The sequence below is a fragment of the Miscanthus floridulus genome, chromosome 3 (genome assembly GCF_019320115.1).
Source record: "Miscanthus floridulus cultivar M001 chromosome 3, ASM1932011v1, whole genome shotgun sequence".
In the NCBI taxonomy this organism is placed as follows: Eukaryota; Viridiplantae; Streptophyta; class Magnoliopsida; order Poales; family Poaceae; genus Miscanthus; species Miscanthus floridulus.
Genome location: NC_089582.1, coordinates 130862767 through 130926341, shown reverse-complemented (window position 1 = coordinate 130926341; position 63575 = coordinate 130862767). Strand labels below are relative to the sequence as shown.

Here is a 63575-nt window from a genome sequence, read left to right as displayed (position 1 = left end):
CTGAGCGGCCCTGAGTGGACAGTGAAGTTCAATTCATTTTGGGTCCTTTGGGTGTCAAGCCGAAAATGTGAAAGCTCCGGTCTTAATTAAGAACTCTATAAATGTCGATGAAATGTTTCATGCTTAATTGGAAGCGCCTCAACCTCACTTGAGATTCGAGAACTCTTTGGGTCTAACCTGAGTTCTCTAGAGCTCATTTGAGAACCTTTTAACTCATTTGAAAGTCCAACGTTTAATTTGAATATAATGTCAATTAGATTCGCAAATTTCTGAATTAGGAAAAAATTAAAATTTGGTGGTTATCCAGAGATGGTAGCCCCTTGTTGTTTAGGCACTTTAGAACAATGTCCACGCCATAAGGTTTTTCAGGCCACACAGAATGGTGCACTGAAATAATTTTTATCAGAATTTTCTAGCATAAGTCTATTAAGCATATAAAATAGTGTTAAAAGAAGTCCCACGTTCGCCAAAAGAGTTTCAAAATTATGAGATTAATAAAAATATATACAATGTTAGATTTTATGATGATTTAACAGTCTAGAATTTAAAAGTAAATTTATGCCACATACAATTTAATTTGAAATATTTTTCTTCTTATATGTAGTGTTTCTAAATTAAACAATGTTATTTCCATACATAATAAATGTCAATACATGTGTTCGAATCGTAATCAAGTAATATTGCCATATACAATATATTGAATTATTGAAATGCTTTCAACAAGCCCATCTTCAAGAAAGATACAAAACATCGCAACCAATAAAGTTCACGGGAAAATCACAATCAAAACTCATCAAGCCACGATTGGAACCATATTTTTACGATGATAATATCAGTTCTTGTAATCTTTATTCTTAAAATTAATATATTAAAATTAATGTTGAATTTAAAATTAAAGTTAAAAAATATTAGTCTGATTTCCCATATATGTTACTATAAATGAAGCTACAAAATCATCTCTTTCTCTCTTAAGGGCTGAAAACTGTCACATTGATCCTAGAAATCAAGATGTAATGGTCTCTATGAAAACATATAATACAAATAAATAAAAAAATAAATGACAGGTAGAACAAGTATAGAAAAGGCATAACATAGAATTCCACGGTAGCAGATATAGTAGACACTTAGTTTTGATAGTGAAAGTTTAAAATTTGTCAAAATTTCGGAGCATACATCAACACCAAGGTCAAGTTTACTTAAAAAGTTCAACGTCTTTAGTTAAGCATTACATTTCAGTGTACAAAACACACACAAAAAACATAAATGAATTAAATATAAAAAATACATATCAATATAGATTGGCATTAGTCCTCATATATCAGTGACGAGGACAATATTAATGATTCTATCATTCTTCATCACCATCCAAATTGGTATCCTCAACGTCTTTATTGTCATTTCACGCATCCACAATGTCACATGAACAATTCCTATAGTGAATTGTGGCATAACTTAAACATAACAGTGGATTCTAAGTTTCAATATAATATCTTTGGTCCAGCTTGTCGGGTACCATAAAAAGGGGTCTCCTAAGCAAGAGTCGAAAATATCGCTTAGACCTTGTAAAAATCGAAACTAAGAAACAACCACCGGCAAACCCCCACCTTATCCGAGGCTCGGCTGGACCGCCCGGCCCACCTCGAACAATATCCGGGCTCACCCGAGGCGGGCTCGGCCCAGAGCGAAACCACGAGGCCTCGGACGAGGAACCGACTCTCCGCCTCGCTCGAGGCCCCGCCCGCAAGGCCTCGGACGAGGTACCTATTCTCCGCCTCGCCCGAGGCCCCGCCAGCAAGGCCTCGGATGAGGTACCGATTCTCCGACTCGCCCGAGGCCCCGCCCGTAAGGCCTCGGACGAGGTACCGATTCTCCGCCTCGCCCGAGGCCGGCTCGGCAGCAACCCCGTCGCCTCCGTCTTGACCGACTTCTCTGACAGGACGTCACGTCTAACTAGCGCGTTCAACCACTCCCGCGACATCAGCCGAGCGACGGCTCGATACAACGGAGTGGCCGACGAGATGGGAGTCACATCGATGCCACGCCGTCCGGGACAAGACGGGGCGGGGGTTACCAGTCGCTGTGCTCGGCGCTGTGCCCACGACCGACACCCGTGCTGCACTGTGCTGCCTAACCCCACCCGCTCCAAGGACAACGCGGCGTGGAGAGTCATGTCCGGGTCCCTGTAGCCTCGGAATCGACGTACAAAGACCAACTGCTCCCTCCGAGCCTCGGCTATCCGCTTCGGGGTCTCAGTAGCCTCGAGACTCGTGCCCGCCGAGCCCCCCACAATGGTTCAGCCTCTGCACCAACTGGGCCTCGGCTCTCTACGTTGTCAACATACAGCGACCGAAACGTCGTCCACAGTATGCGCCATGCCCTGCGTCAAGCCATCACAGGAGCTCCCACGTTGCACAGGATCGGACGTGACTGGCGCGTCGCTCCAGTGCATTGAGGACAAAGCCGCTCCACCGACCATGCCGCCACAGTGACAAGCTGCAGGGCTCAGACATGTCGCCTCCGCTCATAAAACGCCACGTAGCAAATCCATGTACCGCCCCCGTGCCTCCCTTCGACTATAAAAGGGAGTGATCGGGGTCGCTTCTAGGGTGAACACAGACAGACAGACGAACACACACGTGCAAGCAACGCACAACGCTCTGTAACACACACGCTTCCTCACTGCGATAGATCAACATCTCAAGCAACCCACGCCACTCTACGCAGAGACCTGGGACAAGCTCCCTCTCTCGCCCAGCTTGTAAACCCCTACTACAAGCACCTCAGTGCAAGGAATATAAGATCGCTCTCTCAAACTGGACGTAGGGCAACTATTGCCTGAACCAGTATAAACCTTGTGTCTCTTTGCATCATCATCCAGGATTAGGGGCACGCAATACACTTTCACTAGTCGGTTGAGGGCCTGCCGGTCCAAAACACCGACACAGCTATACTGTAGTAGTAATAGCTTTATTAATTAATTTATTTATTAGAATTGTGTGGTAGCATTGTAATCAATGGCGTGACACAGCTATGCATGTGTAGGCCATGGTGGATCATGGCCCTTTGGCAATTGAATTTTTATTAATAATAATATTAGAGGCGAATGCTTAGTACTAAGTACTCCCTCCATCCCAAATTGTAAGTCATTCCAAGAATCTTGGAGTCAAACTTTTTCAAGTTTGACTAAAATTATAGAGAGAAACACAAAGATTGATGACATCAAATAGGTATAATATGAAAATATAACTAATGAAGAATCTAATGATACTTACTTGGTATGATAAATATTATTATTTTGTTATATAAATTTGGTCAAACTTAAAAAACTTTGACTCTCCAAGATTCTTGGAATGACTTACAATTTGGAATGGAGGGAGTACTACTAGTAGAATTTTATATATAAACAAAAAATTATCCTAGAGCTTTAAGCCGTAGCCGCTGCAACTTTTCAAGTTATAGCTACAGTACTAATAAACGCTATAAATAGCTGCAGCCAACTCCTGTTGTGTCATCTGCTTCGATACGCCGGATTGATGCTGCCAGCTGGACTTCCGGCCCCCATTCTCCTCTGCTGGGCTGCGAGAGTAGATTCGATTCGGCGTGCGCCCTCGGCGACTTGGTTGATCTACACTGATGCAGTGATGCTACCGTCTCCCGTCTCCGGCACGACGCGTGTACGCGGTACGGCGGCATCAGGCGCCGCTCATCGGCAGTGCAGCCCGGACCCCATTTGTCAGCGCGGAGGGCGACAAAACAGTGGGCAACAGCCGTCAGCCAGCGTCCGCTGCCTGCCTGCGGCCGCCGGCCTCGAGGAACCCTGGGCCCGGACGGTGCCGCCGCCGGCTTCTGCTCCTTGCGCGGATCAATTCAGGTTTGTCGCCTCTCTCTCACACACAGCCGACGTTTCGTTTCCTTTTAATTCGAGCGCGACTACGACTTCGCAGTCTCTACCTGAGGAAGAATCCGACGGGGGGCGGAAGAAGCTGGCAGTGCATAACCATCAGCACAGGATAAGCCAGCGGCCTGATCAACGCCGATCTGAGCCCTCGCTGCCGGAGTGCTGGTGACGTCTTCAACTCTGGTGTTTTTGCGTCAGTGCGGTTACCTTTTTGTGTTTGGCTTCGTGATCTCCTTGCACAATTTTTGGTTACCGGGCTCTTGTTCGATCTAGCTAACTATTAGCTGTATTAGAGGGGCTAATAGCTAATTGTTAGCTGGGTGGTAGATAAGACATTAGTTGGTTTATTAGGTGAGGATTTTTAGCTAACTTTTAGCAGCTAACTATCAACTATATGGATCAAACAGGCCCTAAGGTGGTCAGGATGGGGGCACGATTGTTAGGTTTGGGTTTCAGTCAGCAAATTAACCAGCCATGCTCTATAAACGAAGTCTTAAACTACACCTGGAAATGACATACAGATTCCAAGTCCAACCCTCCTATTTTTTAGGACCCGTCCAGCAGTCCTTTTATTTAAACCTGATATGATGTCGTTTTGCTTGTTCTTTACTTTCCTCAAGCAAAAGGTCATGTAGTTCTTTATAAGTAGTCCAGATTCTAAAAGGTTAATATATATCATTATGTGAAAAAGGTTTCATATATATGAGTAGTGATACCACCAAAGATCAAAGTTGTGTGCGTATCAAGCTTTTTGTTTCAGTTCTATCTCATCATCGTTCTCATATTAGTTGGGGTTATCATTTATCACAACCTCTCTTCTTACTAATTTTCAGGTTAACAAAGTATGAGCGATTCAGAGTGTGCAGGAGCACCTCAACTTAAGGTCCCTCCAAAGTCCAATCGTTGTATTGATCTTGTTTTGCGATGCAATGAATTGCTGTGTCCTCTGACTGTGTTGGTTTTGGACTTGACAGGGGAAGTACTTTGGTTTGCTGGTCTGCTTTCTATTGGGGAATGGATGCCTCTTCGCATGGAACAGTATGCTTACAATTGAAGATTACTATGCCTACCTCTTCCCTGTATGTTCATCCTTTACAATTACAGTATATATGATTTTTATTATTTATGCTCAGTTTCAAGTGCGCACCGGGTAACTATATATGTTCTATACCTTATCACCGTCGTTTCCGGTTAACAGCTTTTATATTGCTTTATTTATGTATTTTGAACCAATGGCACACGAAGCTAGAGAAATCCAATGGTAATGTCCTGTTATTACAAATCTGTGATGACTGATACTATATTTCCAAATAACTATTGCAGAAGAACCACCCAACCAGAGTCCTCACACTGGTATATCAGCCTTTTGCCCTGGGAGTTTCAGCTCTCCTAGCATACCATGAAGCAAAAATCAACACCAGGCTTCGGAATCTGACAGGATACACAATTTACTTCTTAAGTTCTTTTGGAATAATATTTGTAAGTGAATACCTATCTCTGAGGCAAATAGAGACGGTTCATAAATTATATTCCTTTAGCATGACTATGGCACCAGTACTAGTATATATTTTTTTCTTTTTTTTCTGAAAGATAGTATTAGCTAGTATGTTTCCCATTTGATATAGAGTTTTGCTCGAGTGGTCCTCTCCAAAAATTCTGCACGAATCTTAGAGCAGCCTGGTAATATAAAGCATAGTTATTCTATATACCACTTTATGCAATATAAATTATAAAGCATGGTTATTATATACAGTGCTATATAAAGTGTGGTTATTGATATCAACCTCATACCATCATGTTTTTAGCTGGATGTGGCCACTAAAGGGAAGGGTGGGTTTGGAGCCTTCGTTGGCATATGTGTAACAAGTGCAGCATTCGGGATAGCAGATGCTCATGCTCAAGGTGGCATGATTGGTGACCTATCCTTGATGTGCCCAGAGTTCATTCAGGTGACTATTTCCAATAGTTTTTGGTGTATTGTGGACTGATAGAAATATCTCAGTGCCTATAGTTGGCTGCTCTTATGTGCCCATCTACGTTTTGGTTTGCAGTCCTACTTGGCAGGTTTGGCTGCATCAGGAGCAATTACATCAGCTTTGCGTCTGATTACAAAAGCGGCTTTTGAGAACTCACGAGATGGTTTGCGCAAAGGAGCTAGTATGTCCCGTTCTTTCGACACATGTGAATCAATAAGTTTGTCTTAAATTTTATCTTATGTGTTTACAAAAACTAACATAGTAGATAGCCATATTATCAATGTTCTGCGTAATTTATCTTGTTAATTAGTACAGTAACAGGAATGCTACACGTCCTCTCATCTAAAAGAAACACAACCAGAAAAATAAACATCAAATAAATTAACATTCTTTTTTTCCCACCTCTGCTAGCGCAGTTCGTTATTTTGACATTCTATTTTTTTTTCACCTCTGCTAGCGCAGTTCTTTATTTTGTCTTACCAAATACTTTGAACTACTTCATTCGCATGCAGTGCTATTCTTTTCGATATCATGCTTCAATGAGCTATTATGTGTTCTTCTGTACACATTTGTCTTCCCCACATTGCCTATCGTCAAATTTTATCGCTCGAAGGCAGCTTCTGAAGGTAGCAAAACTGTTGCCGGTGACCTAGCTGCTGCAGGAGTCGCAACTCAAGATGATGAGCAAGTTTGTCTCATACTGATCGTTGCATATTCTTAACTTTACCGATAATCCATGGAAATATAGCATATGCTACTTTATGCAGGCTATGGAGGATCCGAAACAATATGTGCGACTAAGCACCAAACAACTGTTTCTGCAAAATATGGATTATGCGCTTGATATCTTTCTGATTTATGTCTTGACTCTATCTATTTTCCCTGGATTCCTATCTGAAGACACTGGATCACACGGCCTGGGTACTTGGTAAGATTTCTTTCATGTTTTTTTTCCTTTTTACTGACACCATGTGACTAGCTCCTACAATTTGTCATAATCTAGCGTTCCACATGAAAAAATTTCCCTCTGCTGTGTATTTTTCAGGTATGCACTTGTTTTGATTACAATGTTTAATACGTGGGATCTCATAGGCAGATATGTACCCATTATTGTCAAGCTGAAATCTCGGAAATGTATCATGGCAGCAACCCTCGCACGCTTTCTACTCATTCCTGCATTCTATTTTACTGCAAAGTACGGCGCACAAGGGTACATGATGTTTTTGACATCCTTCTTGGGGTTGAGCAACGGGTATCTAACGGTGTGTGTCCTTACAGAGGCACCCAAAGGATACAATGTAAGTTTTCCTCTGTTATATATATTTCATGCTATCAGTTGCTCAGGTTTTACAAAACGATTAACTATTTTACATAGACAAATTGATTTTTCATTGCAAACTTTTGTGCAGGGGCCAGAGCAAAACGCACTGGGGAATGTTCTTGTTGTTTTCCTCATGATTGGACTGTTTTCTGGTGTTGTGCTCGATTGGTTATGGTTGATAGGGAAAGGTTGGTGATAACTAAAGTCACCTCATAAAGGGTGTTACTCTTTTGCTAAGTGTATCCTGTTGATACATCGATGGAAAAATAATAAATCCGATTTGCTGATTTTCTTGCTATCTGTTAGCCTGGAAATGCTTTATCTTTTCGGAGTTGTTATTAAGTGCTAGTCCAAAGGATGAAGTGTTAGGACTGGTAGGATACTGAAACTAGCTTCAAGCGTCGTCACGTCTTCAACAAAGTTTTGCATGGTCTAATTTTTTAGGGGACAATAGCAGGTGCTCTGCCTTTTCATTATAGGAGGAAACATCAAATGATCACAATGTTGAGGCTTCCATAAGTTCCATGTCGAATAGGTGATGGTTTCAGTTCCGTAGTCTGAACCGTCTGACGAAGGTGTTCCCAGTGGTTAAGACCACCATGTTTGCAAGTTATTGACTCAGTTAGAGGTCTTGGTAGCCTATTGCTTCTGTAACGAGTACGTGCACACTTCCTTTTTTGTTATGCATCTTTCTCTAATCAAGAATTTGACAAAAACTCACTGCTACAAAACGACCCACTGATGGAATATCTAATGCTCCGGATGAAATACCAAATTACTCTGGTGCGTGCAGCCGGGGCGGGCGCGGCTAAGCGTTCCATCCGTCCTAGTATCTCTAAATTTATAACAAAAATTCAGTATGGCAAAGGCCACTCTACAATTCATTATGCAGCAGCTTTCATCAATTAGTTAGCAGCTCCCGCGCGTTATCCCACACCGCATCCCACGATCCGAGTCTGCATCCCATTCCGCGTTTGCATGCCGCACCCATGCCCATCCCGCACTCCCGCACCCATCCCTAGGCCCCACGTGGGTCCCTGTCACCTGCCCTACCTGCGGATGCGTGTCGTGGAGGCGTCTGCCGGCCTCAAACGTCCGCAGGGTGACCCACGGTGACGCCCCCAGCAGCAGCACGACGGTTGCGGCAGATGAAACATGTGCTCTTCCAGATTTACTTTTGAAACATCTAGATGAAACATTTACAACATACGTCTGAAAGAGATGAAACACTTGAAACATACGCTTGAAACATGTGTGTATAGTCATAGCAACATATGCAACATTGAGATTTACTTTTGTAACATCTAGATAAAATATTTGCAACATGAGTCTGAAACATTTAAAACACTTGAAACATATACTTAAAACATGCGTATAGAGCTATAGTAACATATGCAACATCTAGTGAAACACTTAAAACATATATCAGAAGCACCTGAAACACTTAAAACACAGGCTTGCAACGACACGCGAAGATCTATTTGCAACATTCAAATGAAACACTTGAAACATAAGTCTGAAACGCCTAAAACACTTAAAACACAGTGTTGCTGGTAGCCACAACCTACCTGGTGGGGAACTTCAGTAGCCAGCAAGTTCGGGTCCAGGGAAAGTTGAGAGCAACGGTCTAGCGTACACCTCAGGCGCAACGCGAAGGCCTCCCCTTCCTGTCGATGGGCACGCTGGATGGGGTCGCAGGCACATGCCTCCCCTGTCTCTCCTTTTGCGATGGGTGAAGTGGATGGGGGCATGGCGTGGGCAATGGAGCAGCGCGGGATGTGGCTAGGAGCGGCGATGGAGAGGAAGGCGAGCGGGAGGCATAGTGGAGCGCGGTTGCGGAGCAGTAGCGGCACTGCAGCGATTTTTTTTAAAGTGTGGTGCCTGAAGGAAAGCAGATATGAGAGCCTCGTGGACATCGTGGCCCATCAACAGGGCTGTCCGGATGGACGGATGTCCTGGACAAAGCATAGATTGACGGCAGAAATTGTTTTGGCAAAATTTACTACAAGACAATGAAAGTGACCTCTCTTTGTTAGCGGACATGCAAAATGGAGCAGTTTGCTATGGACACTCTGCTTCTTGTAAAATTTGCTGGTGGACATCGGACTTAATAAAATATTCATTTCCAGCTTTCGAGGAGAGGAGCGGTGAAATGTTCTTTATGCCCCTGCCTCTTTCTTCTCCCTCACTCCCTTTCTTTTCTTCTCGGGCACGGGTGGTTGGCGAGCAGCTCGACGCTAGAAGGGGAAGTGCCGCCACGTGGGTCTGCTGCTGCCAGGGTGGGGCGGCCGGCCTCTCCGGCTCGCGGACGAGGTGGACCGGCGGTGGGCGGGTGCGGGTGCGGGTCCTGGGCCTCGGCGACGGCGGGCTGCCGGCTGACCTGGACGCCGGTGAGGAGGAAGCTGAGCTTGCCGGTGAGGTGGTTGGCGGCGTGCATGTTGCGTTCGCAGCGGGCGCAGAGGGTGGCCTCGTCGGTGCAGCGAAGTAGGTGCGCCTCAGCCGCGCCGCACGCGGAGCCTGGCCCACGGTGGCGTCAGGCTGCAGGCAGACCTGCGAGCTCCCGCCGTGCGACATCAAAGGCCGGTGTTGTGCACCCCGCACGCGTCGTCGCCGTGGCGGAGCGCGTGCACCCCACTCCGCCTCGCCACTGGGGACCGCCACGGCTGCATCACCGTCTAGGACACCCGCGCCTCCATCCACGACTGCATCTGAGAGAGCCGGGCGTTGTCGGGCGAAGGAGCGATGGCCGAGGCAGTGGTCGTTGAGCCGGACGAGCATAGCACGTGGGTGGCCCACAGCCTCCGCAGTTCCATGCCTTGCGGACGCGCGACCAGGATGGGCTGGTTGCGCACCAGGCATCGGGAGAGAAGAACAGGGAGAGAGAGGAAGGGCCTGTTCGCTTGAAGTAACGTTTTAGCGAAATAATAATATTTTTCTTTAGCAATAAATCAGCATCAGCATCAACTGTTTTTTCAGTCATCCCCCGAAGAAGAAAGAGGCAGGGGCATAAAGGACATTTCATCACTCTTCTCTTTCCTCGAAAGCTAAAAATAAATATTTTATTAGGTTCGATGTCCACCAGCAAATTTGATAAAAAACAGAGTATCCACCAGCAAATTGTTCTATTTTACATGTCCGCTAATAAAAAAAGGTCACTTTCAGTATCCTGTAGCAAATTTTACCAATTGTTTTCAGCTATGCTTCGCCCATCAGGTATTCAGGTCATCTGGTGTGTTGCCTTGGTTGAAGACGGAGTGTTCGGCTGGTCCACGGCTGGTTTGTTTCAGCTTGTTTTAGTTTATTCTCTCTCACAGAATATTATTGAATCATCTAAAACCATTCAAATTTACTGTGCAGTGCATCAGCTTGTTTCAGCAGCTACGGATTGTGTCAGTGCTAGCTTTAGAGTCACAGGCATTACAGCACATTCTGCACATTCTCCTTCTGGCCTTGTTTAGATGAGCCCCAAATTCCAAGTTTTTTCACTCTCTCTCCATTACATCAATTTTTAGCCGCTTGCATGGAGCATTAAATGTAGGTAAAAAAAATAACTAATTGCACAGTTTAGTTGGAAATCACGAGATGAATCTTTTGAGCTTAGTTGGTCCACGATTGGACAATATTTACCAAATAAGACGAAAGTGCTACTATTCATCGGGTTGAAAAAATCTTCAATCTAAACAAGGCCTCTGTCAAGAAAACATGTAGCTACAGATTGTGTGTAGATAAAAGTAGTATATGGCTGACTAAATTTTTAGTAAATATTATTCACATTTATGACTCCAAATTAATTTATTAAAAAATATATTTTGTAATTAATCTAATAGTATTTATTTGATATTATAAATATTAATATTTTTTTATCTATCTCGCATTGCACTTGTCACCGACACCTTTCTCTAGATCCTACACAGAGCGGGAGCTCTCTGCACTGAATACTCTTTTAATTAATCAAACTTGAGATATTAAACATGATATTCAACATGTTCGCTCGTTGGTTTCAGCCAGTCCAAATCAGTCAGTCAACAGTATTTTTCTCTCACAACAAACCAGCATCGGTCAGTCCAAATCAGCCTAGAAATCAACCAACGAACATGTCGATTACGTTAGAATTGCATGTTTTTTCGGATGGAGGGCGTACGAGTTGATCTCAGAATACTAGGCATAATAATACGAGATTTCGAGATCGCGTTTTGGGACGAATTCAGCGAACCTATCGCACTTGAGCTTGGCAGATTTTTGTTGTGTCCTCGAACCAAGGAACAGACACTCGAGGTTGCTGATTGGAGCCGGATCTAATTGGGTGGCGCAGGATGTACCTGTACCTGTACCTGTACGTGTCGTTCATCCGCGTCTTCCACGTCTGCACACCTGCGTCTTCTTCATCTGTAGCAGCATGTTCGGTTGGCTGGTTCGTATCGTGACTGGTTCGTTTATGTGAGAGAGAAGTACTGCTGACTGGTTCGTTGGAACAGTGTCCATGTGAGGGGGTTGGCCAGCCCAGCCAGCCAGCCAGTCCCAGCCGAACACGGCGTAGGCTGTCGCCAGTTTCATCCGCTTCTTCGTGTAATCATCGTCGTCATTATCACATTATAAAAGAGCAAGTTTTTTTAAAAGGTTCTCCCTCTATAATAATCTTCGATCTAGACGCCGTGCTTTACGAGCCCTCCGTCATTCGTGATCTTACATGTAAGATGTAAGACTCCTCGACAAAGATTCATCCTAGACCTGGAAAAAGGAAAATAATAAAAAACTGAACACACGTGAGATGTAAGACTCCAACGCCCATACGAGCCAAATTATCATGTTCGAGGACTCCGACGCCCAATGCCCATACGAGCCAAAAAGGACTCTGACGCCCGTGCGAGCCAAAATATTAATATTAATGCAAAACTTATTTATATGAGCCAAAAATATTATTGTGAAACATGTTTGAACTCGATGTAAAAAATACTAATGTGTAACATGTTTGGACTCACAGTTGCTCAGTAGGAGTATATGCATGGCCCTATCATTGAGTTTGAACCCATCTATAAAGATATTGTATTTCTATATTTAAAGAAATGTCTATGATATATATGAACTAATATATCGAGAACTCAATTAATATTCCCATTGCATTTGAAATATTTTTCGTAAACACGTGCTTGTCGCATGGGCATATTTGCTAGTGATATAAAAATAAGGATAGAACTAGAGTTGCATTCTAAAAAATACAGAGAATGAATAATGAAAAATAGTGTCCTTCACCGATAAGAGAAACCGCGCTCCTAGCGTCCGGATGTACGCCCGTGGTTGCAATCCGTTTTCGCACGTCCACGCATGGGTCCGCGCTGTTCGGATATCGCTCACCCGTGCCTACATCCCGTGCACCCACGGGGAGCCCGCATCGCCGGAATATCACCCGCGCCGCGCGTCCGCAGGGATCGATTGCACCCCCTCCAGCTTCATCACATATGAAACACTCGATTTATTTTTAAAACATCAAGATGCAACATTTGCAACATACAAAAAGAAAGATAAAACACTTGAAATATGCGTCCGAAACTCTAGCAAAAACACTTACGCAATATCCAGAGAAAACACTTACAACACATGTGTGAAACACACTTGCAACATACTTCTAAAAAACAGATGAAATATTGGGGACAAACGCTTGTAACATATGCAACATTCCGATCTAGTTTTGCAACATCCGTATAAAACAATTGCAACATACCTCTAAAACATTTGAAATGTGCACTTGCAACATGCATCGTATCCTGGTGTGGCATCCTCCGCCGTCTGCATCGGGGCGCCACAGTCGTAGCAGGAAGTGAGGTCGGAGGGCTTCCTCGCCAGGGTCGGGTGCTTCTCCTTGTGCTGGCAGTGGTTGTCAGCGTCGTCGAGCGGGGCGGGGCGGGCAGAGTAGGAGCAGCGGGACGGGCGGCGGAGCAGCGGCAGGTGCAGCGAGGCGGGCGCGCGGAGCAGCGACAAGGGCAGCGCGGAGCATGTGCAGGAGCAGGGCGAGCGGACGGCAGGAGCAACGGAAGGGACGCGGGGGCACGGAGCAGAAAGGGATGGAGCCGGGTACGGCGCCGCGATGCTGGAGAAGGCCGCGGCGAGCAAACCCCGCGATGGAGACTCCCGTGGCGGTCACATGCTTGCGGTGGTGGGGAAAGGAAATGTCTGGCCTTTTTTCTTTCGGAGAAACCGCGGAGCAGGCCTATTAAACCCAATCGCTGCACATGACCAGGAACAGGGTGTCCGGACGGATGACGCTTGGACAGATGTCCTCACCAAAGCATTATCGTAAGAGAAAGGGGTTAGCATGAGCCTTGAAGAGACCTGGTTAGCAAATGGCGCATCAAGCGAAAGCAGGTAACAACAGGATGGGACTGGGCTGCGCCTGGGCTGCATTGCATGCACCGATCTGCCGAGCCCTGTAGGCTGCAGCCTGCAGGCCTGCAGCCACAGAACTTGCAGCGGAGTGCCGGAGTCCCATCCCTGGCCGACCGGCGGCCGCCCCCATGCTCGCACTCCAGGCGATGCTTTTGGGCAACGTCAAAATACCTTTGCTTGCTGCTGATGCTGAATAGGCGCACTCGTACGTTGCTTAAAATGGTCACAGAGAAGCAACTGGTCCCGCCCTTCCTTCCAGACATTACGGGAGGAGGACCAGTCCGTTTGGCGTCCAAATATATGGCAGTAGTACTGCTCAAGGGTCCTCCAATCATCACGAAGGCCTTGCATTGCATAGATGATGTTCAATGATTCGGCTCACCTGAGCCCTGGCTTGCCCGGTCAGTGTTGCCTCCTCCTACCTGGCGAACAGAGAGCTCGGCGAAGTCATCTCACACACCAACCTGCTCGTCAGTCAGTGAGGTCATTCCCAACAAGATACTAGTATCATCCACGTTAGCAGGGGCAGAGCCAGAAATTAGATATAGAGGGGGCCGGACATACAGTATAGTAGAAACTTCTAATAAAATGCGTAGTAATCACGATTAAGACCCTATTTGGAACACATGACTATTCTATTTCTATGTTTTTTTTCATGTGAAATTCCTATATTGTTTCTATAAAATTATATGTTGTTCCAATTATACCCTAAGAATTGATTCTATAGTTTGATTCTCCAACTCTTCAGGCCATCATACCTGATTGTTCTGTTCTACTTTGTGCATAAAAAGCAGCCGTAGCCAAATATTTATAGAGAATGATAGCTTAAGACATATTAGAACTAATTAATGAAACGAATTATTGCAGCTGAAGTTGGGAGGGGCCAGGCTCCGCCACTGCACGTTAGAGAATTCGTTACGTACTCCATCTGTCTATAAATAAATTGAAACTATCATAAGTTAAATTTAGCCGGATCTATAGAAACTATAGAAAATAAAGGACACCAATATTTATGACACAAAATTCATATTATTAGATCATACACCATAAAATATATTTTCAGTGTACTTTACACTTTTTTCTATCAAGTTGAAAACTTAAAATAGTTTGATTTAAGAAAATTTATTTTGGAACAGGGAGAGAGTATGCTTTTGGCATGGCAGTATATTAAACAAGAAGAGATAGGGAAAGTCAGTGTTCTCATGGAACCTAGATACAGAACCCAACCTTGGAAGCCGCACAATAGTGTTGATGGAGTTGTTTTATGCTCTATTATCAAAGGAAACATCAAATAACAACTAATTGCTTATAGGCTATAAAGACCATAAGAATTTTAGCAAAATTATGGCACATTTTAATCTACAAAAATAGTATGATAGATGTGTCGAATATGTGCAGTGGTGATCTTGTCAAATTACATATTAGCAACGTGCTAGTAACATATAACCTACAGATCATGTAATAAATAAATAAATAAATAAATAAGGCAACAAAAGTTGAAATGGTATATCCAATGCCTAAGAAACCAGCAACGCTGCTTTGCTCAGTCGAGCAACTACTCGATGTCATCAATCAAGAGTCGATGCAGGCAAATGTTTGCAACCATATCCTGTGAACATCCGGCAGTGGTTGAGCTTGCCTCTAGGAATTAGTCGATCACCGTCGTGTACAGGAGCGTGTTAGGATGTAGGCAGACACGATTGAGCAGTTACGCGAAGAAGTGCTCTCCAAAAATTTGATCGCACGCTAACGTTCATGTGCCACTGCAGATGGTGTTTTGGAGGCATAGACAACTAAAAGTCCGTGCGCACAAGTGTTCTCGACCGAGGAAGATAGAGCGCAGGCATGTCAGTTTCAATCGACAAAATATAGGCATCAAGTATTCAAGTTACATGCGGTCTGGTCCAAGCACACACATACATACCATGTCTCGTCATGGCTCGGTGGTGGTGCATATGTCTTCCTCCTCTCTCACAATAGATAAGTTTCAAAAAAAAAAAAACTTCACAATAGATACATAAAAACACCAGTATAAGGTGGTGTGTCAATTTCTCACTCATTCTTAGAATTTATTAGATTTAATTGAAAATATGAGGCAAGTCCAATTAAAATCAAACAAACATAAAGACACGAAGCATTTTCTGATGGCACGGTGAATTGAGCGGAGCTCGGCCGGTTGGGTTCTTTTGTGGTGGAATCTGTCTATCCGAATTTAAATCCACGGGTGCTTGTATTTTTCTGAATTTATTTTAGGATTTAACGTAGCTATTCTTTCAGTGGTAGGCGCCGTGTCCATCGACAGCAAGGTGCCTGTGAGGCGAGTAGGGTGAGTGCGCTCGTAACTGGGTCTCCTAAAAAAAGTTTTCTGATGGCATGGTAATTTTGGAGAAATGACCAGAAACAATAATTAGCCTTGTAGTATTTTTTTTCTTTTTTTTTGTGCACTACATCTTTTCACTCTTTATTAATTTTCTTGTCCAAACATAAAATGCCAAATATTTTAGGACTGAGGGAGTACACTAGGTTGACACTTCGAATTAATTTTCCTCAGTCCACCATCTAAGATGTTACTAGGTAGCGTGCTCGTGCGTTGCTACGGAATAACTAAATCTTTTGTACTAAAAATATACGGATCGCACAATAAGATAACAATACTGTTAAATTAAATACCGACGTCAAAGTGACATTTAATTCAAAAGGCAAAGTTCGTGAAATTAACACAGCCACGGAGAGCGCGACGTCGTAGGCTCACAAACTCTACTATATAGATTTTTTCGTGATACGACTAAGATAATATTTTATATCGGTAAAAAGAATTCTATGATATCCATTTCTTTCACGCGCTAATAAATCCATGAATAAGTTCCGCTGCATCTCCATATAATCATGTACAAACAGGTTTGAGTATATATGCAAATAGGTTCGTGCCCGTGCGTTGCTACGGGACAGCTAAACTTTTGTACTAAAAACACACGGATCGCACGATAAGATAACAATACTGTAAAAGTATACGACCGACGTTAAAGTGACATTTAATCCAAAAAGCTAAGTTCGTGAAATTTACACAGTCACAGAGCGCGTGGCGTAGCGGCTCACAAACTCTACTGTGTAGATCTTTTCGTGATGCGGCTAAGATCATTTTTATACCGACAGGAAGAGATTTCCGATATCCATTTTTTTCGTGCGCCAACAAATCCACGAATAAGTTCCACCACATCTCCATACCATCCTATACATGACGCTGGCAAGCGAATTAGCCACAACTTATGTAATTAGTTTTATAATTAGCTAATGTTTAGTCCTCCTAATTGATATCTAAAAATTCAATGTGACAGGGACTAAAGTTTAGTCCTAGGATCAAACACCCCTGACTCTCGACACCTGCTGGCTGCTCACTTGCACCACCATGCCTATGTGTCTGCACGTATATACTCTAATGCCAGAACATCTAATATGATCTTTATTGTCCACCCTTTGAAAATATCATAACTTTAAGGTTGCCATTTATGTATGCTGTAGGATTGTGATACTTTGCACTGATCCATGAGGGTGTCTATGAGAATTGAAATTTTTTATGCCATTATGATGTCTAAGCTTACCAATCAGACAGAGAGGAACTTGATTGTTAAAATATTTTCAACACTGCTTTCATATACTCCCCCTGTCCCAAAATAGAATTCATTCTCGCTTTCCGAGAAGTTAACTTTTTTTAACTTCGACCAATTATATATAAAAGAATATTAATATTTATAATACATAATTAGTATCATTACATAGAACATTGAATATATTTTTATAATAAACTTATTTGGAGATATAAATGTTGTACATATTTTTTACAAACCTAGTCAAAGTTGAGAAAGTTTAACCTACACGCATCCCATAACGACTTATATTTTGGGTAGAGGAAGTATATGCTAATGGGAGTAGTCAACTGAAAATGGTGATGAACACAACAATATTTTCATATTATATGCTAATGGGAGCACGAAGAAACGCAAGGGAATGGACATATATACTAATGGTGGGAATATTCGTTTAGGAAATTGCAGAAGGTTCACCAGTCTCATCATGTATAACCTACACATCTTTTATTTTGCACCACTGATGTTTCCTTCCATGCATGATTATTGTTTTCTTCCATGCATGATTATTGTTCCATGCATGATTATTGTTTCTTTTCATGCATGGTTATTATTTTCTTTCATGCATGATTATTGTTTCCTTTCATGCATGTGGCCTCAGGTGATCGATTTGTTTTCTTCAAAGTAGGTGAGGATCGCAGGGATGACAGTTTCTTTTTCTATCGTGCCTTTCCTTTTCTCGCTCGCCCGTTGGACAGCGTGGGAGGTGGGATCGATCGTATGGGAGTGGCAGACGAACGAACCAAGGCAATTGTCGTACCAAAACGGTGTCTACACTTGTTCTTTTTAATTGTAGGAGAAGGAGATTGAGTCGAGGATAGGGAAGAAATGGTCTGCGGTGGCGTTTGCAGGTGGGGAAATTCTCGCCCCTCATGAACGAAGGCGGGGACCTGATTCCCAATGTTTTTTTTTGTTGACGTCTCTACTCATTGTGTTCATCGGAGTGTTGCTGCTGGAGAAAATATAAGCATAAGAACAATAAATTTTAAAATACAACAAGTCTTAAACTATTTGTGAATATCTTATGAATATGTCTGGGTTAACTACACGGTGGTTTGGGTCTTGTTTGACTGGACTTTAGCTCCATAGAAATGGATCTGGCTTCATTTTTTTTTTCTTCAAATCAGGCTTCAGTCAAATTGACCTAGAACACAAGAAGAGCACCCCAAAACTGCACTCCTGACTCCTGAGGCTCCCCAGTTTCGCTACAGTGCTCCGGTAGCCGAATAGAAGCCTCACCGAACAAGACCTAAAAAGGAACATTTTTTTGGCAGCCACCACTTACACCCCCATGGCCCCGTCGCCCGGCCGTGAGACCCAACGCCGTTTGGACGGCTGCAACAGCCGCAGTGCCGCACGCCGCGAGCGTCCCGGACCCGGGCGCGGGCGGAGACACATCGCATCGCCATCGGCATCGCCGCCCAACCGTGGTTGACGAGCAGCTGCAGATCACCCAAGCCAGAGCCAAAGCGAGCGCAGCGGCGCACGCGCACTATTTATCGTGCGCAGCAGCGGCGCAGCCCCTTTCTCCGCCCGCCCCCACCACGCACCGCCCGACCAGCCACGGGAACCATGCCGCCGCTCCTATCCGCCCCGTGCCGTCGCTCCCCAGCCCCGCGCCGCCGTCCCTGCTAACCCCGTCCCCTCCGCCTCGCCTCGTGCTAAGGAGGGCGGCGGTGCCTCCTCAAATCCCCGCCGACACCTTCTGCCGCCCCCAGGTGGATCCCGCCCGCGGACTCCAGGAGGGGCTAGCTAGCTCCCTGATCTGAGTTGAAATTAGGTATGCTCATCATGCCGTCTCCATGATCCAGGAGCTCTTCCGTTGCACGAATTTTGGTTCAATCTCTAGATGAGGAAGACGGAGTGCTGTTTGCTTAAGTCTTCAGGTTGTTCGATGCTATGCTTATGTGAACAGATGATCAAAATTGCTTTTTTTTCCTTCTCTTTTTGTTCTTGTGCAGGATCTGAACCTGCCGGGCGAGCTGATGTACGGCTCGCCGGTGTCCAAGGACCTCAACCTCCCGGTGCAGCCGCCGCCCATGGCCTCGTCCGGGCTGCTGAGGTACAGATCGGCGCCCAGCACGGTGCTCGGCGACCTCTGCGAGGACTTCCTCCCTTCCGCGCCCCGCGCCGCCAGCCCCGACGCCGCCGCCGCCGCCGACAACGTCTTCTCAAGGTTCCTTGCCGACCACCACATCCGGGACGACAAGCCGTCGCCGCCGCCGCCGCCGCCGGCTGCCCCCGCCGCGGTCCACTTCCCGAGTGAAGCCGACATGGCCTCCCAGCAGCAGCAGCAGGAGATGGTGGGCGCCAAGTCCGTCCTCTACCGCACCGTGAGCTCAGGCATAGAAACCGCGGCCGCTGTCGGCGCCAGCGCCAACGCTAGCAACCTGATTCGGCAGAGCAGCTCCCCCGCCGGATTCCTCGATCATTGGAACATTGACAACGGTTGGTCTCTCCTTAATTCAGCCTTCATTTGGTACGACCGTAGTTACCATTCCCTGTTTGCTTCCTTGGCAGCAATTATTGCGGTTCTTGGAGCGTTTTTCTTCTTGGAAACATTTCTATTTCTGGAACTGACACTGAGCGTGTCCCACCTACGCTACTTTGCTCAATTCAGGATACGGGGCCATGCTGAGGGCGGGCATGGCCACCGCGGACTCCCTCGCTGGTAGCGGTAGCAGGCTAAAGGGGCAACTGAGCTTCTCGTCACGGCAGGGGTCATTGATGTCCCAGATCTCAGAGATGGACAGCGAGGAGGTTGGAGGGAGCAGCCCAGAGGCTGCCGGTGGCGGCAGGGGGTACATCCCTGGGTACCCAATGGGTTCTGGGTGGGAGGACTCATCGGCGCTCATATCAGACAATTTGTCTAGCATGAAACGCCCCCGGGACTCTTCGGAGCCTGGCCAGGTACGGGGGTTACTCTATCAGCATTTTCCGTTTCTTGTAGTACATCTATGTGGCGAACTGACGATGCCATCAGTGCAGAGCGGCCTCACGCACCAGTTCAGCCTGCCCAAGACGGCATCGGAGATGGCAACTATTGAGAAACTCCTCCAGTTCCAGGACGCTGTGCCTTGTAAGATCCGTGCCAAGCGGGGATGCGCCACTCATCCACGCAGCATCGCCGAGAGGGTCAGTGAATCCGTTTTCTTGCATAGAATTCCTTAGGTTTGGAGTCTGCAGCTGAGCAAATGGCTGATGTGCTGATCTGTGGTGCCCAGGTGAGGAGAACAAAGATCAGTGAGCGAATCCGAAAGCTGCAAGAACTAGTTCCAAACATGGACAAGGTACTCCACATTCTGTAGCCATGGCAACCCAATAGGCAATAGGACATGGACATTGTGTGTGTGGTTAGCAAAGTTTCTATGTGAGGACCACTCCATAATTGACTTGTCTATAACCTACACTTCCATTTCCTGCAGCAAACCAACACATCTGACATGCTGGATTTGGCTGTCGACTACATCAAGGATCTCCAGAAGCAGGTTAAGGTAAGCAATCCAGCAAATGAGCACTTGTCGGTATCTTAATAAGAAAGACCTGGGCAGTAAGGTCTAAACCAAGCTATATTGATTTGTTGCCCTTTAACTGAAAGGAGAAAGTTACCTATAGTGTTCTGTTAGACTTATCTGAAATACACACTCTGAAACAGAGCTTGAGAGTTCCTTCCTGCTATCTGTTCATTGAAGGTGCTAAAGGAGAGCCAAGCTAATTGCACCTGCTCAGGAAGCAAGAATCAGCAGCACTCTTGCTGAAGCCCTGATGCACACTGTACATGACCTGCAGACCTCGAAAGCATGTTCACTCTGGATAGAAAAGATGTAAGACAGCTCTCATTTTCTTTGTGGGGTTTGAACTGCAGCAGTTGAGAGACTTATCTACCAGGCAGTGTAGCTTTATACTCCCTCCGTTTCAAATTATAAGTCTCTTTGACTTTTTTGATACATCTACTTTGCTATGCATTTAGATCTAACATATGTCTAAATACATAACAAAATGGATGTACCAAAAAATTCAAAGTGACTTGTAAGTTGGAACGGAGGGAGTATGAGCGAAGGGGAATGAAGCAATGGCATCATCATCAAGCATTCAAGATTTCAAGTGATAGGGAGAAGGGTCAAAGTGGGAAGATATATAGGAGAAACAACTGTATAGTTTGGCTGTTGCTTTGCTATATATATTACTACTACCCTTTCGGTAGAAAGTGGTTAATTTACCTCTATTACTACTAGCAGCAGCTGTAAATGTGCCGCATATAAATAATAGAAAAACTTGGAGGAGTTCAATGCAAGCAATAGTGTTTCAACTCAATGAACATATGGTTGAATTAATGGGCATCCTCTACTGGGGTCTGGGGGTAGTCCTGCTTCCTCTCGGACCTCAGGCTGGTCCTGAAGCTGTTTGCTGCTCATCTATCTGACATTCTTATATCGATGCTAATATAGCTCTATTGCGACACCAACAGAAAAGATTCAGGCTCTGGACATGGATTCCGTAGCCTTGGTCTTCTCAGCTGCAGTCTCGGAAGGGCCTGGTAAGGTCATATTTTTGTTTCAGCCCAGGAAGATAATTGAAATGCTGTTCAAATACTGCAACTTCTACCTTAGACACTGCTAGACGTGACAGACCCTCACATAGTTCCTTCCCTGACCCTCTCACATGCCAAGTATGTTTTGCCACTGAAGCACACAAACAGCACACATCACTGAAGATTTCTACTTGAACACATTGACATGATTATCTCATTATCTGTATATTTTTGTGTGAGCGCATAACAACTTTGTAAAATGAGGAGGCCGGATTCTTGGATAGGGGATGCAAAAGTTACCACTGGATACCCAAGCCTTCTCGTCAGACACAACTGAAACTGCCTGGCAGCTGACTAGTAGTAGTATTCATACAGAGACGAGGCGTATTCAAATTCTCGGGAGCTACATCAATGCTAGGATGAGTTTTGACTTTGAAGAGTTGGGGTGTGTATGTTGAAGGGTTCTCTAATGCAGTTGGTTTCTTTTAGCTAAATGTGCATCGAGTGGTTCTACAAAATTTACAGTACACATAGTATGCCACAACTATTTAAAGATTGTGTTTGGTTTAGCTTCTTGAAAGTGATTCTGCCGAAAAAAACGTAGAACACCAACTAAATGGGTAAATGGGTGGAACCTAAAGCTGCTTTTTTTTTTGAATGTGTGTTCGGCTGGCCTTAGAAGCAGCAAACTTTTGCGTAATATAATTCTCGCAAGACCTTAAACCTTGGTTTTGGCTTTTAGCTTTTCACAACACATAATTTGTAGCGGCAGCTTATAGCTCACACCAGTTTTTTCGCACCTTATAAAATTTGGCTTATGCTGATGCTTATGCTGAAATGTTGTGAGAGAAAAACACTGTTCCATGGCTGAAAAGTGGTGCTGAATAAGCTCAAGCGAACAGACTAAATTAGAGAGTGTAATGTAGGGATGAAGTAGACATTTGGTAGGCAGTAATAGAAAGAACAAAAGAGATGGAGAAAATAATCGAAAGTCTAATTCTTAATTGTATAAGATGATGTTAAATATTGATATGAGAAGAGGGGAAAACACAAAAAAAAACATCATTAATAACTAATTAATTAGAGTACTATGTTGCTAACTGAAGAGGCATATTGTAGGGGGCATAGAAATGTTGGTTGCCCAGTTCGTGTTGGTTTCAAGTAGACTGCCTCTCTAGCGATGTGGTTTTTGTTAACCTACTGCAAGCAGTGGAGTATTTGTTTCCAGTCTTTATGCTTTACTCTTGGCTTAAGGCAGCTGAGCAAATTTCTCCGGAGTTTTGAGACAGACTGCACGATGCACCAAGCACATGGATCAAGATCCTCCACCTCCTTGGGTAATCGCAAGCGCAAATGCCAACCCTCCACCTCCTTGGGTAATCGCGGGAACCTGTAGCTGAAAGCTCTCATATCAAGAGAAATATACTCCGCACACTATATAAAGAAGAAGGGAACCTGTGCATTGCTTGCTCAGTTCATACGCTTCTCGATCGGCTATGGCCTTTTGATCAATCCAGGTAGCGTACTTGGCTTGGTTCTTCCCTGAAGCTAGCTCTTGTTTTCGTTTACTACCTATCTGCATTGCACGAGTGTTGCACACTTGTTCTTTACTCATGACCTGCGCTCCCTGTTGCCTCAGGAAGATATATGTCCGTACTCTATGTCGTCTGAGCAGTTTATTGACCTGATGGACAATAATGCAGCAGCACAAAGTCTCGAGGTTACTCTTTTCATTGAACTCATCGTCGCAACAAAAAGTTAGGGAAAAAATTAGTTATTCGTGGGACGACATTCGCAAAGGTGGGGCTTTCCCAACCCTATCCTTGGAGCCTGCCCAGCAGCCACCGCTGCCGGCGCCGGCGGCCTCCCCCTCCCCGCCACCCTCCCCTATGCGCCTCCCCCTCCCTTCTTCCTCGCTCGCACGGGAGTCGCGTGCAGGGGAGCTGTAACACCCTTGGTGTTACACCCTAAACAAACCACTAAACCATGTCATGAGCATCATGTTTATGTGATAAAGCATGTGATAAAGTGTGTAGATCAATTTCTTGTAATCTAAAATGACTAATAAAAATGTTAAATGAAAGTTGATTCAATAGCTCATGTATATCAAGTAGGGTTGGAAACCAAATTTTATTCAGCAAAAATATTATATAACATGTATGTGACCCTAAATAAAGTTTGAAGTATAAACTTTGTAGAGGACAATGCAACTCTTGTCTTAGAAAAATAATATTGCTAGCTAGTATTTCTAATTGCTTAGAAATGGAACTTGAAATCAAATTCAGCCCAAGACTTAGCAAATTCGTCTGAAAACAGTGTGACAATGCAATGTTGGTGAATTAATTATGAAAAATCTAGCTAAAGGTCAATGATGTGTTTTTGCTCCTTATGGTAGACTGATTTATCCCCTTTAGCATGGTCGAGGTAGTTTAGCTTCAACTGTGTTAGGTTAGTTTTTAGACGCGCTTTAAAATTCGTGAACGTCATGTGGCTGGCCTCTGCGCACGGTCACCTCGCGCAGCCGCTCGGAGTCGTGCGGCTGGACGCGTCCCGTGCGCTGTGGTGCCGAGCCCGGTCGGCCTGTCTAGCCGTGGCCGGCCCCAGCGGGCCGCTGTCATCGCCTTGCAGCTGCTGGCCGTCGCGCTGCTGCCCCACCTCGCTGCCGCCCCTCTCGCCTGCACGCGCGTAGGCTTGTCCCGGCTGCCACCGCCGTCGCGTCGCCATCATGTTCGCGCCCCTGTAGCTCTGCGCCGCTGCCTGTCCCTATCCGTTGGCGTTGCCATGGTCGCGCGCGCGCACATGGAACACTCGCTGCCCGGCTCGTGGCCGTGCTCACAGCCGCGGTGTTCCCACATGCGCCCAAGCTACCGTGACAGCCGTACCCCTAGCAGCCATCGTCTTTAACTACGTCGTGTCGAGCGTAGGATGACCTCCCTCCCCTCCTTGTCGGTTTTACCCGACGCGACGCCGTTCATTAAACCCATCAGGGAAAAGGTCACCATCGCCCGATTTGTCGCGCCCTAGCTCCGCCATTAACCCCCTTAGCCATCCGACCCCATTCCGTCTTGAATCGAGCCCGGCCAAGCTCCAATTTGGTGCTTTTCCCGCCGCTGTGCCGATAAGGCCACGTCCGGTCGCGGACGAGGGTAGTCCCCTACTGTTCGCCCCGATCCAATTCACCTGCACCACTAGCTTCGTCTCGCCTCCCTCTCCACCTTGCGCGCGTCAGCGGAACCGCTACCGCCTCCCTGCCGCCGCTGACGCGACCACGCCACTGCGTTGCGCCGTCTCATGGCTCGACCGCATGTGGCCACCCCTCCTCCGCCATTCTCCACTCCAACCGTCACCTCGTCCTGGCCCATGGTAGCCTCCAGATGCTCACGCGCTAGCCAGTTAGGTCCGTAGCTGTAACACCCTCGGTGTTACGCCTTAAACCAACTACTAAAACATGCCATGAGCATCATGTTTATGTGATAATGCATGTGATAGACTGTGTAGATAAATTTCTTGTAACTTAAAATGATCAATAAAAATGTTAAATGAAAGTTCATTTAATAGCTCATGTATATCAAGTAGGGTTGAAAATCAATTTTTATTAAGTAAAAATACTATAGAACATGTGTGTGATACTTAAATAAAGTTTGAAGTATAAACTTTGTAGATGACAATGCAACTTTTGCTGTAGAGAAATAACATTGCTAGCTAGTAATTCTAGTAGCTTAGAAATGGAACTTGAAATTGAATTCAACCAAGACTTAGAAGATTCTTTAAGTTTATTGATAGCTAGACAATACTAGGTTTGGAGATTTATTTTGTGAAATTGAGTTAAGAGGTGGTGTCGTGTTTTAGCTCGGATTGGTAGCCTAATAGACCCTCTTTAGCATAGTGAAGGCGGTTTAGTGTCCACATCAACCGTTTAGTTGCTATCGATGCTTAAAAATTCGTGCATGGCACGTTCTTGGGCTGGCTCGTCGGGTGGACGCGGTCACCAAGCTCGGGCGCTCGGCGTCACCACGCTGGTCGTGTGTGCGCGCGCTGCCGAGCGTGGCTGGCCATGGCTGCTTGTGGCCTAGCTGCGGCCCGGCGGCTGCTGGCCCCGTCGTGCGGAGTCACCGCTACTGTCGCCTGCCCCGCGCCGTGCTGCGATGGAGCCACTGTCGGTGCCATCACCTCGTCGTCACGTTCGCACTGCTGCCTAACCTAGCGTTGCCGCTACCGACACCACTGCGACGCTGTGTTGCGCTGCCGCTCGCCTTGTCCCCGCACGCACGTGGGTTGTCCCGGCTGCCTCGCGTCGTCGCCTCGCCTTAATGGCGCTGCGGTCGCGCATGCCGCTCCCCCACCTGCCTCCACACGTGCGCACATGGTCTGGCCGCGTTGTCGCGTAGTGGGTGCTCGGAAGCTGTCTTAGGTCCGACCGACCGCTTACCGCTAAGGCAAGGACGAGCCGAGCCAGACCTACTCCTCTCTCTCTCTACCACCACGACTAGCCGACCCCGCTCGCTTAATTCAGCATGGTCGAGTCACCATCACCCGATTGATCACGTCCCTGACTTCTCCATTAAGCTACCCGACCCCACCCAGGCTTGAAGCGAGCATGGCCAAGCTCCAATTTGGAGTTTTTCCTTGCCTCCATGCCATTAAGGCCGCGCTCAGCTATGGTCGAGGGCAGCCCTCCTACCGTCCCTCCCGAGCCAAATCTCCTGCACCACTAGCTTCGTCTTGCCTCCTTCTCCACCTTGCGCACGCCAGTGGAACCGCTACCGCCTCCCCGTCATCACTGACACGACCTTGCCACCGTGATACACCGCCGCATGGCTCAGCCGCACGTGGCCAACCCTCCTTCGTCATCCTCTGCCCCAACCGTCACCTCAGCTTGATCCATGGTAGCCGCCTGATGCTCAGGCGCGAACCAATTAGGTCTGTATCTACCCTAGCTCACTGGAACAGTGGCACTGCCATCGCGGATGGCCACGTGCCGCTACAGCCTTCCCCAGCAAGTTGTGTCAACCCTGCACCGCCGCTTAGTGTAGCCGCTCGGGTTGGAGAGGGTGACCAACCTGTTAGGTTGTCTACCGTAGGTCCTAGGTGGCCAGCGTAGCCGCGCTGTGTCACCGGCCGCCGTGCTGCCATGCGCTGAGTCATCGGGTTGTGTGCGGGGGAATTCTAGGAAAGCCAGGGGGTTATGTGAAAATGTTTGAGAGAGGGGAAAATAGTGTTAGTACTTAGTTATAATTCAGGAGAAGTTTGAGGTATCTTTTGCAAAATCACCAGCGCGCGCTGTGGCAGAACCGCCTAATCTAATGCCTCTCAGGAGTGCTCGTCTTCCATTAGACACTAAGCACTTAAGGGAGAACACTAAATTACACAGTTCCATCGGGCACACCCTAGGGGAAAACCCGAAAATCCATATTTTTTCATTAGGATCACAATGAGAGAATAAAGCTTACATCATTCTTAACCATTTCTTATATCACTTTCAATATAGTATCAGAGTATAATATTTATTATTATAACAACGAAATGTAATCATATTATCAGAGTTATGAATAATTTAATTGAACAGCGGAATATAAATATGTTATCAGAATTACAGCAGAAATAAATATCTATTCATGATATGATGAAATATCGATATATATAAACTATGTCAATAGATTATAAAACTTTTATTTATAAAAATATTTAGTCAGAGTTATAAATAAAAACTACGATCGCAGCGTAAAGAAAATCCTCTCTGAGCCCACCAGGAGGAATCCCCACACAAGAGTCAACTCTAGCATCCACCTGTCACCTGCAATAGGGGAAAATAAAACCTTGAGTACTCAATTGTACTCAGTAAGACTTACTCGATAGGAGAAAAGAAAAGACTCTAAAGATATGCAAGGCTATCTGACTTGTGGGTTTATTGCATCTGCAAGAAGCATTACTAAATGTGCGTCCTTACATTCGATTTTTATTAGCAGTGCATTAGTTATTAACTAACCATTTTATGTAAGCACCTGTACTACTTTCAAGCAGGTGGTAAGCAATTAGATTTTCTTTTCTTTCCATCTTTCATCTTCTCGTTCTTACTACGGTGCTAGAGTTAAGACAAGTCATACCGGAACGTCGGCGATTCGTGAATCAATGCCCCCAGCTAGGTACCCCAAAAACACACGCCCCGCTTGTACCCAAGGCACAAGCAGGACCAACCCATCACCCTCCTATCCTGGGTGTCCAGGTTCCCGTCCAAACTGGGACTCTAAGCCCCCGCCCCTGAGTCCAGGACTCAGTGCGGTGCAAGGACCTTCTAACCCAAAAACCACCAAGACAGTCGGTCTAGAAAGAGCCGGATCCACGACAAGAGAGCAACAAGTCTTCTAAGCACCCATACCGAAGTATGTGCTTGGGATAATAAGTCTGTAACTTGCCTCGAGTCTTATGTAATGGCCGGTCCTTAACCGACATAGACAGGGAAAGCAGTGTAACCAAGCTATGCCCTACGTCCACGGTGACACAACCTCTTACACCCACCAATACTCAAACCATATCCCTGCCCGGTCACCATTTTTCCTTTCCACCATTTATATTTTCCAAGTGATAATAATACAGTAATATATTTCCTTTCTCTCGCGAGTGATAGGCAATCACTCGACTTCTACCGGAGTCCTGTAGCATAGCATTCTACACGATCCTGTCATACTAGTAAGACTCATAGGATATATATATATATATATATATATATATATATATATATATATATATATATATATATATATATATATATATATGCAAGTGGGTTTCATTCAATATATATATATATATATATATATGCAAGTGGGTTTCATTCAACTCCTTAAAACTTAATGCACAAATATAATTTAAACTACAGAAAGGTATGGGTTATGCATCGGGGCTTGCCTGGATAAAGTATAACCAAAAGTTAGTATTTGCATCTTCAGATCATCCACATCATCTGAATAGAAAGCCTATCACATCATCTCTTGGAGAGAATACCATCACGCCATCTGTAGATTCCTACTCATCCTTCACTTGATCCGTTGATCCATTATCGTACATATATGATATGCAATGCGATACAATGCAAAGACGTAATTAATCGACTGCAATCGTAACTCGTAAAATACAATTTACGTCTCTCATGTTAACGGGCTAGTTCTAACGAGGACCGTACTTAGGCTACATATACACATTGTCAGATAAAGCGTTATTTCCCAACAACCATTTTAGTTATATAAACCAATGTTGTTTCTTTATTTTATTATATCGATTTAATCTTTATTCGAAATAGGGCATCATTATCTATCTAGCCACTAATTATTCTAGAGCTACAACAATTACAATGAGCAGCTAATAATATTAGTAATTTACTATAAAATTTTCAGAGTCAACACTATCACCGATTTATCCCTGAAATTCCGACAAATTCTCATTTTAACAACATTAAGCATATTAAAATAATTAAAGAAATTCTAAAAACATACCGAACCTATGCGAACAAAATACCCTATCAGGTAGGTCATGATTTTAGAAACTCAACAAAACTGGTTTTACAATTTTTGGATTGCTATACCATTTTATATTGATTTTATAATTTAAACTAGAAACCTGTTTTAGAAAAGCATTTCAGAAATGGAAAGGGCCGGTGGCCACTAACTGGCCTAGCAGAAAACTATGCACACGTGGTCTAGGCGCGGCGGCACAGGCTGGCCCAAGCGTGCAGGAGCATGCCGGCCCAGGCACGACGACCAAAGGCCAGCCCAGCACGGGCGAGCCCCAGGCGCGCTTGACCGACGACCCAGGCGGCAAGGTAGCCCAGCGGAGGCCGACGGCCCACTAGGCCCACGCCAGCAGTGCTAGTGGCCCAGGCAGCAACGTAGGCCGGCCCAAGCGGTAGGTAGCACGACATATTTGCAGAATGACCCCTGTACTTTCTCAAAACTAACACGTAGTTCAGCAGATACTATTCGCATGAGTCACGTATTTCATAGTAAGGACCCTGTACAAAATTTTTGCTTGGATTCATACCCTTCACTTCATCTTCCATGAACCGAACACAGGGCAGAGGAGCTGAGGCGGACTGCCTTCGGCCGATTTCCACCGGAGGAACGGTGGCCAGATGGCACAGGAGGCGCAATGGACCCGACCGTACCCGCGGGCACCGGTGGCACGACCAAGGTGGCCCAAGGCACGCTGGCCACGCACGCACGTGGCCAATCGCAGTGACGACGAGGCTGCGACCACGGTGGGCTGCTGCGGGGTTTGATGCGGAGGTGGAATGGCGCGGGGAGGGCGCGGCGACGGCGGCGTAGAGGAGGCTCTAGACGAGCGGCCGCGGAAGGGAGGAGCGGCGCTACGGCATGGGCGCATGAAAGGGCGGCGGTCCAGCATGGGAATGGAGGGGCAGCGCTCGTGCACGGTGGCGAGGAGGAAGGCGCAGGCCAGGGCACAACACGGCGGCCATGCACGATCATGGCAGGTAAGCCAGCAACGGTGGTTGGGCCATGGAGCAGCGGGCCTAGCATGGGTTGAGAAGCTCGCACGCGCAGCGGCACTGGAGCAGACGTGACTGCGGCAGGGTAGGCGGTGCGCCAGCGGCGGAGATGGGAGCGGGGAAGGGGCGGCGCTGCGGGCACGGAAGAGGTCGTGGTAATGCGGTCTAGAACAAGGAGGTGGGAGGCGGGGCTGAAGGACCAGCGCGACCAAGGAGCACGAGTAGGGCGGGCCGTCTCCCATCGGCAGTAAAAAAAGAGAGGGAAGGGAAGCAGAGCAAGGCTCGGCCGGCTTGGAGCGCCGCGGCGGCAACGGGCCACGACGTACGCGACAAGGTGCTTGCATGCGTGCTTTGCTCAGGCGGTAATGGCCCTGACCTGCTTGTCTAGTAGAGTGAAAAAGAGGAGCAGCGACAAGCAGAGGCAAGCAGAGGAAAAGGGAGGGAGAGACAGGTCTGGCACGGATGGAACTACGACGTGATGGAGCGATAGTGGCACACATGCAGGCGCAAGCATGTCGGCTACTCAGCTCAGCACAGAGGCAGACAGCAGAGCGACGGGACGATGCGAGCAATAGGTAGACAAGCAAGGCAGAGGGCAGAGAGCACGACAAGAGACACAGGGTGAAGCGACGGAACTGGCAGTGAGGGAGGGAAAACAAGCATAACAGTAGATGGCAGCAGCAGCCTGGCCAACTCACCCATCAACGCACGTGTCACACCGATGAGGTAGGTGGGACGAGTGGTCAGCGACACTCTCGTTAAAATTTCAGCTCTCAAATATTCATTTACCAAGCCGACTATTTATATTTTCAAATACGGCTAAAGCACTAAAATTTGTTACTTGATATTTTAACTGCCACCAAAATCATGCTCTGAATTTTACTTAAGCACTATATACTAGTCATATCGTATTTTTGTTTATAAAATTATTTTCATGTTCAATCCAACAGAACAAGCTATTCGCCATTTACTTGCTAGAATCGTTATCGGACATTCCTAAATATTTCTACGCACTGCGTAATTAAATTTGAGCGTTAATTTGAGTCCACGAAACTAAGTCACACATGATTCGCTTATTGCCTCAAGTATGTTTTAAATTAAAAATCTGAGAAACTCGTTTCAGACATTTTTCTAAGGCCTAAGTCATGGTGCTAAACAAGCTCATAACACCGGGGGTGTTACATGCACGCAGATTTCCACCGCCGCGGGTTGTCTCGTGCTGCAGGCTGGCCTCGCGTGGGCTGCACGGGAGAACTTGTTTTTCTTTTTCATAAGAAATTAGAAATAGTTTTCTAATTTAATTTCTGAGCTGATCTTTGACAATTAATATAAAATCATGTAGGTGTCTAAAAATTGTGAAACAAATTTTATTAGGTTCATAAAATTATGCTCTATCTGTTGGTGTATTTAGTTCATATATATACATGTTGATACCAGGAGCTATTAAATTATTTGAGAATGCTTCATATTATTAAATTAATCATTATAGGAATTTTTATGGTAAATTGGTGCTAGCTTTGGTCCTGAAATTTTTATAGTAGCTTCATGGTATTATTACGTGCTCACTGTAATTTTTGTAGCCTTAGGGTAGACTAAACATTAGGGTCTTTAAATGCTCTTTATTTCAATATACATTAAATCACTAGAAGAAATAAAGATATATCCTTAATTTTCCAAGCTAAGGGTTTGTTTGTTGAATCCAACACACTACTTGATGAAGATGATAGTTAGCTTAGTATCTTAGTCATTAGAGCTAGCTTAGTATGCACATTCTTATTTTAAGAGTTGTTGTTGCCTAAATGCTAAGTGTTGCATCATCATCGCATGCCTGTAAAGAACAAGTTGGTGGAGATAGTGACCATTGACGATCGTGAGTTCGAGGAAATCGTCGAGGAGTACGAGGATGAGATCCTCGTGAGGGAGGAAGTCCTAGAGCCACCAATGACTGACTCAGCTGACATCGCGTCTGCCTAGGGCAAGCTCCGGTGCATAACCCCTTATTTTTTATAATTATTGTTTATATATATTATGTGCATTTACGTTATAGGAATTTTATGGAAACCACATGCATAGATATATCTATCCTAAGAGTCTTACTAGTGCAGGTTTGAGTAGATGTTATGCTTTGGTCATCGTTAGCGTGAGTAACATGCCGTTGCTCACAATAGGGGATTATTATTACTCTCATAATAAAATGATGAAAGAAAAAATGGAGACCGGGCAGGGATATCGTATGAGAATTGGTGGGTGTGACGAGTTGTGTCCCACGGCCATGGGGCTTAGCTTGGTTACACTATTTTCCCTGTCTGTGGTGATTAAGGACTATCCGTTGCTGTGGATGGTAGTCAGGTCATAGATTTATTATCCTGAGCACATGTTTACTTATGGGAGGGGGAAGGCTGAAAGGTCCTTGTGAGGTTTTGGTAATTGAGTGACAACCTAGGTGGACTAATTGTGTTCATGTGAGATACACAGGTGATTAGTCCACAGGTACATATGTGTGAGCAACATATGCCATGAATGTGAAAATGGCTTGGAGATGTTGTAAAGGTCACACATGTGATGATAAAGAAGCTCATTGCACATGAGACATGACATTGAGTCATGTGATCAAGATGGAGAAGATCAAGATAAGACTTGGCTTGATGGACCGGTTGCAAGCGTGAAGGGCAAGTCAGAGGCTTTGGAGCGATGGACCGCGTGGCGGTGAAGCTTGAGCAAGACTTGACGTCGATGGACGAAGGCAACAGTGAAAAGCAAGTGAAGTCAAGATCGATGAACCAATATGATCATGTGATGATATGAAGTGGATCATATCATTGTTGATCTTGTTGGTGCATGTGTTGCATCGACATTGGAGGAGATGGAATGGAATGCGCAAGGCAAAGGTATAACTTAGGGCATTTCATTTCACCGGTCATAGGTGTGTAGAGAAGTCGATGACTGGGTTTAGGATAGATGGTCGTACTATCAAGACGGGCAAACTTGTTTACATATCGGCCATCTAGTGCCACTTGAGTGATCTAACTTTGCATCGTCGCTAGGATTGAGTGGCGTGGCAAGTTGAGTGGCTAATCCTTTGAAAAATAATTATGAAAATGCTAACACACATATACATGGTGGTGTACACTTAGTGGTGTTGGCACATTTATAAAAGAGATGAAGTTCGAGTTGATGTGGATCAACTTGGTGATGGAACGGAGGCGAGAAGGGTTCAAAACTCCACCGGCACCCTATACAGAAAAGAGAGGTCCCACAGAGTGGACCAGACTCTGGTCACGCAGTGACCGGACGCTGGCGCTGAAAGTGATCGGACACTGACTGTGTGCTTTTGGTCAGGGTGACGTGTGGTGACGCAGGCAGAGCAAAGTTGCTGAAAGTGACCACACGCTGGTGCTGCGTCCGATCGCGACCAACCGGACACGTCTAGTCATGTCTAGTACCTTATTGGAAATGACAGGACGCTGGGGTTGCTGCATCCGGTCAGTTCAAGCTGCTGCGTCCGGTCGACAGATGACCGTTGAGATTGGGCGAACTGTGTTTGAAGAAGGGGACATGTGGCGTGCATCGCACGACCGGACGCTGAGGTCTAGCGTCCGGTCGATCGGACCGGAGCGTCTAGTCGTCCCGACTTTTGCCCAGTGAAGGGGTAACGGCTCTATTTGTTCGTGGGGATATAAATAGAAGCCATGGTCAGCCTTAGGCCAATTAGCTAAGTACCTCGGGGGACTTTGTGTCTATGCTTGAGAGTGCTTGGGAGCCCTCCATCTCACATATGCTTGATAGTGATCATCGGATTGTGTGAGAGTGCGATTCTAGTGCGATTGCATTGTGAGGTTGCATCAAGTGGCACTAGGTGATCGAGTTGCAAGCCGGTGGTGCTTGTTACTCTTGGAGGTTTCCACCTCCTAGACGTCTTGGTGGTGGTCTCCGTCGAAGCCCGCAAGAAGCTTGTGCGGTGCTCCGGAGAAGAGCTTTGTGAGGGGCATTGTGCTCGCCCCGCGGGAGCCACGAAGAGCAATTCTAGTTGAGCGTGTCATTGAGCTACCCTCACTTTTGGGGTAGGTTCTTGCGGTGCTCGAAGTGTGGGCTTGGCGGGTGATGCCAATTAGCCACCGAACCACCAAGTGAGCGGTCGACACAACGGGGACTAGCGTGTTGGCAAACACATGAACCTCGAGAGAAAAATCACCGTCTCAACCTTGTTCTTCCCTTTGGTTTGCATCCTCATTACACAAGCTTGTAATTACTTTTGCATACATTATGCTTGTGTAGTTGCTTTTGTAATTAGTTAGCTTGTGTAGCTTACTAGTTACCTTCTTGCTTGTGTAGCATAGACGTAGCTCCCTTGCGTGGCTAATTTGGTTTGTGTGACCTTGTTAGTCACATTGCTTAGTTTGTGTAGCTAAGTAATTGCGCTCTCTAATTTAACATTGGTTGCCTTGTTATTGAGCATTGTTAGTGAGCATTAGGTGGCTTTGTGCTTTTGCTTACTAGCATGTGTAGGAGCTCTCCTGTTGCTTAAAGTACTAGTGGCATAGGTTTGTGTGACCTTGCTTCTAGAATTGGTTAGGTGAGCTCTAGCTAGCCCAGCACCTTTGTTGCTTAATTAGTATCTTTGGAAGGTGCTAGAAAACATAGATAGAGGGGTGTAGTCTTGGCTTGACCGATAGTCTTAATTCCACACTTGTTTCGGTTAGCCGACGCAACTAATTTTAGAAAGGACTATTCACCCCCCCTCTAGTCCGCCATCTCGACCTTACAAGTGGTATCAGATCTAGGTCTCTCATTTGTGGTCTTCACCGACCCGAGAGGATGGCGTCTAGCAGGCTAGATGTTTGTGAGACACACATTTTTTATGGCACAAACTTTGCACTTTGGAAAAATCACATGCTTGATCATTTTCGTGCAAAGGGACCTAAGTTTTGGTGGATTGTCACTAGTGGTCTCACTCATGTCTTGGACCATAGAAATCTCACCAAAGCTCAAAGAGTTCTCTATAAACTTGATGCACATGCTTGTTGTTTTCTAATGGATGCATTGAGTTTTGATTTGATGAAACAAGTAAACTACACGAGAACCGCTCATGAGATATGGGAGTCCATCAAGCGCACCTTCGGTGATTCCTCCACATGGGATGATGGCAAATTCAAGAAGGAGGATGAGCCCAAGAAGGAGGCGCATGAGTGTGTCGAGCATGATCACAATTTGGTGATTGAGAAAGATTGCTCCACCTCATGGTCAAGTGATGATGATGATGATCGATTCACTACAAGTATACTTGACAAGGTTGATGATGATGCCACAATTGTTGCAAATGATGATGCTACCCCATGCACACTTGATGGTGATGTTGGTTCATGCTCAAGCCATGATGATGATGCTACTACAATCTCTCCAACTACATCACATTGTCTCATGTCACAAGGTGACACCAAGGTATCAAATGATAATGTGGTTGATCATGTTGATTCATATGATGAGCTTGTTAGTAGACTTGCTAGCATGACCATGTCTTTAGAAAATGAGAAAGCTAAAACATTGAAATTGGAAAACGAAAACTCATTTCTAAAGAACTCTTGTGAAGAACATAAGAAATTACTTGATGCTTTCAAATCTTCACATGATGAGCTAAAATTGAATCATGAGACACTACTTGTGATGTAGACTAGGCCTGATCTTCCAAAAGGTATGGTAGCGTCGATTGGTGGAGACTCGACGTTCACGATCTAGGCTTCAAACCAAGACTGATTCAGACCCCCGCAACCGTTACACCACTGCTCCGTTGGTTATCAACCACGCGAACGCGATTGACCTTGCTGAGAAGGTTTTCCTGCAAGCGAATCAAGAACACAAGCAAGAACGGGATGAACGCAATTTGAAATTACAAATAAATATGAGGCTTATGAAAATAAGAAGGAGTTCAAGTTTTTATTCGAAAGGACTAATCGCCATAGACGAACAAGATCAAGAACTGGGGCCCTGGTTCACAGCAAGCGGCCTTGGCGGCTACAGTTGCAGCAAAACGACGTCTGTTTCACGAGGAAATCAAGAACTAAATAAAACACAAACCCTAAGGAGAGCGATGGCTGCTATTATAGAGTCTTAGGCGTCACCTCCTGGACACGATACACGGTCCAACGGACCAAAAGACGGTGTCGTAGCACCCTGATAGATTCTGGACGCTGACTTGTTTCGATGATTCCTATTGATTCCGAAGGTCTTTTGACGTGAAACCACTTGGATTGGCTTCCTTATCAAATTAGCTTTCCAACCATATGTGGATCGTCGAAAACGGAGTCCGGATACGTCCTAGGTGACCAGTTTAAGACAGACTGGTCATGGAGGCCGAGGCAGACTCGAACTTGAGTTGCTTTGGGCCTCCACCTCGGGGACTCAAACCGAATTAGCCTCGAACCTCCTTCTTGACTTGGACACCCTTTCTGGCCTCCTACCCCTCCATACCATGTGCCAAACATGGTCATATGCATGGGTGTCATGTCCTCATCAACTTGCATCTCATGATGAATTATTAGAACAACATGCTTCTCTAATTAAAGTGTTAACAAAGAAACTTAAAAATAGTGAGAGCTCATCACATGGGTCAATTGATCAATCACATATTGTTGCTAACCCTTGTGATGTAGGCAAGAAGCATGTATCCACCTTTTGTGATGATTTATTAGATATGCCATGCTCTTCACATATAGATGCTTGTTCTTCTATGTCTTGTGAGACTAACCTTTTGAAGGAGAACAATGAGCTAAATGAACAAGTGAAGAAATTGAGCAACAAGTTAGAAAGGTGCTACAACTCTCAAGTCACCTTTGAGCATATGTTGAAGACTCAAAGAAACTTTGGTGACAAGAGTGGTGTCGGCTTCAAGACTAGCAAAGTTAATCATCAAGAAAGCCGCAATGACACAAGTGGCATTGGCTTCAACAAGAGCAAGATCAAGGGCAAAAGATGGGGCAAGAGAAGATATGAAAGAGAGATGAAGAAGCAAGAACAAGAGAAGCTCTCTCATTTCATGTGCTTCAAGTGCCATGAAGTGGGACATCTTGCAAATGGTTGCCTCAATGAAGAAAAGCTCAAGTTAAAGAAAGAAGAAGAGAGGCTAAGGCATGTTAAGTGCTTCAAGTGCCGTACATGGGGTCATCTAACCTCTATGTGCCCAACCAAGCAATTGGTGAAGCAACTAGAAGAGCCTCAACCAAAGCCACAAGTTGAGCAAGAGAAGACACCCCAAGAACAAATCAAGATCAATCATAAAGATGGTGGTGACTTGATGATGAAGAAGAAGAAGAAAACAAGAAGGGGTGAAAAGGCAAGGCATCCAATGCAAACTCAAGATGCCAAGATGATGAGCAAGAATGAAGATGAGAAGAAAGATTATGCTCACATCAAGTGTGGAAATATGGGACACTTTGCCTCTAAGTGTCCTACCAAGCTTGAGAAGAAGGCTCAAGCAATCCACGAGAGACAAGGCAATAAGAAGCACCACATGAGCAAAGAAGAGAAGGCTCAAGCAAAGAGAAAGTGCTACTTATGCCGGGAAAGAGGACACATGGCACATTCATGTCCCCTAGGTGATATTTCTAAGCCTATTTCAATTGTTGATAATAATGTGCTTAGAAAGGATGGTAATGATACCTCTATGATTGCTATTGCAAAACATCTCGCTACTCATACTAAGGCGTTGCCTAAGTATGTTGCTCCTAACTTGAGAGGACCCAAACTTGTTTGGGTACCATAAAAAAATAGATGATTATTTGTAGGTACCATTGGTATTGGAGACTTGATTCAATTGATCTCACATTGTTTATCATATGTTGAATCAAGTTATGAAGCTTAGTGCACATCCAAACCCAATGCCAAGTGAAAATTGAGTGAAGTCCAAGTGCTATCAACATACAAGTGTCATATTCAAGTTGTTGGTGATTCATTGGATATATTTAATGACTTGCAAATAATTGAGTTGAAGCTTGCTAGTTGGATGATCATGAGCTAGCCAAGGTATATCTTTTGTTGATCATTTCATTTGGGTGCACATGAGTTGATTGAATTGGATAAATATGCAATGTTGCTTGCTATAAGATGATTGAATGGGTAATTGATTAGTAGTCAAGTTTGGATTGATTTGTGTTGAATAAGTTCATAAGATAACATTTAGTAAGTGGATTGGATGGATTTATGTCTTGTGAAAGTATTTAAACGAGTTAGTTTCAAGTTTGATTCATATTTGATGAAGTATAGCTCAAGTGATTGAAATCAGTCCTATATTGAAAATCTGAGTGAGCTGTGATCTTAGCCATGTTTGAGAAATCAAAACTTATTGGATTGGTATGAAAATTGGTGTACATGCTCTAGACTTATGGTATGAGATGCTGTAGAAATTTTATGAAAATTGGAAAAGAAATGCTTTGGTTTTGGAGTGGTTCTTGTCAGCTATAGTGCAGCAGTTTTCAGCATGTAGAAATGGTGGAAGAATTGAAATCTGGTAGCAATCTAGAAGTCAAATGAAGCTCAAATTTTTACAAATGGTAGATAACTTAGTAAAGCACATCTCCACCAAATTTTGTAATATTTGGATTTATACTTTGGGAGATATGCTTATTTCTTTGAAGGGTACAGAATCTGCCAGAAAAGTGACAAATATTGGATTGATCTAGAGTCACTTTGATTGAAAGGTCCTCAAATTGGAAACATGTTTATAAGTAATTGAGGCATATAAGTTTGGTTTTGAGATGATCTAAAAGCATGACAAGCAAAGAGTACAAGGCCATTTGATTGTGGAGTGTACTTTGCATATATTTGGTACTCAAATTGGAAGATCAAGATCAAACTCAAGATGAAGTTGAAGTTTAAGTTTTATTGACTATTGGAAATCATTTGATAGAAAGAAAAGGACTTAAACAAGAAGAAAGAAAAATGACTTAAAGATGGAATCAAGGTTACTCATCAAGTTAAGTCCATCACTTGGATCAATCAATCAAGTTATTTCAAGTGAGTGTCAAGTATGTTTTTTAGAGAGAGGTCACTTCTCCCTAGTGTAGGGGCTTGCCGCCTCTGTGTAGGTGAACCAAGTGTGGTACTTGGAAGGCTAACATGGAAGTGGTGATCCGAGGAACATTTGAGATGCTTAGTTGAAGAAATCAAAAGGATTGATGAAGAAAAGCAAGCAACACCCAAAAAGAGAGCTAATCGTGATATTTCAAGTGGTATTCTCAAATTGATGCTCTCATGCAAGCATTGATCAAAAGATGAAGCAAGCTGACCACAACAAGAAGGTGCACTTGATCATAAGTGGTATTCATTTCATATGGGTGAAGAATAGAATTCAACATGGTATCTATTGGTCTTCACCAAGCTTATAATTGGACTTCACATTGCTATTGGAGTAATGAATTGGAATCTATGTGACTATCCTCTACTCCAACATAGCAAAGGTATCATTGTAATGTGCATGATCATTTCATCCCTTACTAGTATGCAGTTAGTGCATATAGTACATGCTTCATAGGATCATCCATAACAAATGAAATATTTAAATTCATAACCTACCACTATTGCTTGAATTATTACTTGATCTAGTGGTTAGTATATGAATTTGTTCATGAGCTAGTGATCCTAAGTACTTGATCTAATTTGGATTGCTGACAAGTGACAAGTACAATATTGACAAGATAACTCTGGCAAGAGGTGTGACGAAGCTTGTTATTGGTTCAAACCGAACTTGAAAACTTAGGTAAATCAATTTAGTTCAAGTTAACCATAGAAGCTCGTGGTAGTGATAAGAGTACAAGCACAAGACAACAATGCAAATGGATATCTAGTTCGTTTGTTTCAAATGGTATCTAGACTCAAGCATTTCATCAAGAATCTACAAATAATGTCTAGATCAACTCACAAGTGATATCCTATAAGTGGTACTCAAGAAGATAGCAAATGTTCAAGAAATAGTTTTTATTGATAAATCCAACAAGTGGTTCTATACTAGAAAATTCTTTCAAGTGATATCATATCTACACATGGTATCAATCATGCAAGACGATGGTTCCACAAGTGATCCTCAGCTTTAAGTGATCATCAAATGAAGAATGCATCCCTCACCTACAAGAGCTCAAGTGTATCAAATGGATGACCCATGCTATCACATAGGGGGAGGTGTCTCACAAATTGATCTCAAGATCAAAAATCTTATGTGTGGTATCTCAAGAAGCCCTACACAAGATACAAGTGGTACAAGTTACAAGTGATATCTACAAGTGGTGTCATTCCAACAATCAAGTGATGTCCATAAAAAATGCAAGATTCAAGCATCAACTATCTACCCCAAATGCATACCTTTGCATCAATGAGAAGCACACCTTTTTATGGAAATTGATGACAAAGGGGGAGATTGTACAAAGATATGAAAGCTTGCTTTGGGATTGAGATTGTACAAGAGGGAGAGATAAGATATAAAAGCTCAAAGAAGTAGAGGTTGGACATGGACATGGACAAAGAGGGAGCAACATTGAAGAAAAGAGATGGATCAAAATTCTTGGACAAGAGAAGCACACAAGTAGGGGGAGCAAGCTCATGAACTTTGATTGATTGCATTTGATATGTGCATATTCATGTGCTTGCTTGCATTGCATAAGTTCTTAAATTCAATATGCATGCTTGTGTGGTGTATGCTAGTTATAGAACTTGAATGATGATTTGATAACTAGCATGCATAGGATGATAGCCAGACACTTGGTATGCTTTTCAAGTAATGCTAGTACCTTGCTTTTAATATTGATCTCACAAGGTATCTAGTGCTTTTATTTCCAAGTGATATCTAGGTAACCATGGTGCTAAGGATGAACTTAAAGGTGCAACTCCGATTGGTACACGCTTCAAAGGTTTATTCTATACACCTTAGCATCATTTAGTAGTAATTACTCTCCCATAATTTTAATCTATGCATATGTGCAAGCTTTAAATCAAACACACTAGCACATATGTAGGGGGAGCTAATACTACCATCTCGGGTTTGTGGTACTTGTCCAAAAACCATTTTCATATGGTAAAATTGCTTGGTCAAGCAACATAAATCCAAAAGAGCTTATTTTCCGTATCTTTATAGAGTTGTCATCAATTACCAAAAATGAGGAGATTGAAAGGTCCTTGTGTGGTTTTGGTAATTGAGTGACAACCTAGGTGGACTAATTGTGTTTATGTGAGATACACAAGTGATTAGTCCACAGGTACATATGTGTGAGCAACATATGCCATGAAGGTGAAAATGGCTTGGAGATGTTGCAAAGCTCACACATGTGATGATGAAGGAGCTCATTGCACATGAGACATGACATTGAGTCATGTGATCAAGATGGAGAAGATCAAGACAAGACTTGGCTTGATGGACCGGTTGCAAGCGTGAAGGGCAAGTTGGAGGCTTTGGAGCGATGGACTGCGTGGCGGTGAAGCTTGAGCAAGACTTGGTGCCGATGGACGAAGGCAATGGTGAAAAGCAAGTGAAGTCAAGATCGATGAACCAATATGATCATGTGATGATATGAAGTGGATCATATCATTGTTGATCATGTTGGTGCATGCGTTGCATCAACATTGGAGGAGATGGAATGGAATGCGCAAGGTAAAGGTATAACTTAGGGCATTTCATTTCACCGGTCATAGGTGTGTAGAGAAGTTGATGACTGGGTTTAGGATAGATGGTCGTACTATCAAGAGGAGCAAACTTGTTTGTATATCGGTCATCTAGTGTCACTTGAGTGATCTAACTTTGCATCGTCGCTAGGATTGAGTGGCGTGGCAAGTTGAGTGGCTAATCCTTTGAAAAATAATTATGAAAATGCTAACACACATACACATGGTGGTGTACACTTGGTGGTGTTGGCACATTTATAAAGGAGATGAAGTTGGAGTTGATGTGGATCAACTTGGCGATGGAACGGAGGCGAGAACGGTTCAAAACTCCACCGGCGGAAAGTCTGACGGTGCCACCGACGCCCTATATAGAAAAAGAGGTCCCACATAGTGGACCAGACTCTGGTCATGCAGTGACTGGACGCTGGGTTCCAGCGACCGGTCAGTGATGGCAGACAGCGTGCAGGCGTCGGTCATCGACCGAACGCTGGCACTGGAAGTGACCGGACGCTGACTGTGTGTGTCCGGTTAGGGTGACGTGTGGTGACGCAGGTAGAGCAAAGTTGCTGGAAGTGACCGAACACTAGTGCTGCGTCCGATCGTGACTAACCAGACGCGTCCGGTCATGTCTGGTACCTTACTGGAAATGACCGGACGTTGGGGTTGCTGCGTCCGGTCAGTTCAAGCTGCTGCGTCCGATCGACAGATGACCGTTGAGATCGGGTGAACTATGTTTGAAGACGGGGACACATGGCGTGCATCACACAACCGGACGCTGAGGTCCAGCGTTCGGTCGATCAGACCGGAGCGTCCGATCGTCCTGACTTTTGCCCAGTGAAGGGGTAACGGCTCTATTTGTTCGTGGAGTTATAAATAAAAGCCATGGTCGGCCTTGGGCCAATTAGCTGAGCACCTTGGGGGACTTTGTGTCCATGCTTGAGAGTGCTTGGGAGCCCTCCATCTCACATATGCTTGATAGTGATCATCCGATTATGTGAGAGAGCGATTCTAGTGCGATTGCATCATGAGGTTGCATCAAGTGGCACTAGGTGATTGAGTTGCAAGCTGGTGGTGCTTGTTACTCTTGGAGGTTGCCACCTCCTAGATGGCTTGGTGATGGTCTCCGTCGAAGCCCGCAAGAAGCTTGTGCGGTGCTCTAGAGGAGAGCTTTGTGAGGGGCATTGTGCTCGCCCCACGGGAGCCACGAAGAGCAACTCTAGTTGAGCATGTCATTGAGCTACCCTCACTTTCGGGGTAGGTTCTTGTGGTGCCCGAAGTGCGGGCTTGGCGGGTGATGCCAATTAGCTGCCAAACCACCAAGTGAGCGGTCGACACAATGGGGACTAGCGTGTTGGCAAACACGTGAACCTCGGGAGAAAAATCACCGTGTCAACCTTGTTCTTCCTGTTGGTTTGCATCCTCATTACACAAGCTTGTAATTACTTTTGCATACATTGTGCTTGTGTAGTTGCTTTTGTAATTAGTTAGCTTGTGTAGCTTACTAGTTACCTTCTTGCTTGTGTAGCATAGACGTAGCTCCCTTGCATGGCTAATTTGGTTTGTGTGACATTGTTAGTCACATTGTTTAGTTTGTGTAGCTAAGTAATTGCGCTCTCTAATTTGGCATTGGTTGCCTTGTTATTGAGCATTGTCAGTGAGCATTAGGTGGCTTTGTGCTTTTGCTTACTAGCATGTTGAAAGCTCTAGTTTGGTTTTGGTGAATTGATGAAACCCTAAGTGCTAACCTAGTTTATCAAGTGATCATGAGATAGGTAGCACACTTCAAGTAGAGAACCTAATGAAGATCATAGCATGACAATGGTAATAGCATAGCGATGATCAAGGGCTTAAATTTGAGAAGAAGAAAGGGAAAAACAAAAAGCTCAAGGCAAAGGTATAAACTATAGGAGCTATTTTGTTTTGGTGATCAAGACACTTAGAGAGTGTGATCACATTTAGGTTTGATAGCCATACTATTAAGAGGAGTGAAACTCGTATCGGAATGCGGTTATCAAAGTGCCACTAGATGCTCTAACTCATTGCATATGCATTTAGGATCTAGTGGAGTGCTAACACCCTTGATAATATTTGTGAAAATATGCTAACACATGTGCACAAGGTGATACACTTGGTGGTTAGCTCACTTGAGCAAGGGTGAAGAGAATGGAGGAGATGCTAGCGTCGGTCAAGTGACCGGACGCTGGATCCAAAAGCACCGGACGCTGACTGCCTGCGTCCGATCGCGTTGACTGGCAGTACAGAGGCTAGGGTTTACCATCGGACGTTGGGCTATGTCCGGTCGAGGTGGACCGGACGCGTCCGGTCGAGGAAAACCAGGTTTCGACCCTTACTGTACTCGACCGGACGCTGAGGCACCAACGTCCGGTCAGTTCTACCGGAGTGTTCGGTCAACTTCATAGCCGTTGAAAACTGACGAACAGCGTTTGAAGCTGGTGACACATGGCATCCATCAGTGGACCGGATGCTGGGTCCAGGGTCCGGTCAATAAGACCGAAGCGTCCGGTCAGAGCGCAGTGTGCCCAGTGAAGGGGTACAACGGCTCTATTTCTGTGGGGCTTCTATTTAAGCCCCATGGCCGGCTATGGCTTATATCTTTGGCCATTTTCATTGACATAGCAACCTTGTGAGCCTAGCCAAAGTCCTCCCACTCATCTCCATCATTGATTCATCATCATAGTGAGATTAGGAGTGATCCAAGTGCATTGCTTGAGTGATTGCATCTAGAGGCACTTGGTGTTCATATTTTGCTGCGGATTTCGCTTGTTACTCTTGGTGGTTGCCGCCACCTAGACGGCTTGGAGCAGCGAGGATCGTTGAGCGGAGGTGGTGATTGTCTTTGGCTCCGATCATGGTGATTGTGAGGGGTTCTTGACCTTTCCCCGGCGGAGCGCCAAAAGGTACTCTAGTGGATTGCTCGTGGCTTGTGTGATCCTCATCTTGTGTTGGTTGTGCGGCACCCTATTGAGGGTTTGGCGTGTGAAGCCAATTAGCGTGTGAACCTCTAAGTGAGTGAATCGCCACAACAAGGACTAGCTTGCCGGCAAGCAAGTGAACCTCGGTAAAAAACCATTGTGTTCATCATTGATTCCGAGGTGATTGGTCTTCATTGTTGTTCATCTTCGTGATTGATTGGTTCTTTCATCTACACGGTGGTATAACCCTCTTGATCACTCTCTTTACTTTATCGCAAACTAGTTGACAAGCTCTTTAGTGTAGCTAGTTGTGAGAGCTTGCATGCTTGGTTGGTGTGGCTCTTTAGTTGGCCTTTGAGAGCACACTAACATAGGGTAGTGTCATAGCTCTTGTGTGAATCGACACTATCTAAACTAGAATTGTGGTAGGTGGCTTGCATTTTGAGTAGGCTAGCGCAACACTTGCTTCACCTCATAATTGTCTAACCATTTTGTTAAGTGTTGTTGTAGAAATTTTTATTAGGCTATTCACCCCCCCTCTAGCCATTAGGACCTTTCAAGTGGTATCAGAGCCGAGGTCACCGTTATTTGAGGCTTAACAACCTTCGGTGTTAAAATGGCTCAAATCAACAACACCAAGAAGCCACCCCAATTTGATAGCACAAATTATCCTTATTGGAAGTCAAAGATGACAACACACATCAAGTCAATCAATAGAAAGGTGTGGAAGGTGGTAGAAACCAAAATTGAGATTGGTGATCCGGAGAATCCCACCGCGGCCGAAGAAGTGCTTCTCCAAAACAATGACATTGCTCTAAGTGCCATTCATGATGCGATTGATGAAAGAACATTTGAGCAAATCAAGAATATTGAGATGGCACATGAAGCTTGGAAGAAGTTGGAAGAATCATTTGAGGGCACTCAAGCTGTGAAGGGTGCAAAAGCATATATTCTCAAAGAAAAGTTTGCAAGCTTTAAGATGAAGGAGGATGAAAGTGTGCCGGAGATGTTCCATAGGCTTCAAGTGCTCATCAATGATCTCAAAGCACTTGGAGAAGAGGTGAAGGATAAGGACTTCTCCCACAAGTTCTTGAGATGCTTGCCTTCAAGATTTGGTACATTGGTCACCATTCTAGTGAGAAGTGGTTTGGATACCATGACACCAAACCAAGTGTTGGGAGATATCATGACTGATGATACATATAGAGATGATGATGAGAAGGAAGAAAAGAAGGAGAAGAAAGATGAGAAGAAGGATGAGAAGAAGAAGAGTGTGGCATTCAAAGCCACATCATCCAAGGGCAAAGCTAAGCAAGAAACATCAAGTGAAGAAGATGAATCTTGGGATGATGATGATGAGAAGATGGCTCTATTTGTCAAGAGATTTGGCAAGTTCATGGTGAAGAAGGGCTACCGTGCTGGAAGAAAGAAGTCTTCATTCAAGAACAAAGAAGAGTCAAGAAGGTGCTTCAAGTGTGGAAGCAAAGATCATCTTGTTGCTCAATGCCCATACAATAGCGACAATGATGATGACAACAAGAAGAACAAGAAGAAGGACAAGAAGGAGAAGAAAGAGAAGAAGGATAAGATGGCCTTCAAGAAGAAGAAGGGTGGTTCATATGTAGTCACTTGGGATAGTGATGCTTCCTCAAGTGATGATGATGATGATAGTGATGATCACAAGACCACCAAGAAGAAGGTTCTTGCAAGCATTGCCATCAATGAGAAGCCTTCTCTCTTCGAATCTTCATCATGCTTCATGGCTAAGGCCACTAAGGTACAATCTTGTGATGATGAAAGTGATGAAGAACATGTTGATGATAATGAACATGAAAATGAAAATGATAGTGATAGTGATGATGATGAACCTACTAAGGATGAATTATTTGACATGCTAGAGGATGCTAAAGAACACTTTGACATTAAGAGAAGGGAATGCAAGAGCTTGAATAAGGAGGTAAAAGCCCTTAAGCAAGCTCTTGATGAGCTCAAAGCAACTCATAAGAAGCTAGAGGTAGCCCATGAGAAGCTTGGCAAGGCTCACAAAAAGCTTGAAAAAGCTCATTCCACTTTGCTTAATGAACAAGATAAAAAGAAGCATGTTGAAACGTGTGATGTAGGTGTAACTTGTGATTTAATTGATACATCACTATCTATGCCTATCATCGTTGCTACTACTAACCCTTCTTGTAGCACTTCCACTTCTACCTCATCTAGTAGTGATGGTCTCACTTGTGATGCCTCACTAGTGGTTGAGAATGAGAACCTCAAGAAGGAGGTCACTAAGCTCACTCACACCTTAGCTAAGGCTTATGGTGGTGAGGACCGCTTGCTTATGTGCTTGGATAGCCAAAGAGCTTCTCTCTACAAAGAGGGATTGGGCTATACCCCCAAAAAAGGCAAGGCGGCCTTTGCTCCTCACAAGACAAGTTTTGTGAAAAACAATGGTCGGTTTTACACTAGTTACAAGCAAGTTGGTCATAGAGAGCATGAATGCACCAACAAAAGCAAAAATGCTAATGTATCCTCCATTAAGCTTAATTCTTCCTATATGCTTGTTAAGGGTACAAATGGTGTGAAGGCTAAGTTCATTGGCAAACCATGGATGGGCTCAAAGAAGAAAGCCATTTGGGTGCCAAAGAGCTTGGTTACTAACCTTCAAGGACCCAAGCAAGTTTGGGTACCTAAAAGGAATTGATCTTCTTTTGTAGGTCAATTACAAAGCTGGAGGAAGGCATTGGGTTCTTGATAGTGGGTGCACTCAACACATGACCGGTGATGCAAGAATGTTCAACTCAATCAACACCAATGGCAATGATGGTTATGATAGTATCACATTTGGTGACAATGGCAAAGGCAAGGTCAAAGGGCTTGGTAAGATTGCAATATCAAATGACTTGAGCATATCCAATGTGTTGCTAGTAGAGAGCTTGAATTTCAACTTGCTATCCGTGGCTCAATTATGTGATCTTGGATTCAAATGCATATTTGGAGTAGATGATGTAGAGATCATAAGTGTAGATGGCTCTAACTAGATCTTCAAAGGCTTTAGATATGAGAATCTATACTTGGTTGATTTCAATGCTAGTGAAGCTAGATTGTCCACATGCTTGTTCACTAAGTCTAGCATGGGTTGGTTATGGCATAGAAGGCTTGGTCATGTTGGAATGAAACAATTGAATAGATTGATTAAGCATGACTTAGTTAAAGGCTTGAAAGATGTTGTGTTTGAAAAGGATAAGCTTTGTAGCTCTTGTCAAGCCGGCAAACAAGTTGGAAACACCCATCCTAAGAAAAGCATGATGAGCACTAGTAAAGCATTTGAGTTATTGCACATAGATTTGTTTGGGCCAACTCAATACACTAGCATTGGTGAAAATAAATATGGCTTTGTGATAGTGGATGACTACACTAGATACACATGGGTATTCTTTCTAATGGACAAAAGTGATGTGTTTGCAACATTCAAATCATTTGTCAAGGGCATTCACAATAAGTTTGAAACAACCATCAAGAGAGTTAGAAGTGACAATGGTAGTGAGTTCAAGAATACTAGAATTGATGAGTTATGTGATAAATTTGGAATTAGACATCAATTCTCGGCCAAGTACACACCTCAATCAAATGGCCTTGTTGAGAGAAAGAATAGAACACTCATTGATATGGCAAGGTCTATGCTTAGTGAGTACAATGTGAGTCAATCTTTTTGGGCTGAAGCTATCAACATGGCTTGCTATTGTAGCAACCGCCTCTATTGTCACCGATTGAAAGAGAAGACACCATATGAGCTCTTGAATGGTAGAAAGCCCAACATTGCATATTTTCAGGTCTTTGGTTACAAATGCTATATCTTAAAGAAAGGTACAAGATTGGGCAAGTTTGATAAGAAATGTGATGAAGGATTCCTACTTGGTTATTCCACTACAAGCAAAGTATATAGAGTTTGGAATTTGGATAGTGGTACTCTTGAGGAAGTTCATGATGTTGAATTTGATGAAACCAAGGGTTCACAAGAAGAGAATGAGAACTTGGAAGATGTTAGAGGCATTCAACTTTCAAATGCCATGAAGAACATGGATATTGGTGAATTGAGGCCTAGGCAAGTGATTGATGATGAAGATGATCAAGTGCAAGTACTCTCTAACTCAAATGAGCAAGATGATACAAATCAAGCTAGTGCAAGTGACTCTCATGACATTGATCAAGATCAAGTGGCTAGTACATCATCTCAACCCAATGATCTAGCAAGTGCAAGCAATCAAGTTCCATTGCTCCAACCAACAAATATTGCAAGAGATCATCCATTAGACACTATCATTGGTGATATTTCAAGAGGTGTACAAATAAGATCAAGATTGGCATCATTTTGTGAACACTTCTCATTTGTGTCATCCATTGAACCGAAGAAGATAGATGAAGCTTTGAGGGATGTTGATTGGGTGAATGCTATGCATGAAGAATTGAACAACTTCACAAGAAATCAAGTATGGGAGTTGGTAGAAAGACCAAAGGGACACAATGTGATTGGAACCAAATGGGTCTTTAGAAATAAGTAAGATTAGGATGGGATAGTAGTAAGGAACAAAGCAAGATTGGTAGCACAAGGCTATACACAAGTTGAAGGTCTTGACTTTGGAGAAACATATGCTCCAGTTGCTAGATTGGAAGCAATAAGAATCTTGCTAGCCTATGCTTGTGCCCACAACATCAAACTCTACCAAATGGATGTCAAGAGTGCATTTCTCAATGGTTATATCAATGAAGAAGTATATGTTGAGCAACCTCCTGGTTTTGAAGATGACAAGAAGCCCAACCATGTGTACAAGTTAAAGAAAGCATTGTATGGCTTGAAGCAAGCACCTAGAGCATGGTATGAGAGATTGAGGGATTTCCTACTCTCTAAAGGGTTCACAATGGGCAAGGTTGACACCACTCTTTTCATCAAGAAGATTGGAAAAGACTTGTTTGTGTTGCAAATCTATGTTGATGATATCATATTTGGATCAACAAATCAAGAATTTTGTGATGAGTTTGGGAAGATAATGGCTAATGAGTTTGAGATGTCCATGATTGGAGAATTGAGTTACTTCCTTGGTCTTCAAATCAAGCAATTGAAGAATGGTACTTTTGTGAGTCAAGGCAAGTACATCAAGGACATGCATCAAGGCCGGATGTCATGTTTAGTGTATGCATGTGTGCAAGATTTCAAGCCTCACCAAGAGAAAGTCATTTGAAGGCTACAAAGAGAATATTAAGGTACTTGAAGCATACACCAAATGTTGGTTTGTGGTATCCCAAAGGAGCAAAGTTTGAGCTAGTTGGTTACTCCGACTCGGATTATGTGGGATGCAAGGTTGAAAGGAAGAGCACCTCAGGCACATGTCAATTGTTGGGAAGATCACTTGTTTCATGGTCATCAAAGAAGCAAAATAGTGTTGCATTATCAACCGCCGAAGCTGAATACATATCCGTCGGTAGTTGTTGTGCACAAATACTTTGGATGAAGGCCACTTTGAGTGATTTTGGAATCAAGTTCAAGAAAGTGCCATTGCTATGTGACAATGAGAGTGCAATCAAGTTAACCAACAATCCGGTGCAACATGCAAGAATAAAGCACATTGATGTCCGCCACCATTTCATAAGAGATCACCAATAAAAAGGGGACATTTGCATTGAGAGTGTAGGCACCAAAAATCAACTTGCCGACATATTCACCAAGTCATTGGATGAGAAAAGGTTTTGCAAGCTAAGGAATGAGTTGAATATATTGGATTTCTCAAATATGTGTTGATGCACCCCTCACTCATATAACATGCCTCTCCCTCGAGTAATCCAAGGTAAAAGTTGATTGGCATGGCATACATCCTTGCTAAAGACATGTTTAGTGCATCTAGTCATATTTTCAATCTTATTAGGACCTTTCAAGTGGTTCTATTTTATTAGGCTCATTCATGAAAATCAAATGAATTTGATGTTTATATGGTATCACTATTGCTTCTATGCTTGACATGATCTAGTGATAGCATATGACATGTTTGTGGGCTTGTGAACCTAGTGTTTAATCTAGAAAATGAGCTATAAGTGTTTAACTCAACATGGTACAAGATAACCCTTATTTGGTGGTGTGAAGAAGCTTGTCCTTGGATCAAACTGAGTTAAATATCTTTGGCATATATTCTAGTTTGAACCAAATTTGGGAAAATGATCCTCACCCCATTGATTGACATTGATAATCTCGACCCTACAAGTAATACTATCTCTATTTAGAACCTTTGTGGTCATTGATGACAAAGGGGGAGAAAAAAAAACAAAGATAAGAGAGAGAGAAACAAAGATAGTGAAAAAGGGAAAGAAACATAAAGATATCTTGACATATGACATAGGGGGAGAGATATGAAAAGAGAGAGAGAAACAAAGAGGAGAGAGAAACAAAGATAGTGAAAAAGGGAAAGAAACATAAAGATATCTTGACATATGATATAGGGGGAGAGATATGAAAAAGGAAAGGGATCAACTAAAATTTTGAGTACACAAGTAGGGGGAGCAAGCTCATGAACTTGTATGGTGCATTTGAATGTGCATTTCATATGTTTGCTTGCATGGCACAAGTATTAAATTTACACATCCATGCTAGTGTGATGAATGTTAGTTGTAAGATTGAATGCTGAAATGAAATCAGTAGATAACGTTCATTTCCAAATAAGTCTTTACAAGTGGTATCTTTTAAAAAAGAAAAATGTTTTCCAAGTGGTAAAAAACTAACCATGGTGCTAAGGATGGTATAATGGTGCACTCCGATTGGTATCATGCTTCAAAGGTCCATCTTTTATACCTTAGCATCATGTGGTAGACATTGTCTCCTATATTTCCTATCTAAGCATATGTACAAGCTACAATCCAAACTCTTAGCACATATGTAGGGGGAGCAATTGCTACCATTTGGGGTTCATGAAACTTGTCCATACTCTTTTACACATGGTAAATATGCTTGGACAAGCAACATGGATTCAATTGAATTTTAATTCATATCTTTGTGTAAGGGTTGTCATCAATTATCAAAAAGGGGGAGATTGAAAGCTCTAGTTTGGTTTTGGTGAATTGATGAAACCCTAAGTGCTAACCTAGTTTATCAAGTGATCATGAGATAGGTAGCACACTTCAAGTAGAGAAGCTAATGAAGATCATAGCATGACAATGGTAATGGCATGGCGATGATCAAGGGCTTAAATTTGAGAAGAAGAAAGGGAAAAACAAAAAGCTCAAGGCAAAGGTATAAACTATCGGAGCTATTTTGTTTTGGTGATCAAGACACTTAGAGAGTGTGATCACATTTAGGTTTGATAGCCGTACTATTAAGAGGAGTGAAACTCGTATCGGAATGCGGTTATCAAAGTGCCACTAAATGCTCTAACTCATTGCATATGCATTTAGGATCTAGTGGAGTGCTAATACCCTTGATAATATTTGTGAAAATATGCTAACACATGTGCACAAGGTGATACACTTGGTGGTTAGCTCACTTGAGCAAGGGTGAAGAGAATGGAGGAGATGCCAGTGTCGGTCAAGTGACCGGACGCTGGATCCAAAAGCACCGGACACTGACTGCCTGCGTCCGGTCGCGTTGACTGGCGGTACAGAGGCTAGGGTTTACCACCGGACGCTGGGCTGTGTCCAGTCGAGGTGGACCGGACGCGTCCGGTCGAGGAAAACTAGGTTTTGACCCTTACTGTACTCGACTGGACGCTGAGGCACTAGCGTCCGGTCAGTTCTACCGGAGTGTCCGGTCAACTTCGTAACCATCGAAAACTGACGAACAATGTTTGAAGCTGGTGACACATGGCGTCCATCAGTGGACCAGACGCTGGGTCCAGGGTCTGGTCAATAAGACCGGAGCGTCCGGTCAGAGCGCAGTGTGCCCAGTGAAGGGGTACAACGACTCTATTTCGTGGGGGCTTCTATTTAAGCCCCATGGCCAGCTATGGCTTATATCTTTGGCCATTTTCATTGACATAGCAACCTTGTGAGCCTAGCCAAAGTCCTCCCACTCATCTCCATCATTGATTCATCATCATAGTGAGATTGGGAGTGATCCAAGTGCATTGCTTGAGTGATTGCATCTAGAGGCACTTGGTGTTCATGTTTTGCTGCGGATTTCGCTTGTTACTCTTGGTGGTTGCCGCCACCTAGACAGCTTGGAGCAGCGAGGATCGTTGAGCGGAGGTGGTGATTGTCTCCGGCTCCGATCGTGGTGATTGTGAGGGGTTCTTGACCTTTCCCCGTCGGAGCGCCAAAAGCTACTCTAGTGGATTGCTCGTGGCTTGTGTGATCCTCATCTTGTGTTGGTTGTGCGGCACCCTATTGAGGGTTTGGCGTGTGAAGCCAATTAGCGCGTGAACCTCCAAGTGAGTGAATCGCCACAACGAGGACTAGCTTGCCGGCAAGCAAGTGAACCTCGGTAAAAACCATTGTGTTCATCATTGATTCCGAGGTGATTGGTCTTCATTATTGTTCATCTTCGTGATTGATTGGTTCTTTCATCTACACGGTGGTATAACCCTCTTGATCACTCTCTTTACTTTATCGCAAACTAGTTGACAAGCTCTTTAGTGTAGCTAGTTGTGAGAGCTTGCATGCTTGGTTGGTGTGGCTCTTTAGTTAGCCTTTGAGAGCACACTAACATAGGGTAGTGTCATAGCTCTTGTGTGAATCGACACTATCTAAACTAGAATTGTGGTAGGTGGCTTGCATTTTGAGTAGGCTAGCGCAACACTTGCTTCGCCTCATAATTGTCTAACCATTTTGTTAAGTGTTGTTGTAGAAATTTTTATTAGGCTATTCACCCCCCTCTAGCCATTAGGACCTTTCACATGTGTAGGAGCTCCCCTGTTGCTTAAAGTACTAGTGGCATAGGTTTGTGTGACCTTGCTTCTAGAATTGGTTAGGTGAGCTCTAACTAGCCCGACACCTTTGTTGTTTAATTAGTATCTTTGGAAGGTGCTAGAAAACATAGATAGAGGGGTGTAGTCTTGGCTAGACCGATAGTCTTAATTCCGCACTTGTTTCGGTTAGCCGACGCAATTAATTTTAGAAAGGACTATTCACCCCCCTCTAGTCCGCCATCTTGACCTTACAAAGGCTTGTTATGCTCTTGTCATGGGTTTTGGCTCTTTCCGGACCGACTAATTGGAGGCGAGGAAAGGTGGAGGTCTAAGCACCATACTAAGAGTGGGTGTCAAGTGTGGGGGCTTAGAGTCCAAGTTTGTATGGGGATCTAGACCCCTTGACAGGAGTTGAATGGGTTGATCTTGTTTGTGCCTGTGGGACAAACGGGGCATGTGTTTCGGGGTACCCAGCTGGGATACATTGGTTCATGAATTGCTGTTTCCATGAGATGGTACGACATGGCTATGGTCTAGCATCGTAGTACGAAGTGGAAGATGAAAGATGGTAAAATGGTTCTGATTGCTGAACCCCTGCTTGAAAGTAGAACAGGTGGTTACTTAGAATGGTTAGTTAATGAAGTAATCATGACTGCTAATAAAACTTGATCTTAAGGACATACTCCTAGTAATGCTTTTTCGCAAACAAAAAAAACAGTAAACCCATATTGCCTATCATACTCCTTGGAGTTAGGAAACTATTCCCACTAGTCGGATAAGTCTTGCAAGTACATTGTGTACTCAGGATTTATTTTACCCCTGTTGCAGGTGCAGCTTGAGGAGTAGCTCTTGTGTTGAGGATTCTTTTGGTGGGCATAGACGGATCCTTGTATCGTTTCCACTAGATGTTTATTGTTATTCCGCTGTTTCATTATCACACTCTAAACTCTAGTATTGTAATAAATAATTTCCAAGAACTCTTGTTATATGAAATGGACTAAGTATTGTAAGCTCATACTCATTATTAGGATTCTAGATATAAAACGTGGATTGTTTCGAGGTTCTCCCTTGGGTGTGCTTGACGGAACTGTCCGATGTAGCCTACTTTCGAGGTGCTTAGTGTCTAGCTGAAAGACTGAGCGTCTCTGAAAAGCATGTTATTTAGGCGTGATTCTGTCACAGGTGGTATCAGAGCCCAATAATGAGTCTACGAGTTTAAAAACCCTTTTCAAAACCTAAAATTTGACTAACAAAGTCTTTGTGAAAAGTAGGATGCGATAAATTACGTAAATAAGTATAAGCCCTAGTAATATGGTCTATCTAGGATAGTGGCACTAGGTTTTATCTAATCAATCTTCTGTAGGTACACTAACTTACGCCGCGTAAGAATCATTTAGCGTACGGGAAGTGAGTGTGCGTTGTGCCAAAAATTATGTGCGAATGCCGCTATATTCTGGCTTGAGCGAACGGAATAGGTCGATGCATGCATCATGAGAAGAGAATGTTGTTTAAACTAAACTCTCTCCACACGTATAATTTTTTGTAGTAAATTGATAGGATAGTAAATAAACAAAAATGATTTAACTCTTAAGGAAAAGTCTCGCTAGTAACCATTTGTTGGGCCTTATCACCTCTCAAGCCTTTTGTTTCTAAGTATGGAGGCCTAGTCCCTAATGGTGGGTTCCTATCTATTTATAGATGAACCTGAGGTCTGATCACGGGAGCACCAGTGCTGGGACGGGCCGTGGTCTTAGTGAAGACCAGGGCGAAAATGGTCATGGCATGATCATGGCAATGCCAATGGGGAGAGCCACGACGCCCCACTCCTTGGTCCTCCTCCTCCACCGCCACCATCGCCTCCGATGACTCATGCAAAGATGATGGCTGAGATGTTGGCTGCTTGTCACGAGTCGGTCCGTGCCTTGGAGATGCTGGCATAGGCTATTGGTGGCTTCGCCCATGGAGGCCCTGGTGGCAACGGCGGTAATGGAGGTGGTGCCCACGGTCCCAAGAGGCCCTGTTCCTATTAGGACTTCTTAGGGACATGCCCACTCATGTTCACACCGACTGCTAAGCTTCTAGACATGGAGCATTAGCTTCGTATTCTGAAGCAGAAGTTTTAGCTGCTCAATGTGACTGACGAGCAGAAGGTGCGCTTTACCGCACAACAACTTCTGGGATCTGCCAGTGCTTGGTGGGACACTTTCAATGCCATGCAACCTGTGGACCACCATGTGACTTGGCAAGAGTTTACCACTGCTTTCCATCAATATTATATTCCTACTGGTTTGCTGAACATGAAGCTGTCCGAGTTTCTAGAGCTAAAGCAAGAAAACATGACTATGATGGAGTATGTGAACAAGTTCAACCATCTTGCACAATATGCTGGGACTCATGTGGATACTGATGAGAAGAAGATGGACCGTTTCAATCGTGGTCTCTCTTGCATCTTGCAAGAGAAGATGTATACAGGGGGCTATCATACTTTTAGTACTTTGATGAATGCTGCTATTGCTATTGAGGGACTTCAGCGTGACTCTCAAGCTGAGTGAAAGTGTAAGAGGGTGATCTCTAAATCTTCTAGTCACCCACAATCTTAGAAGGTATAGGTTGTGAGGAGGGTGTCTTATCACTCTTCAGGAGGATAGCCATCCTGTTAGACTCAGCAGACTCACCAGGCACCTCCCACTCAGTACCGTGCACCTACTCAGCAGGTGCAACAGCCTTAGGGACAACAGATTCCGCTTTGTCAGGGATAGGGGAACAAGCTGGGTGCTTTGTTTCAAGTGTGGCAAGAAAGGCCACTATGCTCATGAGTGCCCCCAGAACCAGCTTGCTTAGTCTTCTCAGCCTTCGGCCAACTCTTATCTGGTCAAGAGGACTATCATAAGGAAGAAGGTGCCCGTAAGCCGCTCTGGATAGGTTAACTTCACCGAGGCTGAGGAGATTTCGTAGGGTGAGCCTGTGATGGCTGGTATGTTTACCATTGATTCCCACCCAACATATGTGCTATTTGATTCTGGTGCAGTCATATTCATTCATGAGTATGGGGTTTACACAAAGGACACAATATATCTACTATGACTATTCCTATTGCCTATAGAATCAGAACCCTAGATGCATAGCTTGTGCGTTAAAACTCAAACGAACATAGTCAGTTTAGTGCTAGCCACTCATTCTTATCGTCTCTAGTTCATGGTGCTGCCTGGGTAAGGCATAGATGCAATTCTAGGAATGAACTAGGTTGAGAAACTATGGGGTAGTCTTGAACTTTAGGCAAAGAATTATAGAGTTAAAGCTTCCTTCTTTTGAGGATAGAATGTCTCTCCTTATGCCCTCAGTTTTCAGCCCTACCTGTTATTGCCTCATACTGAAGCTTCTCCTGGACCTTTCTTCTATTCTTGTGGTCTAGTGAGTTTTTCGGATGTCTTCCCCTGAGGACCTACCTAGGGTTACCACTGGACCTAGGATGTGGAGTTTTCCATTGAGTTAGAACCTGGTACTGCTCCTATTTCAGTGGTGTCCTTACCAGCATGGCTCCAAAGGAATTGGCTAGGATGAAGAAACCATTAGAGGAATTGTTAGAGAATGGATTCATCCATCCAAGTTCTTCACCATGGGGTTGTCTAGCTATTTTTGTGAAGAAGAAGGATAACACTCTTTGGATGTGTGTGGATTATCGCCCTCTCAACGCGGTAACCATTAAGAACAAGTATCCCTTTACCTTGTATTAATACTTTGTTCAATCAGTTAGCTAGGTGCAAAAGTGTTTTCAAAGATTGATCTTCGTTCTAGGTATCACCAAATTAAGATCCTGACCACAAGATATACCAAAGACAAGCTTTCTCTACTAGGTATGGCCTCCATGAATACCTAGTCATGTCTTTTGGTCTCACCTAATGCTTCCTGCATTCTTCATGTGTCTCATGAACTCGGTCTTCATGCCAGAGTTAGAAAAGTTTATAGTGGTGTTCATTGATGATATTTTGATATATTCTAAGAACAATGAAGAGCATGCACACCATCTTTAGATAGTCCTGACCCGATTGCAGGAACATAAGTTGTATGCCAAATTTAGCAAGTGTGAGTTTTGGTTGGATTGAGTGTATTTTTGGGGCATGTCCTAACACCTAAAGGCATCTCTATGGATCCTAGGCAAGGTGCAGGATATGTTAAATTGGAAATCTCCAAAGTTAGTGCATCCGATTCATCAATTCCTTGGTCTTGCTGGTTATTATCGGAAGCTTTCATCCCTGAGTTTTCTAAAATAGCTCAACCAATGACCAAGTTGCTTTAGAAGGATATCAAGTTTGTATGGAGTCCGGCTTGTGAAGAGGCTTTCCAAGCCCTGATGAAGTTTCTTACCTCTGCTCCTGTTCTTGCTAAACCAGATATTGATAGGCCATTTGCATGTGTATTATGATACCTCTAGGACTGGGACTGGGATGTGTGCTTATACAAAATGGGCGTGTGATAGCTTATGCTTCAGGTCTGCTCAAAAAGCACGAGATGAATTACCCCACCCATGATTTAGAGCTAGGCTACAGTGGTGTACGCTCTAAAAATTAGAGGCATTACCTGTTGGGAAATAAAGTACACATTTTTTATGGATTACAAGAGTCTCAAATATATTTTCACTCAATTCGAGCTGAACATGAGACAAGCGGAGGTGGCTCGAGTTAATCAAGGATTACAATTTAGAGGTTCATTATCACCCTGGAAAAGCTAATGTGGTAGCTGATGCCTTTAAGTCGAAAGTCACATCAAGTTGAAGAAGAATCTTTGTCTCTCAACCATTCTGAGGTGTTAGCTCATATTGCTCTAGTCTCGGATCTACTTGAGCAAATTATTATAGAGCAAAGGTAAGATGCTTCAGGAATTCCGCATATCAAGAAGCTAATCACCGAACTGGCGTGGTCCTCATTTCAAGTGTTGATGATCAAGGTGTGGTGAAGTTCAAGAACCGATTGGTGGTTCCCTCAAGTGATGAGCTTTGGCAGAAAAATTTGGACGAAGCTCACAACTCCAAATTATCCTATTCATCCGAGAAGTAACAAGATGTATCATGATTTGCATCACTTGTATTGGTGGCCAAATATGAAACATGATATTACCAAATACTTCTTAGAATGTGACATTTGTGGAAGGGTTAAGGCAGACCATATGCGTACGCCTGGATTTCTACAGCCCTTCCTTATCCCTGTTTGGAAATGGGAGGATATTTCCATAGACTTTGTTGTGGGTTTGCCCCGCACGGCAAAGGGGTATGACTCTATTTGGGTTATTGTGGATCGCCTCACCAAGTCTGCTCATTTTCTTTCGGTGGATACAAGGTATTCAGCCAAAAAGTATGCTAAGTTGTATTTTGATGGGGTTGTGACCCTACATGGAGTTCCTCTTACCATTGTTTTCGATAGAGGGCTAGTCTTTGTCTCTCGTTTCTGGTATCAACTCTAGAAATGTCTTGGTACTCGTCTCCTCAGAGGTTAAGCTTATCATCCGCAAACTGATGGTCAGACAGAAAGGGTCAACCAAGTACTTGAAGACATATTGAGAGCTTGTGCCATTTCTTATCCAGAAAAGTGGGACGAATGCTTGACTTTAGCTGAGTTTTCCTATAACAATAGCTATCAAGAGAGCATTTGAATGGCACCTTTCGAGACCCTATATGGCAGGAAATGTAGAACACCTCTCAATTGGGTGGAAGTAGGTGACCGTGGTTACTTTTGGACCTAATTTTATCAAAGAAGCAAGAGAGGCAAGTCAGTGTTATTCAGAGTCATTTGAAAGCAGGCCCAGAACCGTCAGAAAGCTTATGCGGACAAGAGAAGACCTTTGTAGTTTGAAGTTGGTGACCATGTGTACCTAAAGGTATCCCCGATGAGAGGTGTGCATCGATTTAGAGTCCGTAGGAAAGTTAGCTCCTCATTATATTGGACCTTATAAATTTTGGACTGTGTGGTTTTGTTGCTTATCGTCTCCAACTCCTCGATATTTTGTCAGCAGTCCATAATGTCTTCCATATTTCCCAGTTAAAAAAGTGTCTATGGGTTTCCGATGAAGTGGTGGAAATTGAAGGACTCCCTCTCCAACCTGATCATCTTATATTGAGCATCCCGTCAAAATCTTGAATAAAAAGAGAGGGTCACTAGGAACAAAGTGGTAAAATTTTATAAAGTTCAGTGGTCAAAATCATTTGGAGGATGAAGCAACTTGGGAGCAGTAGAATTATATTCTGAAACATTATCCTCATCTCCTTCCTAATGCAGTTGAGGTAATGGTTTAAATTGAAATTTATTTCTTATCTCTTTCCCACACTAGGGACACACATGAAATCTCAGGACGAAGATTTTGTTTAAGGGGGTAGAGCTGTAACACCCTCGGTGTTACACCCTAAACAAACCACTAAACCATGTCATGAGCATCATAGTTTATATGATAAAACATATGATAAAGTGTGTAGATCAATTTCTTGTAATCTAAAATGACTAATAAAAATGTTAAATGAAAGTTGATTCAATAGCTCATGTATATCAAGTAGGGTTGGAAACTAATTTTTATTAAGCAAAAATATTATAGAACATGTATGTCACCCTAAATAAAGTTTGAAGTATAAACTTTGTAGAGGACAATGCAACTCTTGTCTTATAAAAATAATATTGCTAGCTAGTATTTCTAATAGCTTAGAAATAGAACTTGAAATCAAATTCAACCCAAGACTTAGCAAATTCTTGTCTGAAAACAGTGTGCCAATGCAATGTTGGTGAATTAATTCTAGAAAATCTAGCTAAAGGTCAATGCTGTGTTTTTTCTCCTTATGGTAGACTAATTTACCCTCTTTAGCATGGTCGAGGTAGTTTAGCTTCAACTGTGTTATGTTAGTTTTCAGACGTGCTTTAAAATTCATGCACGTCATATGCCTGGCTTGTGCGCGCGGTCACCTCACGTGGCTGGCCGCGTCCCGCGTGCCATGGTGCCGAGCCCGATCGGCCTGTGTGGCCATGGGTTGGCTGTGGCCGGCCCCAGCAGGCCGCTGTCATCGCCCTACAGCCGCTGGCCGTTGCGTTGCTGCCGCCCCTCTCGCCTGCACGCACGTAGGCTTGTCCTGGCTACCATCGCTATCATGTTGCCATCATGTCTGCACCCCTGTAGCTCTACGCCACTGCCTGGCCCTATCCATTGGTGTTGCCATGGTCATGCGCGCGCACATGGAACACCCGCTGCCTGGCCCGTGGCCGTGCTCGTAGCCGTGGTTGAAAGGTCCTAATGGCTAGAGGGGGTGAATAGCCTATTAAAAATTTCTACAACAACACTTAACAAATCGGTTAGATAATTATGAGGCAAAGCAAGTGTTGCGCTAGCCTACTAAAATAGCAAGACACCTACCACAATTCTAGTTTATATAGTTTCTATCCACACAAACAAGTGAATAGTCCTTTCTAAAATTAATCGCATTGGCTAACCGAAACAAGTGCGGAATTAAAACTATCGGTCTAGCCAAGACTACACCCCTTTATTTATGTTCTCTAGCACCTTCCAAAGATACTAATTAAGCAACAAAGGTGCCGGGCTAGCTAGAGCTCATCTAACCAATTCTAGAAGCAAGGTCACACAAACCTATGCCACTAGTACTTCAAGCAACAAGGGAGCTCCTACACAAGCTAGTAAGCAAAAGCACAAAGCCACCTAAGCTCACTAGCAATGCTCAATAACAAGGCAACCAATGCCAAATTAGAGAGCGCAATTACTTAGCTACACAAACTTAGTAATGTGACTAACAAGGTTATACAAACCAAATTAGCCACGTAAGAGAGCTACTTCTATGCTACACAAGCAAGAAGGTAACTAGTAAGCTACACAAGCTAACTAATTACAAGAGCAACTATACAAGCACAATGTATATGAAATATAAATACAAGCTTGTGAAAGGGTATTGCAAACCAACAGAAAGAACAAGGTTGACACGGTGATTTTCTCCCGAGGTTCACGTGCTTGCCAACACGCTAGTCCCCGTTATGTCGACCGCTCACTTGGTGGTTCGATGGCTAATTGGCATCACCCACCAAGCCCACACGTCGGGCACCGCAAGAACCTACCTCGAAAGTGATGTAGCTCAATGGCACGCTTTACTAGAGTTGCTCTTTGCGGCTCCCGCGGGGCGAGCACAATACCCCTCACAAAGCTCTTCTCTGGAGCACCACACAAGCTTCTTGCGGGCTTCGACGGAGACCACCACCAAGCCGTCTAGGAGGTGGCAACCTCCAAGAGTAACAAGCACCACCAACTTGCAACTCGATCACCTAGTGCCACTCGATGCAACCTCACGATGTAATTGCACTAGAATCACTCTCTCACACAATTGGATGATCACTATCAAATATGTGAGATGGAGGGCTCCCAAGCACTCTCAAGCATGGACACAAAGTCCCCCGAGGTGCTCAGCACCAGCCATGGCCGAGACCCCTTCTATTTATAGCCCCACAGGCTAAACTAGCCGTTACCCCTTCACTAGGCGTTTTTCGGGTTGACCGGACGTGCCGGTCATATCAACCGGACGCTGGACCTCAGCGTCCGATCAATGGATGCTCGCCATGTGTCACCTTCGTTCAACCTCAGTCACTTGATCTCAATGGTCAAGTGATGACCGGACGCAGCTGCTCAAAGTGACCGGGCGCAGAACCCTAGCGGCCGGTCGTTTCTAGTAAGGTTCCAGTCACGACCGGACGCGTCGATCGGTCACGATCGGACGCAGCATCAGTGTCCGGTCCTTCTCTGACTTTTCTTCGTTGTCAACATCACTGTATGTCAGCCAGACCGGACACCCCCTGCCAGCGTCCGGTCACTTTCAACGCCAGCGTCCGGTCGAAGACTAACGCTGCGCGTTCTCTACTGCCACTGACCGGACGTAGGACCCCAGCGTCCGGTCACCACATGACCAGCGTCCAGTCCACTCTGTGAGACCCTATCTTTTCTGTATAGGGTGCCGATGGCACCGTCGGACTGTTCGCACTCTACGGGCAGACACTCTGCTGGTGGAGTTTCGAACCCTTCTCACCTCTGTTCCATCGCCGAGTTGATCCACATCAACTCCAACTTCATCTCCTTTATAAATGTGCCAACACCACCAAGTGTACACCACTATGTGTATGTGTGTTAGCATTTTCACAATTATTTTTCAAAGGATTTGCCACTCAACTTTCCACGCCACTCAATCCTAGCGACGATGCAAAGTTAGATCACTCAAGTGGCACTAGATGACCGATACGCAAACAAGTTTGCCCCTCTTGATAGTACGGCCATCTATCCTAAACCCGGTCACAAACTTCTCTACACACCTATGACCGGTGAAATAAAATGCCCTAGGTTATACCTTTGCCTTGCGCATTCCATTCCAGCTCCTCCAATGTCGATGCAACACATGCACCAACACGATCAACAATAATATGATCCACTTCATATCATCACGTGATCATATTGGTTCATCGATCTTGACTTCACTTGCTTTTCACCGTTGCCTTCGTCCATCGGCGCCAAGTCTTGCTCAAGCTTCACCGCCACGCGGTTCATCGCTCCAAAGCCTCCGACTTGTCCTTCACACTTGCAACCGGTCCATCAAGCCAAGTCTTGTCTTGATCTTCTTCACCTTGATCACATGACTCAATGTCATGTCTCATGTGTAATAAGCTCCTTCATCATCACATGTGTGAGCTTTGCAACATCTCCAAACCATTTTCACCTTCATGGCATATGTTGCTCACACACGTGTACTTGTAGACTAATCACCTGTGTATGTCACATAAACACAATTAGTCCACCTAGGGTTGTCACTCAATTACCAAAACCACACAAGGACCTTTCACCGGACGCATCGGTCC

General features: G+C 44.3%; 2 protein-coding genes across 5 annotated transcripts; both read left to right on the top strand.

Annotated features, from left to right (window-relative positions):
- The first annotated feature begins 3528 nt into the window (after positions 1-3528).
- Positions 3529-7643, top strand: LOC136546955 (equilibrative nucleotide transporter 3-like). 2 transcript variants are annotated; one of them, XM_066538909.1, is made up of 11 exons: positions 3529-3871; positions 3945-4063; positions 4732-4781; positions 4873-4977; positions 5222-5377; positions 5704-5847; positions 5950-6055; positions 6387-6562; positions 6642-6802; positions 6920-7172; positions 7284-7641. In XM_066538909.1, the coding sequence occupies exons 3-11, from the start codon at positions 4743-4745 to the stop codon at positions 7389-7391; spliced, it is 1248 nt and encodes a 415-aa protein (XP_066395006.1). In that variant the 5' UTR covers positions 3529-3871; positions 3945-4063; positions 4732-4742; the 3' UTR covers positions 7392-7641. The 2 variants fall into 2 exon arrangements, with proteins under 2 accessions (XP_066395006.1, XP_066395007.1); XM_066538910.1 differs by lacking the exon at positions 3945-4063 and having other exon boundaries at positions 7284-7643.
- A 10914-nt stretch (positions 7644-18557) lies between these two features.
- Positions 18558-22233, top strand: LOC136542450 (transcription factor bHLH130-like). 3 transcript variants are annotated; one of them, XR_010780692.1, is made up of 8 exons: positions 18569-19000; positions 19182-19668; positions 19841-20130; positions 20209-20355; positions 20445-20510; positions 20646-20714; positions 20913-21044; positions 21689-22233. XR_010780692.1 is itself a non-coding variant. In XM_066534879.1 (7 exons), the coding sequence occupies exons 2-7, from the start codon at positions 19206-19208 to the stop codon at positions 20976-20978; spliced, it is 1101 nt and encodes a 366-aa protein (XP_066390976.1). In that variant the 5' UTR covers positions 18570-19000; positions 19182-19205; the 3' UTR covers positions 20979-21632. The 3 variants fall into 3 exon arrangements, 1 of the variants encoding a protein (XP_066390976.1); XM_066534879.1 differs by lacking the exon at positions 21689-22233 and having other exon boundaries at positions 18570-19000; positions 20913-21632; XR_010780693.1 differs by lacking the exons at positions 20913-21044; positions 21689-22233 and having other exon boundaries at positions 18558-19000; positions 20204-20355; positions 20646-20716.
- The last annotated feature ends 41342 nt before the right edge of the window (positions 22234-63575 follow it).

What these genes read in the sequence shown, in the direction of transcription:
- LOC136546955 (XM_066538910.1), top strand. Translation starts at nt 4,743, where the DNA reads ATGAGCGATTCAGAGTGTGCAGGAGCACCTCAACTTAAG. An exon ending in TGTGCCCAGAGTTCATTCAG is followed by an intron (nt 5,848 to 5,949) that starts GTGACTATTTCC and finishes TTTGGTTTGCAG; the next exon opens with TCCTACTTGGCAGGTTTGGC. An exon ending in TGGTTTGCGCAAAGGAGCTA is followed by an intron (nt 6,056 to 6,386) that starts GTATGTCCCGTT and finishes ATTCGCATGCAG; the next exon opens with TGCTATTCTTTTCGATATCA.
- LOC136542450 (XM_066534879.1), top strand. Translation starts at nt 19,206, where the DNA reads ATGTACGGCTCGCCGGTGTCCAAGGACCTCAACCTCCCGGTGCAGCCG. An exon ending in TCATTGGAACATTGACAACG is followed by an intron (nt 19,669 to 19,840) that starts GTTGGTCTCTCC and finishes TGCTCAATTCAG; the next exon opens with GATACGGGGCCATGCTGAGG. An exon ending in CACGCAGCATCGCCGAGAGG is followed by an intron (nt 20,356 to 20,444) that starts GTCAGTGAATCC and finishes TGTGGTGCCCAG; the next exon opens with GTGAGGAGAACAAAGATCAG.